Source organism: Loxodonta africana, chromosome X (genome assembly GCF_030014295.1).
Source record: "Loxodonta africana isolate mLoxAfr1 chromosome X, mLoxAfr1.hap2, whole genome shotgun sequence".
NCBI classification, from domain to species: Eukaryota; Metazoa; Chordata; class Mammalia; order Proboscidea; family Elephantidae; genus Loxodonta; species Loxodonta africana.
The window spans coordinates 24,920,228-24,992,316 of record NC_087369.1 but is presented as its reverse complement, the minus strand read 5'-3'; positions in this window follow the sequence as shown (position 1 = coordinate 24,992,316).

Genomic DNA, 72,089 nt, shown 5'->3' with positions numbered 1-72,089 from the left:
GCTAACCTTTTGGTTAGCAGCCGAACACCTAACCACTGCGCCACGAGGGCTCCTTTCAAGGAGTTTAGCACGTCATTAACCTTAAAGGAAGGTGGTGTTACTTTCTTGCAGATTAATTCTTGTGGTGCTATCATTTTTTGCCCCTTCTCAATTCTATCTGCCTTACTGCTCTTCTACCTTCTCTCAAAAAGTCAACCACCTGCTAAAAGAATCCCACATCAAATTATTCTGGACTATATTATAATGTAAAAAAAGAGGTAAAACAGATCTATTTAACTGGTTCCAGCTCAGTACTTCAACCCTCTTCCCCTTATTCAATAAGAGGAAATGTCTGATATCTGTTATTAATATTTTGACAGAAATGAATAATCCAAAGCAGTCAACTCTTAGGGTGTGCATTTTGAACTCTTAGTTGTCGCCATGCTATTTATATTTTAGGCTCTGTCTCCTGTTAAAGGAGCTCCAAGTGCTAGAGGGAGTAAAAAGGGTTATTGTAAGGGCAGAAAGACCTTCACTTTACTCATCTGATGCTCAAATTATATCGAGTACCTATTATGTGCCAGGGCCTGTGCTAGAATGATGGAAAATATAATGCTCCTGAAATTATTTTATCATTAAGACTAACTTTGAGGGTTAAACTGGGAGGGCAGGGAGATGGGTCAAGTGGTTTAGCATTTGGTTCTCTCCTTTGCCTGTTGTCTTTTGCTCCAAGTAGATACAAGCCTGGGGAGGTCTCCTCCTCAATTGTAGTGGCTGGTTGCCAATTCCCTGGGGACTGCAGGTCTGTAAGTCACAGGCTTTTCATAGTGGGAAGTTTTTTCTTGTTGGGACTGATGTTGGAAGGAGATTCTGTCATGGAGTAGGAGACTGGATTATAAGACCCAAAGGTCCTTCTGACTTTAAGATGCATTGATTTACTGAATGCCAGCCCTCCAGGGGGACGAGCAGCTAATCTGTTATATGCTGTAATAGGGTGGTAGAGCAGCACTTTGTCATTTATACGTAACTCCCACCAACATTGATTCTCATAGTAACCTTACATTTATCACCACCTTTTTACAATTAAGGAAAGTCAGAACTACTGGGTAGTCATTGTTTTTGTTAGTGGCCATCGCGTTGATTGCTGACTCATGGCGACCCCATGCATACAGAGTAAAACTTAGAACTGTTCCATAAGGTTTTCAAGGCTATGGTCTTTTGGAAGCAGATCACCATGCCTGTCTTCCAAGGCATCTCTGAGTGAGTTTGAACTGCTAGCTCTTCGGCTAGTAGTTAAGCGCTGAACTGTTTTTGCAACCCAGGAGCTCCATAGTAATGACCACTATTAATAAGCTTCTAAATCCCAGATGCTATTCCCACTTAACTCCACTGCCATGGCCCAGGTAAGATATTCAAAAGTGCTAAGTCTCATAATTCTAGATAAGTCAGAAAACAATAGTAATAGTACAAAAAGTTCGTATATTTTTTAGATATAAAATAAGCCTTCTTCCATGAGAGAATTCCTTGAGCCTCAAAGGTCTTAGATACAGTTGTGGAATCTCATGCCTCTGAAAGAGATTCTATTTTAGTGCTTTGATTCTGTCTCACAAAACACTTGAACAATATCCATGACCCAATAGAGAGCAAGTTCCTAGGTGGCATGGGATTAGTTTTGTAAATCTCATGTATTCTAGGAGATTCTGTGCTCAAGAAATGATTCTTGAAATTAACTGTGTATGTAGAAGTACCATTTTTATCACTGCTGTCGAACAGATAAGTGAACCAGACTTTACATAGCAAAATCTCTTCTCTCGAACTCTACCTCTAACTAGATTTGTTTTAAATCCATTAACATTTTCAAAATGGAAGAGTGGGCCAGAAACCAATCTTAAGGTATATTTTATTAAGCAAATATGTAAGAGTTGAGAGAAATGCCAACTGGCTCCTAAATTAATCATGGATGAAGTAGACAAATGCCAAAGGTTGAGTGATGGAATTAAAACAGAGATCTTATTTCAGTAAATATATTTTACCAAAGGAAATCCAGGTAGGTTAGATAAAAAAAAAAATTTTTTTTTTTTTTTATCCATCCACTAAGATAGCTGCAGCGGCATGGTTTACAAAGTAAATCACAATGACAGATTTAAGGGTTTGATAGAGTTGGTGTTTTGTATCTTTGAAACTGATGTTCATGTGGTTAACCTCTAGTGAGTAACAATAGTACTGTGTTCATAATGCTACAGAGAACTTCAGGGAAGTAAAGATTTATTCTTTTCATGTGTTAATTCCTTTAGCAGGTCTCTATTTGAATGTGCTGCAGTGGCTTTAATGTGGCAGGTAATATTTTTAGGGCATAATGATATTGGAATTGCCTTTTAATTTGATTCCAGTAGTGAGAATTATGATCATACTTTGGATCAGATTCTGAATTTTCTCTTTAGAGATTAATTTTTAGTAATCTACTGTTCTTAAGAAGATAAATCTATTGGATGAAGATTCCTTAAGAAAATACACTATGTTCCCAAGTCTGTACCCTTTTGTTAGCAATGTTAATTCCAAACTCTAGATGAATCACTATTTGCTTTTTTATTTTTTTCATCTGTAATTCGTTGAAAATGTGCCTGGTTTTTACTGCTCAGCTGAGAATACTCTGATGAAAAGCAAAACATTAAAGCCTATAATTAGCTATTTATATTTTCCCCTCCTTTGCAGTAATGTCCTTTACGTTTTCTCCTGGTTTGAAACTGGCAAAAGTACCCAGAATATTGGGTAGGACTTGAAATGTTGGAGTTAAGGACAGTGAAAACAATTAAGGCACGATCATTCAGGACCGTTTTGTATTCAGGTTTAGTACCTATTACATAACAAGAATTGTGAGGAACATGATGCCCTCTGTCCTCTCTTAGAGACATTGGAGACTATTTAAGAAAGCAAATAGTCACTTAACTGAGTGAGCAGACAGTGGGGTATAGTGGACACAGAGTGGGCTCTGAGTAGCCAGTTGGGTTTCACATTCTACTTACTGCCATTTACTAGTTGAATGACCTTGCAATGTCTTAGTTTGGGGTCCCCCCAAAGCAAACCCAAAGACAGGAATTTGAGTATATTTTCGTTATCTATTACTAAGTTACAAGTCAGTCCAAAATAGAGCAGCTTAAAACAATGACAGCATTTATTTTGCCCACAAATCTGCAATTTAGGCAGGGCTCAATGGGGTCAGGCTGCCTCTGATCTGCTTGGCTTCTAGCTGGGGGCTAGCATCTTTGAAAACTCACTCGCATGTCTGGCATTGATGCTCACTGCTGTCTCTTGCCTTAGCTGGGGTTATTGGCTGGAGCGCCTACATCTGGCCATTCTATGTGGCTGCTTAGCTTCCTCATGGCATGGCTGCTGAGTTCCAAGAGTGAGCCTTTCAAGAAGGCCAGGTCAAAGCTATATCACCTCTAATGACCTAGCCTCAAAGTCACACGGGGGCTCCTCTGCCATAATCACAGGCTCGCCCAGATGCAAAGGGAAGGAACATAAACTTCACCTCTTTAAGGAAGAGTGTCAATATCATGTTGTAAGAAAAACACATGGGATGGTATGTGCTGGTGCAGTTTTCTTTGGAAAACATGCTCTGCCATAGGGCATAAGTAGGTAATCCCAGAAAGTCCAGTGAAGGTGTGGGGAAGTGAGACAGGGAAGGGAGCAAAGCCATTAAAGGATATGTTAGTTCCTAGGCTCAGTCTCACTGGGAACCTGTTAGTCTATGTAGAAGACACACTGGAATTGTCCCACCAAAGGGTTAGAAGGTGGGGTATTTATCCACCAATTCCTGTCTGTCATTGGTTAAAGGTTGCTCTTTGGGTGTTAAATCCTTGGCCTTTCAGGACTGCCCTGCAGAGTATGGAACACACTCTTGTGATCTGAAAAATTCCTCGGACTGAGTTACACAGATGCTTGGTGTGGAAGGCTGTTGCCATGTACAGGAATTACCTACAAAGCTGTAGGTAACTTCTGAGGTGAGCCGAGGGGCAATGGATGAGATAGCAACAGCTTCTGCTACTGACACACATTCCCTAGGCCCCTTTAAAATGACATGCAATTTTATAACAGTTTTTTTTTTGTGATATCTTTCATAAAATTGATATACAATCGTTACCTTTCCTACTGATTTTTTCCCCCATATTTAGCTTCTTGGAAAAGCAACACCACAGTTAGAGGGCCTAGTTTTGGTCTGTGATGTGGCTTCTGCATAGTCATAAAATTATATAAACTTGCTAAAAACTGGTTTTCCCTTTTGTGTGAATGATATAACTGTTTTACAATTAAGAGGAACTGGGCTGGAGTTGGGGCATATTAAAAAAGACAGTGAATATAAGATGGATCCATGTTCTTGGTTGCTGCTTGATAATATCTGTGTAGTCCTGTATAAGTTGTTTACCCCCTGGGAGTTGGATAAAATGATGCTGAACTCCCAGGGCTATTGTGAGTAGTATATGAGATAGAATGATAGTGCCCAGCTTGGGCAGCATGAAAATACAAACTCGGTAAATGTGAGATGAATAAATGACTAGATAATTTATCCCGTATGTAGCATTTATAAAATGTTTGTGGCCTGTTGTGTTAATGTTCCATGTAATGACCAGTGTGCTTGATTTTCATATTTAAATGGGCTAGATTTATCTTTAATGTATATGACATCTTAATGCTGAAGGTTTTAAATGAAGACATTTGGCCACTAAAAAAGATATAAATTCTTAGTGACTTAACATTTTGATAGAGGGTCTGATAGCTCTAACAGTAGTGGTAGGCCAGAAAAAATGATCCTGCCTTCATTACTACCATGATTGTTGCTTTCTATGCCTCTGTGTATGTGTATGCAGGTACTATGAGTGTTGGAAAGAGAGGACGAGATAAGAAGGTCGGGCAGAGGAAGAAAAAATAACTTAGAGGCAGAGCAGGGATGAGATTTCTACTGTAAAAATCTGTGAGGTTGGGACTTATGTCAAATTCTTCATCCATAATTGAAAAAGGCCATGGAGGCTTAGGCGTGAGAGAGGCAGATAGGTTCATTAGCCTTGAGGTAGTACGCACAGCTCCTACCCAGAGAGATATGGATGTATTTTCATTTTGAGAAATTTAGCACAGTGTGGATGTGGTTAATATTAACATAGCTGCACCAACTTAAATGTGCTTTGGTATAATTTAAACCACCCACACAGTTTTCCTTTCAAAACACAAGCATGTGACCCTCTCAAAAATCTCACCCACACTCAGTGCTTGTGCTTTGGACTCTTGCAAACTCACCTATGAAGTAACCTTCCTGAACTCTTGGGTCTTTGAATGCCCTTAACTTTTAAGACAAGAGCATACCGTATATTAAATATAATTTATCACTTTCACTTTCGTTATTAAAAAAATAAGAATGTGGTAGGAAAAAGGCACCCTCCTTTCTTTCTTTTCTCATTTTTTTTTCCTGTGGCATAGCATTTTGTGTTATTCTAGGGATTACTTTCCTGTGACTCAGGTGCATTGTGGAGAATGGAAATCAGTGTCTGTTTTTCATGATTTTGGAGGTCAGGAATTCAGGCAGGGCTGAGTTGGGTGATTCTTCTCTTCCATGTGTTGTTGACTGGGATCACTCATTGGTATTCAGCTGGTGTCTGCTCTGGAGAGTTTGAGACTTTTTTACTCACAAGCTTAGCACCTTGGCAAGGATGGCTGGAAAGATGGGCTTAACTGTGTCCTTCTTTTTCTCAATTCTTAGTGCGTCTCCACATGGTCTCTGCATCAGGTAGTCATACTTCTTCCGTGGTGGATCAGAGCTACAGGAGAATAGGAGGGAGCTGCTAGGCCTCTGAAAGGCTAGACCAAGAACTGGCACGCTGTCACTTCCACCATTTTTGTTACTGCTCAAAACAGAAACAGGCCTGCTCAGATTCAGAGGTTGGGGAAATAAATCCCACCTCTCAGTGGGAAGAATGTAAAATAATTTGCATCCATCTTTAATCCACCACAGTTGAAGATATCAAAACTCACTTATAGAAGCTTCATCCTTCTTAATCCTGTGTATAGTAGCATAAGACTCAAAAGAAAGTTCACAGAAATATCTTTAATTACAGAAGTGACTCATGGTATGCTTAAGAATATAGATCTGAAGCCAAAATAAAACTAGGACTTAAATCGTGGTTCTGCCACTTTCTAGCTGTGGGAGCTTCAGCAAGTTGCTTAATCTTTTCACACCTGAATTTCTTCATTTGGAAAATAGAAGGATCGTACCTACTCATAGAGCTAAGAGGATTACATGAAGTAGAACATGTAAAGAATTTAGGAATAGTGCCTGGAACATGATAAATGTTTTGAGAAAGAAGTTCAGCGGCTGGCCTGCAGTTCATTTCTCTCTTGTTATGGGGGGTGGAGGAGGCACTCAAGGGAAAGCTAGAAGCCAGGTGACCTGGCCTAAACACCTTATAAGCTTGCTAATAAATGACCTGGTGAATAAACTAATAGTGTTTATAAGAAGTAGAGTCCATTTCTATCGACTGCTTTTTGGCAGGATGTCTCTGGTTTAGGATTGCTTATGGTAAACACATCTAGGGTCCATGGATTTATGGGACATGGCTCTCTGGAAAATGTCACGTAAACTATGTAATGTCTGCATATAAATGGAGATGTTTCATAACCTAAAATACTTCCTCTTGTGTGTGCTGATTGCACACCTGACTCGGAGGAGAACTCATCTTTGAACGCAGGCCAGAGAGTGCATCTCTAATGTGGGAAGGAAGAGGCTGGGAAGCCTGTACTCGATGTCCTGAACATTTCTCTGCTTCATCTATGCCTCATGAATACTTTTATCTTTAAAATTATTGGTAAAGCTTGTTACTGGGTAATAACTCTGATTCATATGAGTCTGATTTGGTAATCTGATCCCTTGTATTAACTCCTGCTCAATAATGCTAACTAAAACAGTTATTAGGATGACATACAATTTTAGTATTTGTTTTTTCCCCATGGAAGAATGAGGGATGAGGACTAGTCTTAAACATTTTTCTGCCTTTCCTAACTTTATTTTAATTGAATTATTGGAGGGCCCAGAGTACTTTATTTACTTGAGGGCAGAGTATGTTAATTTTTTCTAGGTATCCATAGAGTCTTGGACCATACTTTTGTTATACTGATGATGTGCTTTAGTTTGATCTTCAGCTGGTTGGCATATTTCAAATGATCCAGAAAGAACAATTTTGGCATTAGGGGATTCGTTTCTGTGGCTTTCTCAATCACATTATTGTCTATTACTTGAGCCAAAATTCTGAGGTAAAGCCTTTAATTTATAATTTATATGTAGGTACATCTCAGTTGGTATTCTGTCAATTCCTGAAGCTTGTTTTTCACCAGTGCCTTCAGTGCAGTTTGGACTTCTTCCTTCAGTACCCTCGGTTTGTGATCATGTGCTGCCTCCTCAGATGGCTGAATGTCAACCAATTCTTTTTGGTACAGTGACCCTGTGTATTCCTTCCATCTTCTTTTGATGCTTCCTGTGTCATTCAATATCTTGCCCATAGAATCCTTCAAAATTGCAACTCAAGGCTTGAATTTTTTCTTCAGTTCTTTCAGTTTGAGAAATGCCAAGCATGTTCTTTTAACAAATGAGAGCAATGCTGGAAGCTCTCACTTGTCTATGCCAAGAAATTTAGAAGACAGCTATCTGGCCAACCAACTGGAAGAGATCCATATTTGTGCCCATTCCAAAAAAAGATGAGCCAACAGAATGCAGAAATTATCAAACAATATCATTAATATCACACACAAGTAAAATTTTGCTGAACATAATTCAAAAACAGTTCCAGCACTACATCAACAGGGACCTGCGAGAAATTCACGACAGATTCAGAAGAAGGAATGGGAAGAGGGATATCATTGCTAATGTCAGATGGATCCTGGCTGAAAGCAGAGAATACCAGAAAGATGTTTACCTGTGTTTTTCTGACTATGCAAAAGCATTTGACTGTGTGTATCATAAGAAATTATGGATAACATTGTGAGGAATGAGAATTCCAGAACATTTAAATTGTGGTCATGTGGAACCTGTACATAGACTAAGAGGTAGTTGTTGGAACAGAACAAGGGGGTGCTGCGTGGTTTAAAATCAGGAAAGGTGTGCGTCAGGGTTGTATCCTTTCACCATATTTATTCAATCTGTATGCTGAGCAGGTAATCTGAGAAGCTGGACTATATGAAGAAGAATGCAGCATCAGGACTGGAGGAAGACTCACTAACAACCTGTGTTATGCAGATGACACAACCTTGCTTGCTGAAAGTGAAGAGGACTTGAAGCACTTACTGATGAAGATCAAAGACTACAGCCTTCAGTATGGATTACAGCTCAATATAAAGAAAACAGAAATCCTCACAACTGAACCAATAGGCAACATCATGATAAACGAAGAAAAGGTTGAAGTTGTCAAGGATTTCTTTTTACTTTTACCCACAATTAGCACCCGTGGAAGCAGAAGTCAAGAAAGCAAACAACATGTTGCATTGGTCAAATCTGCCACAAAAGACCTCTTTAAAGTGTTAAAAAGCAAACAAGTCACTTTGAGGACCAAGGTGCGCCCTTCCAAGCCATGATATTTTCAGTTCCCTTGTATGCATGTGAAAGCTGGACAGTGAATAAGGAAGACCCAAGAAGAATTGATACCTTTGAATTATGGTGTTGGTGAGGAATATTGAATATACCATGGCCTGCCAGAAGAACGAACAGATCTGTGTTGGAAGAAGTACAGCCACAATGTTCCTTAGAAGGGAGGATGGCAAGACTTTGTCTTACATACTTTGGACGTGCTATCAGGAGGAACTAGTCTCTGGAGGACATCATGCTTTGTAAGGTAGAGGGTCAGTGAAAAAGAGGAAGACCCTCAATGAGATAGATTAACACAGTGGCTGCAACAGTGGGCTCAAACATAGCAACAATTATGAGGATGGTGCAGGACTGGGCAGTGTTTCATTCTGTATACATAGAGTCACTATGAGTGGGAACGGACTCCATAATACCTAACAACAACAACAATATACATAGGTATATTTGGAGTCCCTGGGTGGTACAAATAGTTAATGCGCTCAGAAAGGTTGGCTATTTGAGTCTCACTAGAGGCACCTTGGAAGAAAGGGCTGTCAGTCTCTTGAAAAATCAGCCATTGAAAACCCTGTGGAGCACAGTTCTTCTCTGATGCACATGGGGTTGCGATGAGTCAGAGTTGACTCCGTGGCAACTGGTTAAGGTATGGTTTCCATGGTTTCTATGTTGTTGATAAGCCCAAATGGTTTGTAATCCCAGTGCAAGCGCTTTTTGATTTTGGAATTTGTGTTCATACTTGAATTTGGCTATGTGCAGAGTTCTGAAACCCTCCCTAAGACATACTGATTCAATCCAGCCCAGGAAGAAATCTCCAGCTTATTTATTTATACACACACACACACACACACACATACACGTATACCCTTTACATCTGTTTACAAAACAACTATAGGAGGGAGGCAGGGAAGGCACCCAGGTCTCCTGCCTCATTTCTCCCTGTCCTTGCCCATGATCTTGAATTATCAGGGCCTCTGCAGAAGATATATGAATGTTTCAACTTTCTTTGTGAGTTTACTTTATATGTGAAAGAAGGGGTAATTATGTACGGAGAAAGCCTAAACTCCTTCCTTCTGCTCGAAGGGCACTACTGGTCAAATGACTGCATTTAGTGTGGGTGGAATAGACACAGTGACAGTGCTGCAAGGCAGCACTTAGTTGGAGGGTATGATTTTACAAACAAAGCACAAGAAAGATTCACTGGGGATAAAAGGAAAAATTCATATTGTTACAAAGTTCTTGAAAACAAAAAGTATGTTGGATATGCTGCACTGCATAGACACACATAACAAAGAATAGTGATATCTTACAAAAGGTATTTTAGAGATTTGCCTCATTTGACTTACCCAACAACAGTAAGAGATCAGCTGGACAAAAAGTGTTATTGTGTTTTTATTAATGAGAAATCAAGGCTTAGAGGGGTTGATACACCCCAGTGCACATGGTAGTAGGTGGCAGAAATGAAGTTCTCTATACCCTTAAACCATGATTGTCTCTCAGATGAAAATCACCACACACATCTGCTGAAAAAGTGAATCCATTCAGTTGAACCAGCTTTCTAGAAAATATGTACAAGTCACAGTGCTAGGTGCTATGGGGAATAAAATGATGATTGAGGTGTTCTTTCTGGCTTTAAAAAGTGACGTTCACAAATAAAGCAGATTGATGAGGTATTATACAAGTAACTTGATTTATACAATTTTTAAATAATTTAAATTAGATACCCCATGGATTTGTAATGATATTCCTTTGAATATAGAATAAAAAATGGAATACTTTTTACTGTATTTGCACAGATGCCAGCTCATCACAATAAGAATGATTCACTTATGTCAGAAAACGAGTGGGACTATAGCTTAGTTTGCTGGTGCATTTAAAGTTAATTCTAGTCCAGTATAATGAGTAGCTTTCCATTGAAATCTGGCATAAATATTTAGAGAAGTTGGACTAGCTGCTACTAGATATTGTTATCACTCTATGAAGACTGGGTGCTTGAACTAAGTGTGGCTTTGAAATGCAAGTTTGTCCTTATTATGTAAATCAGGACTCAGAGTTCTCAGCTGTTTTCCCTGAGTACACACAAAGCTCAACTGCAAGGTCCAATGAGCTTTCATAGTCTTCTCCAGCTGTCTTGGCAACATTAATTCCTATAGAAGCCAGTAGAATGTGTTCTGGCTTTGCTCAGAATATTACAAAAAAAAAGAAAAGCAAAACTAAACTTATGGATGTTAATTAAGATAATGGAACAGGGAATTTGATGCAAAATAGTCTTAGATGTAATGATATTTTTTTGTTTAGTTTTATAAAATAGAATCTTACTGATGACTTTTAAACCTATGTCCTATAATGAACTATGTCTGGTTAGTATATTATTGCTACAAGAGTGAATATAGAAATAAAATATTTTGTAATGCATTGTTATATGTGATATGTGGATGGAGTATTAGTAAGAATAGGGATTGGTAGCATATAACAAAAAAAAATAGTGCCTTAAATAAGATAAAGGTTTATTTTTCCCTCATGTGAAGAAGCTTGGAGGTGGCAGTCCAGGACAGGTACACTGGTTTCACCAGTGCTTCCTATCGTTCTACTTTGCCACCTCACTGCTTGGCATCCATCTGAGAAAGATGGCTGCTGTAACTTGAGTCTTTACAGCCATGTTCCAGGCAGCTGGAAGAAGGAAGGGACAGGTAATGCAACTTGAATCAGTCCCCTCAAAAGAGTTCCTAGAAGCCCTGTCTAAAGACTTTGCTTCCATGTCATTGACTACCACCATCTTCCTCCCTCCCTCTCTCCTTCCTTATTTCCTTCCTATATTGTTACCATCTGTAATATAAGGTTTCTGTTATAGAGAAGAAGAAAAGAGTATATGTGCAGCAAGTTATAGCCTCTGCTGCAGATAGGCATTTATTTAATAAATTATAACTTCTTCTAAGCATTCCTGAATAATAAAGTTTTACAAATAATAAGAGAATTATTTCTTTAAAGACTTAGTATTGACTCCATCAGAACTAAAGATATGTACTCACCATACATCTTGGGATGGCAATGATTATTAACCTTCCTTTCCTTTTCCTTTTCTGTTGCTTTTTTCTTTTTCTTTCTAACAGTAGGGTTACGTTTTATTATAAGTATACTTCAAGGATTTTTTTTTCCAGTGCTGTGACCATTGTGTCTTATAAAATGAATTCTTTAAATTTGTGAAGTTCTTGTTACTCACAAATGTTTTCCTATTTACTGTGTAGAATTCTTCTATTCTGGAGCTAGTAGGATATAAATTATCCTGGTTTTACAGCTGAGCTGAGGAAACTGAGTCTCAGACTTCTGCCCAAGGTCATCCAGGTAGTAAGTAGCAGAGCTAGTATTTGAAACAAAAAATTCTATCTTTAAGACCACTCTTCTTTTTGTGAGACCAAGTTGTTTAGTGTTTGAAAGTTTCCAGATGACTTGACCCAGTTGCTTCACGTGAGCCTTCTTAGTCATGTTGCTGTTGTTGTTATGTCCTGTCGACTCATAGCCACCCCATGCGACAGAGTAGAACTGCTCCATAGGGTTTTCTTGGCTGTAATCTTTACAGAAGTAGTTCACCAGATCTGTCTCCTGTGGAGCTGCTGGATAGGTTTAAACTGCCAGCCTTTAGGTTTGCAGCTGAGCGCTTAACTGTGCCACCAGGGCTCCTTTCTTAGTCATGTTGTTAGGTGCTGTCAAGTCGGTTCTGACTCATAGCAACTCTGTAGTCGCTATTAGTAATTCATTGCTGAGCTCCTTCTGTTTCCTTAGAGTCCATGTGGTTGTCTCTTAGACTATTCCATATTCTTTTGAGATGCAACTGAAGACTATGGTCAGCTTTTTAGAGGGTTGGTGAATCCCTCAAGAACTTTGATCCCTAAGCTATTTATGTATTTTTAGAAGTAGGGACAGGACTACATAAGGACGTGACAGAGCTGAAAATTATACTTATGCACAATACCTGAAAGTAGGCTTGGCCAGGGAAATTGCTGAGTGGCCTGATGACCTGTGTTACTTCCCCTTGGCATGTTCCATGGAGATCACTACGTTTTAAAGGCTTTTACTAGGTTAGTGGATTCCAGAAGTAAAGAAAACCATTGGATTCAATTCTTACAAAAGGGTAGAAATCAAATCTATTTTTTCCAAGCCCTCTTGAAACTGTCCTCCAGATAGCACCCTGACTTCTATGTCCTTAAAATACTGGCTTTAAATATCACTTTAGGAATCAGGAAAAAGCCATCTTAGATGGGTTGAGCAGTGTTTTGCATCTGTGCCAATGTTCCATTCATTGACGATTAGAAGTTAACTGTCACAAGAGGCCAGGGACTAAGAGCTTATGAAACACTACTACTAGTTAGAGAAAAAAGGAATTAATAAAAACCATTTTACCCTCAATATGTATATGGCTTAGTTTGCATCAAGTTTCAGGTGCGTACGTGTATGTTTTCCTGGAATATGAAATGCTGTTTATGAAGGGCATCTTGCCCTTAATCATATTGCAAATTGGATTGTTATCCTCCTTTCAGACACAAAGCGCAACATGGTTGCAAATGCTTTTTGTCAGTTTTTAAAAATTAAATAGTAATAGATCCAGTGTCTCTAATAATACTAGGGATAAGCAAGGCATATCATTGAATCACAAAGCTTTTCCCGACCTTCCTTGCATGATGTGTTAGCTGGAGGGTGGGAGAATGAAGCGTTGAGAGCTTTGGAGTAGGGCTGGACATTTGGACGGCAGCAAGTTACGGTGGTAGTATTTGTTGGAATGAAAACGAGGCCGTTTGATGATGCCTCTCAGGCACGTGGTTGCGAATGATATGATAGGCCTTCTGGCTGGAGCACAGTTTCACGTCTGAGTCCATGTGGCCTCTGTGAAGCTAAGCAGCTTTGAGGAACACAGCACTGCCTGACTCCCAGGGCTGGCCGCTCACACAGAGCGCATGGCTGCTGCACCCTCGGTTTGGGGAGTGCATATGCAGCTGTGTGCAGTGACTCTGTCAGTTACAGAACTGCTCACATTCTGCAAGTCCTGTGAACTGCTCAATGACTTTGGGAATTGGAGAGCCATATGTTGCTGTAATTCCAGTAATTAGATAAGCTTTCTTGCAAGAAACATTGCAACAAAAAATACTGTTCAGAAATGTAATGACTTTAGTTCTTTTATTCCTCTTGAATTTCTACATACAAAATACTTAACTAGGAGACCCTGAGAAATGGTTCTGTAATGGTGTGAAGTGCCCTTATTTTCCCACTTCAATGTATTCACTTTTCCTAATGTTTTAATAGGCGAGAATGAAAAATGCAAACCATTTAAGTATTAGCTGGTTAGGCAGTGAGGTGCATTGAAAAGTAGGTAGCACTACATTTATATGAATATCTTTGGACTGAGTAATTGATATAGCAATGCACAGGGGCAAAAGGAATTTCTGCATAGGACCAGGCAGTGTTTCGTTCTGTTGTACATAGGGTTGCTATGAGTTGGGACCAACTCATGGCACCTAACAACAACAACATAGCAAAACACAGCCAGCATCCAAAATACTTCTTATGGTTTCTATTCAATGTATTAATGTAAGTTTTTTATCAGCAGTAGTTCAATGATCTCATTCAAGATACAAATATATTTATTTTTTATTGTAATACACACACACCTACATATAAAACAAAACATTTGCCATTTCAACACTTTTTACATGTACCAGTGACATTAATTATGGCCATCATATTGTGTAACCATCACCACAGTTCATTTATAGCTCCTCACAGTACCTAGCACAATGCCTTCCAAGAATAAACACTCAATAAATGATTTTTTTTTAATTTAAGCAATTAAGTAGAAATTTATGCATAAATCTATATGCCAGAATTCTCTAGGCCATGCCACATTGCCAAAAATTCAGACAATACTGAGTGGTATATTATCCCTACCTCACATATTAAATTTTTCTGAACCTTAATATGTCACTGCTATTAATTGAAGGTTTTAGAATGGCTTGATTGTATAATTTATTGAATATATATATGTGTGTGTGTGTGTGGTATACATCATTCCACTTGGAAATTTTATTTGCAATAACATTCTTTCAGTTGCCAATTCGTCTCTTTATTTCACTGAATAAATTATATAAAACTTGAATTGAGAAGGATTTTCATCCATAATACTGATTATACTAGTAATTGCTCTGGAAATGAGGGCCCTCCTTATCATTGTTATCTCTTAATGGCTCCATTGAGTTGTTTCTCTTATGGCACAAAAGACCCCTGTATTCATTAGATTACATGCCCTAGAATCAGAAATTCCCTTTATTTATATATTCTACAAATACAGCCAAGAATAAAATTTGCATTGAACAAGAAGCCAGCTCTGCAGGTTTGGTATCCAAAGCAGGATGGTGAGGTTGGGTGGAACAAACATGCTGGTCATGGTTTTGATGGGTTGCAGAAACCTGCAAGTTATCCAGGGGTTTTCCTTTCTTCTTCTCCCAAACTCTTTCACACTGTTTTGCTTGGAGTGAGATAACTGCTCATTGCTGTTTGCTGTACACTCTAAAGATCCCTGCTGTCATTGCTACAGGTGGAGCAGGATGGCCTCCACCAAATCAAATCAGAGAAACTCCCATGAGGGAGCCCAGGGTGTCATTTCCTGGGACCAAAAGGTCAGTGCTCCCGTTATGTACTCTTCCCCAGCAGGCTGCTCTGCAGGTCACCTGGCAAGTGTACTTTTCTTCCTTAGATCCAGTCTGAATGTACGCACAAGTGACACTCTAAAAATGGCATGCCACACATAATTGCCTGTGTCAGTTGCCAATCGGTTTTGTGGGTGACCAGCCACCTTCTTTGATTAGGGTGCAGAGTAAGTGTGACCAGGGTTACTGGTTGATTTCTACTTTGCGATTATGTATTGGATTACCATCAGCCTGGGTTGGTAGACCCAGGGACAGATACTAGTACAAGACAAAGTATAGCAGGCAAACAGAGGATCTAAGATATTCGACAAATGGGTAGAGCATTACAATAGAGAATCCGGAAGAAGAGGTAAAGTCAAGCAGGGTGCAGGTCTTCAGCCATTTTGCTGGGATTTTACATCAGTAATAGCCAAAGCCATTTAAGCACTAGCTAGCAGGACAATCTCCTGGATGTCCTGAGATACTAATATGATTATCAAAACAAAGGTAAAGGCAAATGTCCAGTTATCAGAACTGGGATATTAATATGGGGACTGAGACAAGGTGAATCAAAGGGCTCCAGATGTGGTTCCAGTATCAAGGCTGAACCTGTGTTGCTATTATAATTTCTGCTCCTAAGATGTGTGAGAGGGCTTGGTCTTCATATGGGGGTCAGTGGCCCTTAGCTGAAGAAGGAAGAGGGATGTAACTGTTGGAAATCAGGCTGGACCAGACAGGCCCTAGCCAGTGGAGCTGCAAATATGTGTCCTTAGTCATAGGGAGATGAATGAGCATGCAGGTAGTTCAGAGGTTCTCAAATGTGAGTGTGCAACAGAATCATCTGGAAGTCTTGTTAAAACATGGAGTGGTGGGCCCCACCCTCAGAGTTCCTAATTCAGTAGGTCTGGTGCTGGAGAAAGGAACCCTGGTGGCACAATGGTTAAGCGCTTGTCTGCTAAGTGAATGGTCACTGGTTTAAATCCAGCAGCCACTCTTCAGGAGAAAAGACCTGATGGCGCTCCCATAAAGGTTTCAGCCTAGGAAACCATACAGAGCAGTTCTCCTCTGTCCTATAGGGTTGCTATGAGTCAGAATCCACTTGACAGCACACAAGAACAACAGCGGGGCTGGAGATTGCATTTTCAACACATTTCCAGCCCATGTTCCAGGGACCACGCTTTGAGAATCACTGGTGTAGGTCAATGCCAATGTATCATTATTGGAAGAGAAATAGAAGAGCCTTCTGGTTCAAAATGGCAGACGAGGCCCATATGTTTTTCTCCCTTCCTTCCTGATAAAAAAAAAAAAAAATTCCTGATAGGGCATTGAAAATATTATAAAGGAATAAGCCCCCCAGACAGATGCGAACCTCAGATTTCTAGAAGACAAAAGGGATTGATAGACAAAGTGAGAAATAGCATCCTAGAAAATACAGGAAGTGTCTACAGCTAAAGGAGAGTTGATTTTCTCCAATGATCCTTGGAGAGTTCCAGGCTTAGAGTTAGCAGGAACAATGGAGGGTAGAACTATGAAGAGGAATTTTTAAAGGGGGATAGGTGGGGGAGGTGATTACAGAAATATCACTTACAATGACTGTGTCAGTTGGCTTCTCATAATACAACACCCTGCTCAGGCAGTGTGATCATTATGGTTGTGTGTCAAGTTGGCTGGGTCGTGATTCTCAGTGGTTTGGCAGTTATGATATAGTTAGGCAATTGTATAATGATGTAATCTCCTCCATGATGAGATATGATATAATATGATCACCTTCATGGTGAGATCTTCTGTGAGTAGCCAGTCAGTTGAAAGGGAGTTTCCTTGGGGTGTGGCCTGCATCCAATATAGGTTGACTTTCTGGCAAGGCTCATGGGCTTTAGCTCATTCTGGATCCTGCAGCTGGCTCCTGTTCATCTGACCTCTGGTTTTTGGGACTTGAACTAGCAGCTGAACTGCTGATCTTGGGTTCACTAGCCCCTGAAGCTACGTGAGTCAGGAGTAGCCTCCAGACTTGGGACTTTCCAGCCTCTACAACTGCCTGAGTCATTTCCTTGATATTAATCTCTTTATCTCTCTCCTTCTCTCTCTATGTATAGACACTTCACTGGTTTTGCTTCTCTAGAGAACCCAGCCTAAGACAGGCAGGCAGAGGGCAGATCACCCAGCATTTTACTCTCACACAAAAACAAAACAACACAATCCAAAACATGTGAACAAACCACACATACTTGACTTTTATTTAACTGAAATGAACAAATTGGGTATAAATGAACTATTGTGGTGGATATTGGTGTCTTCATTCTTGACTTTGAGGGCCTTTTAAAATGATGTCTGACAATTAACATATTTCATCTATGTACAGAGTCTTTTTATCCAAGGTGGAGTCTAGCAGGATCAGATCTACATAAAAATATAGATTGGCAATTGACTTTAATTGTTAAAGGACAATGAAGGAGTACCAGATGTGACAAAAATAGCAACAGATACAGAGGTAAGAGACCAACTGACCATAGAAGAAGGAGAGAGAGTTCTGGAAACAGAATAACACAAAGAAATCTCTAACTGGTATCCTCAGAGTGCTGAGAAGATATGGAGACTCTAACACAAGAGCAGAAAAATAGAGAAAGGAAAAGAACAATTACAGAACAAGAAAGAGCTCTTGGGAGTTAAGCATATTATTGTGAAAGTGTAAAAAAATAGAAGTTTTAGAAGATGAAGTCAAGGAAATTTCTCAGAATAGAGAGATGATGTTTAGAAAATGTGAGAGAAAAAATAAGAACTCGCTAGTAGGAGTTCTAGAAAGTGAATGAAAAATAAAGGGGAAGAAATAATCAAAGATTTATTGGAAATACATTTCCTAAAGCTGAAAAAATGAAATGTTCATCATGTCCATAGGGCCCTATGAATATGGAAAAAATTACTGGAAAAAGGCACAAAGCTAGACACAAATTTCAGGTCACAGTAGACAAAAGAAGATCCTCAAAGCTTTGAGGTCGGGTGACTGGGCGGGGTGGGTGGTGGGCAATTTACCTGTAAAATAATACAGAATCAGGTTTCTCTTTAGCAGGCCGGATGATAAGAGACAACGGAGAGGTGAATAAAAGGGGAAATCATTTTGAATTTAGACTGCTACATCTTGCCAAATGATTTATCGCATGTGAAGGCAGAATGAAGAAGACATTTTATGACATGCAGTGTATGTACATGGTGTGCTGCTTGGATCTTCCTTCAGAAAAGAATTTGCTGTTCAGTTGCAAGGGGTGCAGTGAGCTGACAGCTTCCAGCATCACTTTCAGGAACCATCACAGGGTTTGAGCTGAGGCCTGCTCTTCCTGGGCAACCCCTAGATAGGTAAAACTAGGGCCTGGCCATTTCTGCCAACCCATCATGTTGGCTGAAAGTTTGTTGGAACTGCACTGTGTTCTGAGGCTCTCACTGCCCGAACCTGCCTCTTCCCTCTTTTACCTTTCACAGTAATTCATTCTCAGTAAACCTCTTGCTTGCCTAACTCTGATTCAGTGTTTCTTTTTTAGAGCACCCAAACTGACACACAGAGTTTGGAACATTTACCACACTCTTCCGCTCTTTGGAAGAAAAATAGTTAAGTTTGCATTCTAGCCAAATTAGGATAGAAACAGAAAAAAAATGGAAAAGAAATTTATGAAATACATGGAATGTTGTCATCCAGGGAAAATAAATTTCAAGGTAGCAATTGTAAAGCAGGGCCAGAAAGCAGTCAGTTCAAAATAGAAAAGGAAGTTGGTATACTACAAGAAAAATGCCTTCAAGAAGAATGGAATGGTTTCCAAGCAATCAATAGAATGATGGTGGTGATGGATCATATAGTGACATGGTGAGGCAAACGTAGGTTTCTTCTTTGAATAACTGCTAAAAGGGAAGTCAACTATAAACTCGAGGATGAACAACCACTGAAAAAATCATGCTAGAAATTTGAAACAAACAATATATTACATGAATTGATGAAATTCAAAGAGGAGATAATCCATCTGAACTGGATGCTAGATGCTAGGGGTGTTATCATTAGAGTGGCTGTGCAATGGGTCCTTGAATCAGCAGAGAAGGAAATGTAAGCCCAGCTACTAATGGCCTTGAACTTAACAATATTTACGTAGTTATAGGAATAAACACTTTTGTATTTTTAAAACATGTTAGTGAACAGGAAGATTTATATATTGTTATGAAAAAATGTAAATATCAACATTGACAGCACAAATGCCAAAGTAGGAAATAGAAGGAAAAGAGAAGAATAAGGTGTGTTAATATAATATGCTCACATAACAAGTTAAAATGATTATCAATGGGAATACTAAAATTAATGCTACCCAGAATTGGAAGAAGATAAGCAGAGAGAGGGTTGAGTGAGAGAAATATTCGTTGTTTGTTTAGGAAGTCATTGTAGAATGTCTTCCTGGAAAAAGAAAAAACAAGAAAATGCTACATAGCCATTTTATGGAAAGTTTGGAAGATAATCACCAGAAAAAGTAAAAATTAAATCTGCTACAAATAGTTTGTTTCTGGGGAGTGGGACTTAGTGAGTATGCATGCATGTAGCAGAGGGTAGGAGGGACTGTTCTTCGTTACAAATCCTTCAGATTATTTTATTTACCAAGTGCATGTATTACTTGTTCAAAATTAAAAAGGACTAATCAAATTCCAAAACTCCTTTGCCACTGAAAGGGGACTGCAGCTTTAAGATAACATGCATAAGGAACACACAATTTTTATTAAAAACTTTTCCATTAAAGAAACATTAGCTGGGCTAGCTACCTAGTCTAGAAAAAATATCTTAAGAATTACAGTACAGAACTAGCTGTTTATATCTGCAACAACAGTCCTTTCCCCAGTTCCCTTAAGCCCATCTACTTACCAGTACAGGAAACCAGTAGTCAAATAGAGGCACTTTCTTTTCATCCTGTAATAAGTAGGTTTAAGGTTTAGTATAATTCTGAGAACTCATAAAAGATGCAAATACAGATGCAAAACTATTCCAATATAGAGTGCCAGTAACTAAATAGGAACCACAAATCAGTAAATTAGTTTTCTGCAAATGGAAAATAAGGGAATGTCTCACCATAAGATCAAATTGGACATATCCTGAAATATGGAGCATACTGGTCAGGAACTAGTGTGGGTTCAGAAAAAAGCAAGGACTCTCAAATCTAATTTCCTTCTATGACATAAAAATGAACTTAGTACACAAAAGGGAAGTGAAAACAGTAAACTCAAATGACTGAAATAAAAGCTCACAGACATTGAGAGGAAAGCTGTGTAGGCTAGATGACTATAAGCAGATACCTATTTTCCTGAAGAATATAACTCAGGAGTTATACCCTAGAGGAATTCATCAGTGGAATCTTTTTTTTTTTTTTCATTGTGCTTTAAGTGAAAGTTTACAAATCAAGTCAGTCTCGCACACAAAAACCCATATACACCTTGCTACACACTCCCAATTACTCTCCCCCTAATGAGTCAGCCTGCTCTCTCCCACCACTCTCTCTTTTCGTGTCTGTTTCGCCAGCTTCTAACCCCCTCCACCCTCTCATCTCCCCTCCAGGCAGGAGATGCCAGCATAGTCTCAAGTGTCCGCCTGATCCAAGAAGCTCACTCCTCACCAGCATCCCTCTCCAACCCATTGTCCAGTCCAATCCATGTCTGAAGAGTTCACTTCGGGAATGGTTCCTGTCCTGGGGCAACAGAAGGTCTAGGGGCCATGACCACCGGGATCCTTCCAGTCTCAGTCAGACCATTAAGTCTGATCTTACGAGAATTTGGGGTCTGCATCGCACAGCTCTCCTGCTCCCTCAGGGGTTCTCTGTTGTGTTCCCTGTCAGGGCAGTCATCGGTTGTAGCCGGGCACCATCTGGTTCTTCTGGTCTCAGGATGATGTAGTCTCTGGTTCATGTGGCCCTTTTTGTCTCCTGGGCTCGTAATCGCCTTGTATCCTTGGTGTTCTTCATTCTCCTTTGCTCCAGGTGGGTTGAGACCAATTGATGCATCTTAGATGGCTGCTTGCCAGCGTTTAAGACCCCAGATGCCACTCTTCAAAGTGGGATGCAGAATGTTTTCTTAATAGATTTTACTATGCCAATTGACTTAGATGTCCCCTGAAACCATGGTCCCCAGACCCCTGCCCCTGCTATGCTGGCCTTCGAAGCATTCAGTTTATTCGGGAAACTTCTTTGCTTTTGGTTTAGTCCAGTTGTGCTGACCTCCCCTGTATTGTGTGCTGTCTTTCCCTTCACCTAAAATAGTTCTTATCTACTATCTAATTAGTGAATGCCCCTCTCCTACCCTCCCTCCCTCCCCGCCCTTGTAACCACAAAAGAATGTTTTCTTCTCAGTTTAAACTATTTCTCAAGCTCTTATAATAATGGTCTTATACAATATTTGCCCTTTTGCAACTGACTAATTTCACTCAGCATAATGCCTTCCAGGTTCCTCCATGTTATGAAATGTTTCACAGAATCCTCACTGTTCTTTATCGATGCGTAGTATTCCATTGTGTGAATATACCATAATTTATTTATCCATTTATCCATTGATGGGCACCTTGGTTGCTTCCATCTTTTTGCTATTGTAAACAGTGCTGCGATAAACATGGGTATGCATATATCTGTTTGTGTAAAGGCTCTTATTTCTCTAGGATATATTCCAAGGAGTGGGATTGCTGGATCGTATGGTAGTTCTATTTCTAGCTTTTCAAGGAAGCGCCAAATAGATTTCCAGAGTGCTTGTACCATTTGACATTCCCACCAGCAGTGTAGAAGTGTTCCGATCTCTCCACAGCCTCTCCAACATTTATTCTTTTGTGTTTTTTGGATTAATGCCAACCTTGTTGGAGTGAGATGAAATCTCACTGTAGTTTTGATCTGCATTTCTCTAATGGCTAATGATCGTGAACATTTCCTCATGTATCTCTTAGCCACCTGAATGTCTCCTTTAGTGAAGTGTCTATTCATATCTTTTGCCCATTTTTTAATTGGGTTATTTGTCTTTTTGTAGTTGAGTTTTTCCAGTATTGCGTAGATTTTAAAGATCAGGCGCTGATCAGAAATGTCATAGCTAAAAACTTTTTCCCAGTCTGTAGGTAGTCTTTTTACTCTTTTGGTGAAGTCTTTGGATGAGCATAGGTGTTTGATTTTTAGGAGCTCCCAGTTATCTAGTTTTTCTTCTACATTCTTTATAATGTTTTGTATACTGTTCTTGCCATATATCAGAGCTCCTAACGTTGTCCCTATTTTTTCTTCCATGATCTTTATCATTTTAGATTTTATATTTCGGTCTTTGATCCATTTTCAGTTAGTTTTTTGCATGGAGTGAGGTATGGGTCTTGTTTCATTTTTTTGCAGATGGATATCCAGTTATGCCAGCACCATTTGTTAAAAAGACTGACTTTTGAAAGGGCCACATGAACCAGAGACCTACATCATCCTGAGACCAGAAGAACTAGTTGGTGCCCGGCCACAATCGATGACTGCCCTGACAGGGAGCACAACAGAGAACCCCTGAGGGAGCAGGAGATCAGCGGGATGCAGACCCCAAATTCTCATAAAAAGACCATACTTAATGGTCTGACTGAGACTAGAGGAATCCCGGCGACCATGCTCCCCAGACCTTCTGTCAGCACAGGACAGGAACCATCCCCGAAGACAACTCATCAGACATGAAAGGGACTGGACAGTGGGTAGGAGAGAGATGCTGATGAAGAGTGAGCTAATTATATCAGGTGGACACTTGAGACTGTGTTGGCATCTCCTGTCTGGAGGGGGGATGGGAGGATAGAGAGAGTTGGAAGCTGGCAAAATTGTCACGAAAGGAGAGACTGGAAGGGCTGACTCATTAGGGGGAGAGCAAGTGGGAGTAAGGAGTAAGATGTATATAAACTTATATGTGACAGTCTGACATGATTTGTAAACGTTCACTTGAAGCTCAATAAAAGTTAATAAAAAAAAAAGACTGACTTTTCCCCATTTAACTGTATTGGGGCCTTTGTCAACTATCAGCTGCTCATATGTGGATGGATTTATGTCTGGATTCTCAATTCTGTTCCATTGGTCCATGTACCTGTTGTTGACTACTGTGGCGGTATAATAGGTTCTAAAATCAGGTAAAGTAAGGCCTCCCACTTTGTTCTTCTTTTTCAGTAATGCCTTATTTATCCGGGACCTCTTTCCCTTCCATATGAAGTTGGTGATTTGTTTCTCCATCTCATTAAAGAATGTCGTTGGGATTTAGATCAGAATTGCATTAAATGTGTAGATCACTTTTGGTAGAATAGACATTTTTATAACGTTAAGTCTTCCTATCCATGAGCAAGATATGTTCTTCCACTTAATGTAAGTCTCTCTTGGTTTCTTGCAGAAGTGTACTGTAGTATTCTTTGTATAAGTCTTTTACATCTCTGGTAAGGTTTATTCCCAAGTATTTTATCTTCTTGGGGGCTACTGTAAATGGCATTGATTTGGTGATTTCCTTGTCGATGTTCTTTTGTTGGTGTAGAGGAATCCAACTGATTTTTGTATGTTTATCTTGTATGCCGATACGCTGCAGAACTCTTCTATTAGTTTCAGTAGTTTTCTTGAGGATTCCTTAGGGTTTTCTGTGTATAAGATCATGTCATCTGCAAACAGAGATACTTTTACTTCTTCCTTGCCGATCTGGATGCCCTTTATTTCTTTATCTAGCCCAATTGCTCTGGCTAGGACTTCCAGCACAATGTTGAATAAGAGCGGTGATAAAGGGCATCCTTGTCTGGTTCCTGATCTCAGTGGGAATGTTTACAGGCTCTCTCCATTTAGGGTGATGTTGGCTGTTGACTTTGCATAAATGCCCTTTATTATATTGAGGAATTTTCCTTCTATTCCTATTTTGCTGAGGGTTTTTATCATGAATGAGCATTGACCTTTGTCAAATGCCTTTTCTGCATCAATTGATAAAATCATGTGATTCTTGTCTTTTGTTTTATTTATGTGGTGGATTACATTAATTGTTTTTCTAGTGTTGAACCATCCCTGCAGAAAAAAAATTTTTTTTGTGTGTGTGAATTCCACTTGGTCACGGTGAATTATTTTTTGATATATTGTTGAATTCTATTGGCTAGAATTTTGTTGAGGATTTTTGCATCGACGTTCAGGAGGGATATAGGTCTATATTTTTCTTTTCTCGTGGTGTCTTTACCTGATTTTGGTATCAGGGATGTGATGGCTTCATAGAATGGTAGTATTCCATCCTTTTCTATGTTAACTCTTCTCTGAAAGTGGGGTAGAACTCTGCAAGTGAAGCCATCTGGACCAGGGCTTTTTTTTTTTGTTGGGAGTTTTTTGATTACCTTTTCAGTCTCTTCTTTTGTTATGGGTCTATTTAGTTGTTCTACCTCTGTTTGTGTTAGTTTAGGTAGGTAGTGTGTTTCTAGGACTTCATCCATTCTTGTAGCTTTTCAAATTTGTTTGAGTACAGTTTTTCATGGTAATGTGATATGAGTCTTTTTATTTCAGTTGGGTCTGTTGTAATATCGCCGCTCTCCTTTCTTATTTGGGTTATTTGCCTCCTCTCCTGTTTTTTCTTTTGTCAGTTTGGCCAGTGGTTTATCAATTTTGTTGATTTTTTCAAAAAACCAGCTTTTGGTCTTGGTAATTCTTTCGATTGTTTTTCTGTTTTCTCTTTCATGTAATTCAGCTCTAATTTTATTATTTGTTTTCTTCTGGTGCCTGTGGGTTTCTTTTGTTGCACTCTTTCTATTTGCTCAAGTTGTAGGGATAAATCTTTGATTTTGGCCCTTTCTTCTTTTTGGATGTGTGCATTTATTGATATAAATTGGCCTCTGAGCACCGCTTTTGCTGTGTCCCAAAGGTTCTGATAGGAAGTGTTTTCATTCTCATTGGATTCTCTGAATTTCTTTATTCCATCCTTAATGTCTTCTATAATCCAGTCTTTTCTGAGCAGGGTATTGTTCAGTTTCCAAGTGTTTGATTTCTTTTCCCTGCTTTTCCTGTTATTGATTTCCACTTTTATGGCCTTATGGTCAGAGAAGTTGCTTTGTAGTATTTCAGTTTTTTGGATTCTGCTAAGGCTTGCTTTATGACCTAATATGTGGTCTATTCTAGAAAGTGTTCCATGTGCACTAGAAAAGAAAGTATATTTGGTTGCTGTTAGGTGGAGTGTTCTGTATATGTCCACGAGGTCAAGCTGGTTAATTGTGGCATTTAGATCTTCCATGTCTTTATTGAGCTTCTTTCTGGATGTCCTGTCCTTCACCGAAAGTGGTGTGTTGAAGTCTCCTACTAGTATTGTGGAGCTGTCTATCTCACTTTTCAGTGCTGATAATTTTTTTTTCACGTATCTTGCAGCCCTGTCATTGGGTGCATAAATATTTAATATGGTTATATCTTCTTGGTATATTGTCCCTTTAATCATTATATACTGTCCTTCCTTATCCTTTCTGATGGATTTAACTTTCAAGTCTATTTTGTCAGAAATTAATATTGCCATTCGTGCTCTTTTTTCATTGTTGTTTGCTTGATATATTTTTTTCCATCCTTTGAGTTTTAGTTTGTTTGTGTCTCTAAGTCTAAGTTGTGTCTCTTGTAGGCAGCATATAGACGGATCTTGTTTTTTTTATGCAGTCTGCCACTCTCTGTCTCTTTATTGGTACATTGAGTCCATTTACATTCAGAGTAATTGTGGATAGGTATGCATTTTTTTAATGCATTTAGTGCTTTCATTTAGATGTCTTTTTTTGTGTGTTGTTGACAGTTTCTTTTTCCCACTTAATTTTGTGCTGAGTATATTTTCTTCATATGTTGTCCTTTCCTCATATGGGTTGCTGTTGATTTTGTTTCTGCTGAGTCTGTATTTTTCCCGTGTATTTTATTTTGATGAGTAGGATAGTTTGTCTCCTTTGTGGTTACCTTATTATCTATCCCTGTTTTTCTATATTTAAAACTAATTTTTTTTTCTTTGTATCGCCGTACCTTCCTCTGCGTATGGAAGGTGTATGATTACATTTTTTAGTCCCTCTTTATTGTTTGAATGTTGTTTTCTTTTATATAGTAACATCATTGATACCCTGTTCTGGGCTTTTTTTTTTTTTTTTATAATCTTGCTTTGTTTTTTTGGGTTTTCCTGTCTGTGACGACTTCTGGTTGCTCTGCCCAGTATTCTACTCTTGGGTTGATACCTGATATTATTGATTTTCTAACCAAAGAACTCGCTTTAGTGTTTCTTGTAGTTTTGGTTTGGTTTTTACGAATTCCCTAAACTTGTGTTTATCTGGAAATGTCTTAATTTCACCTTCATATTTAAGAGACTGTTTTGCTGGATATATGATTCTTGGTCGGCAATTTTTTTCCTTCAATTTTTTAAAATATGTCATCCCATTGCCTTCTTGCCTGCGTAGTTTCTGCCGAGTAGTCTGAGCTAGACCGAGCTTATCCTTATTGGCTCTCCTTTGGAGGTGACTTTTTGTCTATCCCTCACTGCTCTTATAATTCTCTCTTTATCTTTGGTTTTGGCAAGTTCGATTATAATATGTCTTGGTGACTTTCTTTTCAGATCTACCTTATATGGAGCTCGATGAGCATCTTGGGTAGATATCTTCTCATCTTTCACAATATCAGGGAAGTTTTCTGCCAAGAAATCTTAAACAATTCTCTCTGTATTTTTTGTTATCCCTCCCTGTTCTGGTGCTCCAACCACTGGTAGGTTATTTCTCTTGATAGAGTCCTACATGATTCTTAAGGTTTCTTCATTTTTTTAAATTCTTTTATCTGATTTTTCTTCAAATATATTAGTGCCAAGTGATTTATCTTCGAGTTCAGAAAGTCTAGCTTGTACTTGCTCAATTCTGCTCCTCTGACTTTCTATTGAGTTATCTAATTCTGAAATTTTATTGTTAATCTTCTGAATTTCTGATTGCTGTCTATGGATTTTTCCAGCTTATTAAATTTTTCATTATGTTCCTGAATAATCCTTCTAATTTCTTCAGTTGCTTTATCTGTGTGTTCCTTGGCTTGTTCTGCATATTGCCTCATTTCCTTCCTGATGTCTTGAAGGGTTCTGTATATTAAACTTTTGTATTCTGCATCTGGTAATTCTAAGAATGCACTTTCATCTAGAAGATCCCTGGATTCTTTGTTTTGCGAGCCTGTTGATGTGATCATGGCCTGTTTCTTTATGTGACTTGATATCGACTGTTGTCTTTGAGCCATCTATAAGTTATTGTATTAGTTTATGCTTGCTTACTGTGTCGTAGCTGCTTTGTTTGTTTTGTTTTGGTATACCCCTATGGGTTGCTTGAGTGAGCTAGCTTGATTATTTTCGCCTTTGGAGCTCTGATGTCCCATCCCCAGCTGGCTAGAGCTGTTATCAGGTATATCAGCGTAGGAGTCCATTCAGTTTTCTTGTATGAATTCATCTCTGGTTTCCAGGTAATTGATCATCAAGTGTGTGGTACAGGCTCTGTCCTACAGTCTTAGAGGGACAAGGGTGATTGGCATGCATACCGGTATCTGATTGCAGCAGGGGGTCACGCTCTGAACGAGGCCGGGGGCTAAGAACCGACCCCCGAGTGTCTCTGAGGAAAGCGTGTCCTTGTTCCCTAGAGCGTGCAGGTGGGTGGGTTCTGCAGAGGGACCTTGGGCACCCAAAGTTTTTGGTTGTAAGGACTGGGAGGTACTAGTTATCTTTGGACCCCTGTCGCGGGTGGCTGGGTGACCTGAGTGGAGCCACCAGTCCTTAGGTCCCTGATGTGGGTAGGTGAGGACCTTGGTTAATAGGCAAAGCAATGTCAAATGTCAAACACCCGCTTCTCCACTGCACAGCTGAAATGGTTGGAGTTTGCCAACAAGGGCCTGTTCTCCTGAAATAGGCCCACACAGGTCTGTGCAGATAGGGAAAGGTTCTCAAGGTCCTGGACGGTTTATGCCTGGAGAAGAGCCACTTCTGTCTTGAGCTCCCCCAGTTAATGGAGCTAGCAAATTATCTTTTCCCCCCAATTGCAAATTTTTTCCTTTCCCAAGGCCAGGAGGATGGCTGTATGTGCTCAACGGGGCCTATCTCAGGCCCAGGGATTCAGCTGCTGAAGCTGGCCTGGGGGCTGGGGTGGGGCGTGGTAAAATATATGCAAGTACTTTTGCCGAGAGCGCCGTTCTTCTCAGGTTCCAGAGGTGTGAGTATGCTGTGCGGCTGGCTGTTTCTCCCTGAGGAAACCGTGGCCAATTGCTAGTACCAGCCTGCCGCTGCCCCGACTCCGGGAATGGTGCCTGAGGGCTCCCAGTGATTCAGGTCTAGTAACTCTTCTCCACTTCTGAACAGTCTCTTACTCCCCCTGCCCCTCAGTTCGTTGTCTAAGCTTGCCTTTGATGCTCAGGGCTCCCAGCTTGTCACAAATATACTCGTTTCACTTGTTTTTTTGGGTCTTTGTTGTAAAGAGGGCTCGCCTGAAGCATTTGTCTATTCCACCATCTTGGCTCCACCTCCCAAGTGGAATCTTTTAATGGTGTGTTTGGAGACGAGTTGTGTGATAGTTTCATATGTGACTTGGATGATAGAATACTGGATGTTTCTTAAAAGAGGTAATAATAAGCTGGGTGGGAGGGTGAGAGTGAACAGAAATCTTTGACAAGGTTGATAGCTTACTCTCTCCATTGGTCAGTTTGACTAATTGAATTATTTTTATATTAAATAGATGACTGTAATAGTGTTTGAGTTAGCACCTGTAGTACAAATGTCAGACTTTACAGTGAAACTGATACACTGGAGAAGTAGTTGGATGAAAGGATAACTTGCAATTAAAATATCCCAGAGAGACAGAGCAGGGAGTATTTGTCTAGATATAAGAAAATCAGGAGATGATATCTGGGTTCTAGTGAGTAACAACTGAGCACAATATTGGGAAATATTCTTAGACCTATTATATGCTTAGTTGAGTGCTGTGTAATTCAAGAGTTATAAAACAAAGGATGGATAGACCTTGAATAGGGTTCCTATGCAAACAGAGAAATAAATTTAAGACCTACGAAAAGAGGATGAAGAAAGTGAAATTCTTAAGACTGAAAGAAACAATTGAGGAAGATTTAATAATGGCCTTCAGGAATATGACAGAATCTTCCATGGAGCATGGAACCTCTTTTTGACCATGGTCAAAATAGTAGGAAACACTTTTTTTTTTTTCTTAGTTATGATTTAGGAAGAAGCTCCTGGTATTCCAACTATTCTTGCTATTGCCAACACATAATGGGTGGCAGTCAGGTCTATCCTGATGTTTAAACAATATGACAGATGTCGTTCCCAACAATAACCCAATTCAGAAATGCTTGGGAATAAATTGGAAATTTTCAGTTTATGATATTCCCTGGCTACTCAGAAGCAGGCTTAAGATAGGACAAATACTGGGGAATAGTAATCAATATTTCTATTAGGAAATATTGAAAAGAATTGAATTAAAATACAATAATGCTCCATAAAAATATTTTATGAAATGTAAAGCTTTAGACAAATGTTAGTGGTGTATAATGATGTTAGCAAACTAGATCAAATTATCTTCTGGCTCAGCATAAGAGGAAATAAGGATTTTGAAGTCATCTACAGAAATGGATTAATACAAAAAGCAAGTCAATAACAACATTAAAATGAACATAGAGTGATAGAGGATGATGTAAAAATCAATCATAACATTAAATGTGAATAAGAAAGGTCAACAGCTATATTAAAATACCAAATCAAAACAAGGCATTTAAGACTAATGTGCATTTACAGACAAAAAGATAATTGGATCATCTAAGGTCTGCTCTGTTAATCCAAAGTATGAGACTAGGAGTTTTCCTTTTGATATCAGAGACAGCGAGTTTTATAAGCAAATTGATTATCACAGTAAAAGACAATTTAAGAAACCAAAACCAAAATATTGGATTCATGTATACCAACTATAGTACCACAGACATCTAAAAAACATGATAAAAAACCTGGTTCCTATATGGATAGAATCCTGAGGGTCATCAGAGAGTTCTAGCCTGTTGACGTTGCACTTTCCTCTTCTGGTCTTCATATTTTTCATCTTGTTGTCCTGTCTCTTGACATTATATCCACAAATCCACTTCTACATGGTATTAATAAATACTCCTGTCTAATTCTGGAATCCAGGAATCCTTGTCCACAATTGGTCTCTAAGTTTACTACCAGAATGGGTCCAACTATTAAAATAAAGACTTGCACTAGATATTACATTGTTCAACAATGCAAAAAGAAGAAGATATTATCTTAGATAATAGAATAATATATTCTACTTAAAAGTCTATATAACTTATACAAAGTAATCACATATGTGGACACAAAGACACTAAGATAACCTACCGCATTTTTAGAGAAGTAAAATTTTTAAGAGTTGTAAAGTGGGGCACTGACATAGAAAAAAAAACCAATGCCGTTGAGTCGATTCTGACTCATAGCGACCCTGTAGGACAGAGTAGAACTGCCCCATAGAGTTTCCAAGGAGTGCCTGGTGGATTAGAGCTGCCGACCTTTTGGTTAGCAGCCATAGCTCTTAACCATTACACCACCAGGGTTTCCACATAGAATAAAGTATGTTCTAAATAATAATATCATCAGTCAGAACAAGGCCAGGGATGGATTGTGGAACACACCATCAATTGCTTATATGCAAGTTCAAGTTGAAGCCAAAGAAAACTGAAGTCTTTGAGAGCCAAAGTACGACCTTGAGTATATCCCACCTGAATTTAGAGACCATCTGAAGAACAGATTTGACGCGTTCAACACTAATGACTGAAGACAAGACAAGTTGTGGGATGACAGTAAGGACATCATACATGAACAAAGCAAAAGGTCATTAAAAAGACAGAAAAGAAAGGCAAGACCAAAATAGATGTCAGAAGAGGCTAGGAAATTTGGTCTTGAATGTAACTAAAGTAAATGGAAGAAATGATGAAATAAAGTTGAACAAAAGCCCCCCGGACACCCTTTTAATTCAGTGCTGAAGTTACTCCTGAGGTTCACCCTTCCGTCAAAGATTAGACAGGCCCATAAAACAATAATACATGTAGCTCAACCATGTATATGAGACTAAATGGGTACACCGGGGAACACAAAAGCTGGACAAATGGAAATGGGGAACCCAAGGTCGAGAAGGGGAAAGTGTTGACACATCGTGGGGTTGGCAACCAATGTCACAAAACAATATGTGTATTCATAGTTTAATGAGAAACTAATTTGCTCTGTAAACGTCACTAAATCACAATTAAAAAGAAAACGAGCAGAACATTTCAAAGGGAGGCTAGAGAAGACAAAGTAAAGCATTATAATGAAATGTGCAAAGATCTAGAGTTAGAAAACCAAAAGGGAAGAATATGCTCGGCATTTTTCAAACTGAAAGAACTGAAGAAAAAATTCAAGCCTTGAGTATTGAACAACACAGGAAGCCTCAAAAGAAGATGAAAGGGATACACAGAGTCACACTGTACCAAAAAAAAATTGGTTGACAGTCAACCATTTCAGGAGGTAGCATATGATCAAGAACAGGTGGTACTGAAGGAAGAAGCTCAAGATGCACTGAAGGCATTGGCAAAAAACAAGGCTCCAGGAATTGATGGAATACCAATTGAGATATTTCAACAAACGGATGCAGCGCTGGAAGTGCTCACTGGTCTATGCCAAGAATTTTGGAAGATAGCTACTTGGCCAAATATGGAAGAGATCCATATTTGTACCCATTCCAAAGGAAGGTGAGCCAACAGAATGCGGAAATTATTCAACAATATCATTAGTATCACACACAAGTAAAATTTTGCTGAAGATCACTAAAAAACGGTTGCAGCAGTACATCGACAGGGAACTGCCAGAAGTTCCAGCTGGATTCTGAAGCAGACTTGGAAGGAGGGATATCATTGCTGATGTCAGATGGGTCTTGACTTAAAGCAGAGAATACCAGAAAGATGTTTACCTATGTTTTATTGACTATGCAAAGCATTCAACTGTGTGAATCATAACAAATCATGGTTAACATTATGAAGAGTACGAATTTCAGAACACTGAATTGTGCTCATGCAGAACCTGTACATAGACCAAGAGACAGTTGTTGGAGCAGAACAGGGGGATACTTCGTGGTTTAAAATCAGGAAAGGTGTGCATCAGGGTTGGATCCTTTTACCATATATATTCAGTCTGTATGCTGAGCAAATAATCCGAGAAGGTGGGCTATATTAAGAACGGGACATCAGAAATGGAGGAAGATTCATTAACATCCTGTGATATGCGGATGACACACCTTGCTTGTTGAAAGTGAAGAGGACTTGAAGCACTTACTGATGATGAGCAAAGACTACAGCCTTCAGTATGGATCATACCTCAACATAAAGAAATCAACTCTTTGCAACTGGACCAATAAGCAACATCATGTTAAATGGAGAAAATATTGAAGTTGTCAAGGATTTCATTTTACTTGGATCCATGACCAATGCCCATGGAAGCAACAGTCAAGAAATCAACCTATTGCATTGGGAAAATCTGCTGCAAAAGACCTCTTTAAAATGTTGAAAAGCAAAGATGTCACTTTGAGGACTAATGTGCACCTGACCCAAGTCGTGATATTTTCAGTTGCCTCATATGCATGTGAAAGCTGGATAGTGAATAAGAAGAATTGACACCTTTGAATTGTGGTGTTGGTGAAGAATATTGAATATACCATGGACTGCCAGAAGAACAAACAAGTCTGTCTTTGAAGAAGTACAGCCAGAGTGCTCCTTGGAAGCGAGGATGGCGAGACTTCGTCTCATATACTTTGGACATGTTATCAGGAGGGACCAATCTCTCATGAAGGACATCATGCTTTGTAAGGTAGAGGGTCAGAGGAAAAGAGGAAGATCCAGATCCTCAACGAGATGGATTGACACAGTGGCTACAACTGTGGACTCAAACATAGCAATGATTGTGAGGAGGGCACAGGAGCGGACAGTGTTTAATTCTGTTGTACATAGGGTCACAATGGGTCAGAACCTACTGGACAGCACCTAACAACAACGACAAAATTTCTGCATCTGGAAGAAAATCTAGTAAACAACGACAGCAATTAAAAACTGGAAGTGTAATAACAAAATTGAATTTCAGCAAAGTAGCAGTAAATTTTAAATAGAATTAAATTCCTTTTTCTTTGAATATGCATATTAATGTGAAAGTAAAAAAAAATTTTAAAAAGACATGAATTCACACTAAGTCCCAGAAAAATAAAAATGTGTAAAAAATGAGAAAAGGAAAAAATTATACTCAAATAAGTAGCAATAAAACTATGAAAGGTTGAAAACCAGTAGGTAGTACATGACCAAAATTGACAAAATTTATACATCATTGGTTCAATTAAAAATATAAATTAATAAAGTCGCAAATCAGAAGAGATCAAACTAATGTAATACTGGCGTAATGCATTACAACCAATGTGCAGAGGAAAAAATGAAGACTTTGTCAAAGACCTACCCCTAAAACAGCCACCAAACTCATAGTTTTCATAAAAGCTCTACCAAATCATCAAGGAATAGACCATTTCCACATTATGTAAACTGTGTCAGCATACATCAGTGAGACAGAAACAATGATAATATCATTCACTGAGATATGAAGTAAAACAACAAAAAAAGAGGGGAACAACTGGGGAGGGGCAATGGTGAATTGAATTGTTAATATACTGAGTTTGAGAAGTCTGTTGGACATTCCAGTTGGAGATGGCTAGTGGAATATTGGCTATTCATGCATTCATTTATTCATGAACTATTTTTTGAAAGCCTCTTTGTGTCATGCACTGAATATAAATTGGTTCACATCCTCAGGAATTTATTATGTAATGAAGGAGACAAACAATTGACAGATATAAACAATGCAATGCTAAAAATGTTATGCTATTTTTTTTTTATACAGGTTGGCAGCTTCTTGTGGTGAGTAATGAGGGAATCTTGCAGAGTGGTATTGGGGCTACAGAAATTCATCTGGCTTTAGGAATGGTGCTGACATCTGTTAAGCATTAGTCTAATGTGTAGCGCTCAAAGAAGCTGTGACAAAAGAGTTTGATATAAATACCCAAATTAGCCAATCTGATGAGGAGAGCAGGGGGACATCATAGCTGGTCTGTTTGTCCGGATATCAGCAGATCGCCAGCAAGTGGCTAAAGGACATTGGATGGGGCCTAGCTCTGGGGGACAGGTGACTGTCACAGCAAAGAAAATTGCAAAAAATCTTAGTTTGTTTTGTCTCAAATCAGACCCTGAGACAAGGCAACATGTTCAAGTAGTTTATTTGGGAGGTGATCCCAAGGAGTATGGTGAGAAACTGGGGAAATCAAAGAGGGAAAGGAGAGAAGTCAATAAAGGGAAAGCCTGTGGGCATTTGAACTCAGTCCTTGACCTGAGGTAGGGGGGCCTTTGAGGGACTGGGGGAACATGCCTCAGAGTTGATTGTCCCACTGAGGGGTGAGGAAGTTGGAGTATTTATCCACCTACTCTCATCCCTCATTGGTTGAGGTGAGTCTGGTGATGTTAACTCTGTCACACTTCTGGGCTGTCCATGATCAGGCCCAGCAGGCTCTTGCAGCCAGAGAATGCCTGCAGAGAGACACAAGAAGTAGTTTGTACAGGAGCTCCCTGGAAGATCTCCAGATAAACCCTGGGGATATATGTTGGGCACTGACAGTTTCTGCAACACCTGTAAAATAGATGGAGTCCTCCGTAAGGCTCCTGTTCCATTAAGGAAGAGGTTCGATAAATAGAAATCATTACAGAAATTCTGTTGTATAAATGAATGGCGAAGACATTGATGGTGGTGGGACAGGATTTCGAGGAAAGCTGCAGTTTGGCGAGTGTGCAGGCTGCAAGCATCTGTCTTAGGCACAACTTGTACCAGACTCATGTCAGCAAGACAAATTTCATTCTCTAGCTTTTAATGGGCTGAATCTCCTGACTCATTGGACTATAATTGAATGAAGTCCAGATACATAATTGATTTGCCTTTGTATTTTCAGTTCCAAGTCAGCGCCTGACACATGCCAGATACTTAATTTGTGTTTGTTGAACTAAATTGGTTAATGTCGTCTTGGAAAGGACTGGTTTAGGAACCACATGGGGCCATGTCTGCTGAGAGAGTTTGGTTAAAAAATTAAAAAAAAATACTTTGAACTGTCACACCACAGGGCTGAATTGTCAATCAGATTCATACAAGGTAGAAATCTTACCCACCACCCAGATTTCCAGTGATTAACAAAGGATACCTGAAAGGAGCTTCAGCAAACACGTTAATACCTGGGTGGCCCCAAATCTATGAGCTGCAGCTTCATAATCCCGTTTCCATATCAGGGTACAATTTGGGTTGGGAATGATGAGGACTAGCTGTGAGTGGTCAAAGTTAGCCCAGGAAACTACTTAGTTTGGGGATCTTTTTTTTTTTTTTAAATCTTGTTAGCCACGTAGCCAGAAGGATTAGGTAACTAGCTTCCATTCTCCTGTTAGCTCATCAATCCATCAATTGCAGGGTTATTTACAATAAACAATCCAAACAGATCAAGCATATCCTGCTAAAAGGAACTCTTAAGTTCTGGAAGACTTTATCATCCAGCTAGAAAATTTCATCAGTGTGTTTATAAGGAGTTCTGGTTGACTCACATATCCCAAGGAGAAAGGGACTAATATATAGACCAACTGTTAACCCTTTTCGTCTCTACCATGGATTCAGAATTCTTAAATACAATTTAAGCATACAGAATATGGTATTACATTAGCCTACTCTTGTATTTTGACTAAATTGTTATCATCCCAGTGGGAATTGAGCCTGCTGAGGGCTTTGTTCACCAGTGCATCTCCAGTAATGACTACAAATCTCAGCGAATGTTTATTGAATGAATAAACAAATGAACCCAGGCATCCTTTATGGTTTCTCTTTATAATTTATCACACAGTAAAATGTAAAACAATCACAATAATCTCAGTAGATGCCAAAAAGTCAAAAAAAAGTATTATTAGTTGAAACAAAAAGTCAAATATCCAGAGTCTCTTTAATATTACAGAGATTGTATTTAAAGCTAAGAAATACCGGGGAAAACAATGAAGTTTTTGCTTTAAAAAGAGAAAAGGTTGGGATTGCCTTTTGCAACAACCCTCAATAGACACAGTGTTAGAAATGCTGACAGCCCCTTGCAAAGATAAGAAAAATTAAAGGTACATCTGTAAAAGAGAAAATAAGTCACTTTTTAAATGAAGTCAGTTGCCTACTTAGACTGTCCAAAGGTATTGACTAAAGAAATTATGAGTAGGTAATAAACTAGTGCAAGAAAGTTGCAGGCTATAAAGTGAATTCACAAATACTCATTTCACACTGATATATTAATGAAGGACAGTCTGGAGAGGCAATGAATAAAGAATCTATTCACAATAACTCTAAAATGATTTTGGTATTAGTGTAACTCAGGACACATGGAATTTATCATAGAATATATTAAAACACTATGAAGAACGAATAAAGACATGTACAAATAAAGTGATATATCCTAACTGCTGTAGAGATGGCAATTTTTCTTAGCTTTTTTAATAGACTTAATACAATCTAATTAATATCTTTGTAGGAGAAAAACATTTTGAAAGAAAAAACAGTGATTTTCATCTGGAAAACACATGACTAATAATACTAATACACATTGTTTAAAATAAAAATATGATGGTGGGTAGTCTCCACCAGATTTAACAAATGTATTCCAAATTCAAAAGATATTCTAAATCATTACCATAACTGCCTGATATTGAGTTAGATACAAAACTATTGAATAACATTGTAGAATAGAGCTTCCTGAAAAAGATCCAAATCACTGTGTTTATCAGCGTGGGGAAATGGAAAGATTCTGAATCGGAAAAAGAATCATGGTTCTTGTTATTGCTTTGTCATGCATTGATGGTATATCTCTGGGCATTTTATTTAATCTTTCTGAATCATTTAACTTTATTTGCAAATTAGGATATTTTTGTCTTGTCTATTACAAAGCTGTTTGATAAGATCATATGACATTTTATGGCATGCTTAATCAATGATATTATTTATATACATACAGAACTTAATAGAATTATGTATGTGAAAAAGCTAGAAAACAACTGAATTATCGGGGAAAGAACACAAATTTAACGTATCTAGTTGAGAAAACTGGAGGGCACGATGAAGACTCATTAATGTACATTCAAGTCAAACCTCAAACACTAAAATAAATTTCTGTTGGAATGGAGAGTTAATATAAAAGAGCATAAAATGGTGGAAAATGCCATATCACATTTATACACTCTTCAGAGAGATACATTTCTGACTATTGAAGAAATGGAGATTGTGATCACACATCAACTTGAATGTATAGAATTAAAACTTTTGCCATTCAAAATACACTACCCCAAACACAAAAAGGGGAGAAGAACAGGGTAGGGGAAGTTCAACATGACAAACATACCTGCTGAGTTCTCTTACTGATGTATATCACATTCATAAAAGTGACCTCTCGCGAATAAGTAGGTATAAATAGCCAACTTACATATGAGGAAATCATCCCGTGGAAAAAATGGTTAGCCTTAATAATAGTTAATAATAGTTAGAATGCAAATTTAAACATTTTGGGAATATCATTTACACATTATACTTAAACTATCAAAAGAAAAAAAAGTTGATGCCACCAGTGTTAGTGAGGCATTTAAAAACTGCTACATTTAAATGATACTAAGATGCACATTCTTAACATTTTAATTTCCCTGGAACCAGAATGCCTCTTACGATAAATGGCATCTTAACATTGAGTCACTCTTGAATTGGCAGCTTTTTTTTTTTTAACTTTCCAAGTGGCGTATAAAACAATGGTGTACCTTATAATTGATGGTGTCTTAGATTTGAAAAATACAGTAGGCATTGCTACCTGCACTTTACATTGATTTTAGTTTGTGGGGAGCGGCCTGGCAATCTATTACGAGAGTCATGACACTTTAGCCTGATATAGATACTTTTGGGAACATATTCAAATGAAAAACCTCAAATTTAAAAAGAACCAATAAATTACATACAAGTTGGAAAAAATACCCACTGATTTGGGAATGGGGCCCATGAATACAAGGAATGATGTACAGACATTAAAATTACAGCCATATAGACAATGGCAATCCATGTAAATCTGTTTATTAACCACTTGAACTAAGGAGAATACCACAAATTACATAAACATTCATGAAAAACTAGTAAAAGTAGTGTATATGTGTAAGATGAGAAGTAACTTTGAAATTGTAGAATAAGATATAATGTTTGTAAGATGTTTTTTTAAGTCAATTGAGTTCATAAAAATGCGTTTTTACCAGATAGCTCTAGGGAAGCAAGGCTATGTCTTTTAACATATCCATGGAGCTATTTAAATTTTTAGTTTTAAATCTGGGGAAAAAAAGCAGTATTTAAATCTTTCTGTATTCCTATGGAGGCCAACTAGTCAATTTAGAAACTCTAATATTGTAACAAATCTCAAAACTTAAAACACATCTCAAGATGTTGTGTTCCAATGACAAAACTTAAATCTCCATTTTCATATGCTTCAGATTTGGAAGAAATCTGAAATATTGTTTTGATTAAATAGTTAAAATTAAGCTTTTGCTTTCCTTCCCAATGTAGCTAAGGCTAAAAACCCTGTTTAAAATGTCTCCAAGTTCTATTTTTCGATCTGAGGCAAATGGCAGAATTTGCTTTATTTATTTATGGGCAGTTTCAGTACCGTGATAACTACTTTAGAGCCCTAATGGATTCTCTGGAATCATCGCTGGTGGTCGTGACCATGTCTGAAGTATCACGTATGTTCAAGGTAGTTTGGCTGGAGCAACCCTGACAAATTCCGATAACAAACACTGTGATTACTAAAATAGTATACTTTCTTTAGAAGTCTAGTATTGAACTGGAACGTATTATCTACAGATAGTTCAGAATAAGATGAATTCTTTGCCTGCCTTATGTGCATAGTTCTCAGAAGTTAGATTTTAAGAATAATAGCGTGATTAGAGCCAGAGAGCTCTAATGGATGAAAGTATGATGCTTTAGTCAACAATGCTGTTTTGCTTCCAAGGCATATGCAATTATGGACACCTGAGAGACAGGACCTGGGAATACTTAATACAGGTTAAATGGCATGTGACTTTGGCTATTTAATGGAATCACTTCTCTTTGAATTGAAGAATGTGCTAGCATTATAGTCTAGGTTAGACTACCCTGAAGGGTATTTTTGTGTTTATTTGGTGCCTTGCACTGCTCTGATTGGGTGGAAGGGGATGCCTATGGCTAGCTGCAAATCTTTATCCTCCATCCTTCCATCCATTCATCCATCCATCCATCTACACTTAATGGGACTCTGCTTATTGTAGGCACTGAGCGAAATGCTGGAGATAAATATAAAAATGAACAAGATGTGGTCCCTGCCATTGAGGAGCCCACAGTGAAGTGGGAGAGGCAAACAAATGATGTCAGTGTGCAACAAGAAGTGTTAGTGAAGGCAAGAACCAAGAGTGGGAGGTTATGCAGAGGAAGGAATAAATATTTTTTTTAACAGGATCCCCTAACATGTGGACAGCACAGTTTTCTGTAGAGATCAACTCTGTTAATTCTTCCATGGATATAGTCTCATGGAATTTCACTGTTATCTTGAAACATTCTCCTCACTTTGTTCTGCCTATATAGACCCATTCTTCAAAATCAAGGTTGGGTGACATCTCCTCCTGAAACTTCATGTTGGGCAATTTGCCTGAAGCTTGTGCAATTTCATTGCCCTTGTCAGACAGTAAACTCTTGAGGGCAGGAACTCACTCAAATTTGTGTTTGTGTTCCCAATAGCATTTAGTGACAAATACTAGTATTTATTGATTGTTCAAGCAATGTTGGGCCAGGTATCCATTTCCATTGAAAGCAAGGAACTTTCTTTCAATATGGTAAACCCAGTGTTGTCGAGTTGATTCCGACTCATAGCGACCCTATAGGACAGAGTAGAAATGCCCCATAGAGTTTCTGAGGAGCGCCTGGTGGATTTGAACTGCCGACCTCTTGGTTAGCAGCTGTAGCACTTAACCTCTACGCCACCAGGGTTTCTTTCAATATGGTAGGTATTAGATAATATATGTGGATTGTAAATACAGTCACTAAATTTTCTCATTCAAAAACATAGAAATATTATTTGGCATAGTGTGTCAATGGATCAGAATATAAAAAATTTGGCCTGCCTTGTAAAATTTAGTTTTTGACTAGCTTCACTACCAAGAATGTTGTAGCTCTCATCTTAGCAAATTGATTCAACAGCTGGAAGCAAGCTGGCATGCCACTTTTTAAAAAAATTCGATTGTCGTGAAATATATATGACAAAAAATTAGCTATTTTAACCATTTTTAAGTATACAATTCAGTGATATTAATTGCATTAACCATGTTGTGGAATCATCACCACTATCTATTCCTGGTTTTTCCTCACTCCAAACAGAAATTCAGCACCCCTTAAATAATAACTACCTATTTCCTCCTCTCCCCAGCCATTGGTAGCCACTTAGGTCTTATACGCTTGCCTGTTCTAGGTATTTCACGTAAGTGGGATTATACAGTGTTTGTCCTTTTGTTTCTGACTTACTCCACTCGCGTAATGTTTCCAAGGTTCATCCGTGTCATAGTATGTATCAGACCTTCATTTCTCTTTATGACTGAATAATATTCCATTGTATGAATGTGCCACATTTTGTTTATCCATTCATCTGCTGATGGGCTTTTGGATTTCTACATTTTGGTTATTGTGCATAATGTTGCCAATCCGGATACCCTTTATTTCTTTGTCTAGCCTAATTGCCCTGGCTAGGACTTCCAGCAGGATGTTGAATAAGAGCGGTGATAAAGGGCATCCTTGTCTGGTTCCCGTTCTCAAGGGAAATGCTTTCAGGTTCTCTCCATTTAGAGTGATGTTGGCTGTTGGCTTTGCATAGATGCCCTTTATTATGTTGAGGAATTTTCCTTCAATTCCTATTTTGGTAAGACTTTTTTATCATAAATGGGTGTTGAACTTTGTCAAATGCCTTTTCTGCATCTATTGATAAGATCATGTGGTTTTTATCTTTTGTTTTATTTATGTGATGGATTACATTAATGGTTTTTCTGATATTAAACCAGCCTTGCATACCTGGTGTAAATCCCACTTGATCAGGGTGAATTATTTTTTTGATGTGTTGTTGGATTCTATTGGCTAGAATTTTGTTGAGGATTTTTGCATCTATGTTCATGAGGGATATAGGTCTGTAATTTTCTTTTTTTGTAATGTCTTTACCTGGTTTTGGTATCAGGGAGATGGTGGCTTCATAGAATGAGTTGGGTAGTATTCCGTCTTTTTCTATGCTTTGAAATACCTTCAGTAGTAGTGGTGTTAAGTCTTCTCTGAAGGTTTGGTAGAACTCTGCAGTGAAGCCGTCCGGGCCAGGACTTTTTTTTGTTGGAAGTTTTTTGATTACCGTTTCAATCTCTTTTTTTGTTACGGGTCTATTTAGTTGTTCTACTTCTGAATGTGTTAGTTTAGGTAGGTAGTATTTTTCCAAGAATTCATCCATTTCTTCTAGGTTTTCCAATTTGTTAGAGTACAATTTTACGTAGTAATCTGAAATGATTCTTTTAATTTCATTTGGCTCTGTTGTGATGTGGTCCTTTCTCGTTTCTTATTCGGGTTATTTGTTTCCTTTCCTGTTTTTCTTTAGTCAGTCTAGCCAATGGTTTATCAATTTTGTTAATTTTTTCAAAGAACCAGCTTTTGGCTTTGTTAATTTTTTCAATTGTTTTTCTGTTCTCTAATTCATTTAGTTCAGCTCTAATTTTTATTATTTGTTTTCTCCTGGTGCCTGATGGGTTCTTTTGTTGCTCACTTTCTATTTGTTCAAGTTGTAGGGACAGTTCTCTGATTTTGGCTCTTTCTTCTTTTTGTATGTGTGCATTTATCGATATAAATTGGCCTCTGAGCACTGCTTTTGCTGTGTCCCAGAGGTTTTGATAGGAAGTATTTTCATTCTCGTTGCTTTCTATGAATTTCCTTATTCCCTCCTTGATGTCTTCTATAACCCAGTCTTTTTTCAGTAGGGTATTGTTCATTTTCCACGTATTTGATTTCTTTTCCCTAGTTTTTCTGTTATTGATTTCTAGCTTCATTGCCTTGTGGTCTGAGAAGATGCTTTGTAATATTTCGATGTTTTGGATTCTACCAAGATTTGTTTCGTGGCCTAATATGTGGTCTATTCTAGAGAATATTCCATGTGCACTAGAAAAAAAAGTATATTTTGCAGCAGTCGGGTGGAGAGTTCTGTATAAGTCTATGAGGTCAAGTTGGTTGATTGTTGTAAGTAGGTCTTCCGTGTCTCTATTGAGCTTCTTACTGGATGTCCTGTCCTTCTCCGAAAGTGGTGTGTTGAAGTCTCCTACTATAAATGTGGAGGTGTCTATCTCACTTTTCAATTCTGTTAAAATTTGATTTATGTGTCTTGCAGCCCTGTCATTGGGTGCATAAATATTTAATATGGTTATGTCTTCCTGATCAGTTGTCCCTTTTATCATTATATAGTGTCCTTCTTTATCCTTTGTGGTGGATTTAAGTCTAAAGTCTATTCTGTCAGAAATTAATATTGCTACTCCTCTTCTTTTTTGCTTATTATTTGCTTGATATATTTTTTTCCATCCTTTGAGTTTTAGTTTGTTTGTGTCTCTAAGTCTAAGGTGTGTCTCTTGTAGGCAGCATATAGATGGATCGTGTTTCTTTATCCAGTCCGTGACTCTCTGTCTCTTTATTGGTGCATTTAGTCCATTTACATTCAGCGTAATTATAGATAAATAAGTGTTTAGTGCTGTCATTTTGATGCCTTTTCATGTGTGTTGTTGGCCATTTCATTTTTCCACATACTTTTTTGTGCTGAGACGTTTTTCTTAGTAGATTATGAGATCCTCATTTTCATAATGTTTAACTTTATGTTTGTTGAGTCGTTACGTTTTTCTTGAGTTATGGAGTTGTTATACCTTTTTGGGGTTACCTTATTATTATTATTATTATTTTATTATTTACCCCTATTTTTCTTAGTAAAAACCTAACTTGTATTTTTCTAAGTAAAAACCTAACTTGTATCGTTCTATATCGCCTTGTATCACTCTCCATCTGGCAGTTCAATGCCTCCTATATTTAGTCCCTCTTTTTGATTATTGTGATCATTTATCTATTGATTTCCATGATTTCCTGTTATGTGTTTTATTTTGTTTATTTATTTATTTTTTAGAATTAATCTTACTTTGTTTGTTTTTGTACTTTCCCTATTTGAGTTGCGTTGATATCAGGATGTTCTGTTTTGTGACCTTGTATTGTGCTGGTACCTGATATTATTGGTCATCAGGCCAAACAATCTCCTTAAGCATTTCTTGCAGTCTTGGTTTAGTTTTTGCAAATTCTCTAAACTTATGTTTATCTGTAAATATCTTAATTTCTCCTTCATATTTCAGAGAGAGTTTTGCTGGATATATGATCCTTGGTTGGCAGTTTTTCTCCTTCAGTGCTCTGTATACGTCGTCCCATTCCCTTCTTGCTTGTGTGGTTTCTGCTGAGTAGTCTGAGCTTATTCTTATTGATTCTCCCTTGAAGGAAACCTTTCTTTTCTCCCTGGCTGCTTTTAAAATTTTCTGTTCGTCTTCGGTTTTGGCAAGTTTGATGATAATATGTCTTGGTGTTTTTCTTTTTGGATCAATCTTAAATGGGGTTCGATGAGCATCTTGGATAGATATCCTTTCGTCTTTCATGATGTCAGGGAAGTTTTGTGTCAGGAGTTCTTCAACTATTTTCTCTGTGTTTTCTGTCCCCCCTCCCTGTTCTGGGACTCCAATCACTCGCAAGTTATCCTTCTTGATAGAGTCCCACATGATTCTTAGGGTTTCTTCATTTTTTTAAATTCTTTTATCTGATTTTTTTTCAGCTATGTTGGAGTTGATTCCCTGGTCCTCCAGAAGTCCCAGTCTACATTCTAATTGCTCGAGTCTGCTCCTCTGACTTTCTATTGCGTTGTCTAATTCTGTAATTTTATTGTTAATCTTTTGGATTTCTACATGCTGTCTCTCTATGGATTCTTGCAACTTATTAATTTTTCTGCTATGTTCTTGAATAACCTTTTTGAGTTCTTCAACAGTTTTATCAGTGTGTTCCTTGGCTTTTTCTGCAGTTATCCTAATTTCATTTGTGATATCTTTAAGCATTCTGTAAATTAGTTTTTTAGATTCTGTATCTGATAATTCCAGGATTGTATCTTCATTTGGGAAAGATTTTGATTCTTTTGTTTGGGGGGTTGGAGAAGCTGTCATAGTCTGTTTCTTTATGTGGTTTGATATGGACTGCTGTCTCCGAGCCATCACTGGGAAACTAGATTTTCCAGGTAATCAGCTAAAAAAAAAATGCAGTCAGATTCCTATCTGAATTCTCCTTCCGGCTCAGGGTATTCGGATGTTAATGGAGCCGCCTGGGGAGGGTGGGGGAGGGATCAGAGAGCTAGGTGTGTAGCACCACAGAATATAGAGCTGATCCCCGCGTTCACGCTCCGCCCCCGTCCGCCAGAATCCCGGCAGGACGGCTCCCTGGCTGGGATGCTGCTCTCCCCGCTCCAAGACCAGTCACTTCCTCCCGGGGATTTCTCCCTCCGGTGCGCCGCACCGCTCACGTGAACTGGGTGGGCGTGGCCCTCACGAACAGCTGGGCTCGCCCCCGGGGTCTATTCAGGGGAATGCGCTCACACCCCGCCCGCTCTCGCCAAGATCCCAGCGGGACGGCTCCCCGGCTGGGACGCTGCTCTTCCCACTCCAAGACCAGTCACTTCCTCCCGGGGATTTCTCCCTCCGGTGTACCGCTCCGCTCGTGCGAACTGGGTGGGCGTGGCCCTCACAAACAGCTGGGCGCCCCCTCCGGGGTCGCTTTAGGGAAATATAGCTGATCCCCACGCTCGCGTCTCGCCCGCTTCCCGCCAAACTCCCGGCGGGACGGCTCCCCGGCTGGGATGCTGCTCTCCCCGCTCCAAGATCAATCACTGCCTCCCGGGCGCTTCTCCCGCTGGCTGCGCCACTACGCCGCCCGCGCCAACCAGCTAGACTCCCTCCCGGGATGGGTTCGGGGGGGGTAGGGCTGGGCCCCTTTTCTGTGCCGTCTGCCCCCCTGGGCTCTGCCCCAGCCCGGGCTCCGAGGGTCACCTGCCTGTTACGCTGGCTCTTAGTTCTGAAAACGATCGCTGTCTGCCCGTATTTGTTCGTTCTCCGTCTCTAAGTCTGTGTTTGTTGTTCAGAGTTCGTAGATTGTTATGTATGTGATCGATTCACTTGTTTTTCGAGTCTTTGTTGCAAGAGGGATCCGTGGTAGAGTCCACCTAGTCCACCATCTTGGCCCCGCCTCCCCTTTTTATAATTCTTATCTCTTTATTGATATTTTTGTTTTGTTTCTGTTTCATTCTCCTGATTTTCTTTAGTTCGTTGTCCATGTTTTCCTTTAGCTCTTTGAGCATATTTAATTTTCTTGTTTTAAAGTCTTTGTCTAATAAGTCAGTTAGCTGGGCCTCCACGGGAGCAGTTTCTGTCACTTTATCTTGTTCTTTCTAATGGGCCATCCTTTTCTATTTCTTTGTATGCATCATGATTATTGGTGAAACAGGGACATTTGAATATTATAATGTGTTAACTCTGGAAAAAAAGATTCTTTCCCTTCTCCAGAGTTTGCTGATTTTAAAAAAAAAAATGTTGAAGCCTGTAGTTGGCTCTTTGTTTAATGACTTCCCCTAACAGTTTTTGAAAGATCACCATCCTGAAATCTGAGATCTCTGTTTCTTAGCTTGTGTTCAGCTATTGTCTTGACACAAATTTTCTTGAATGGCAGTGGAGGTGGGGGGCTTTCTCAGTGTTTGTAAATTGCAAATTGGCTCTGTGCTGAGCCCTCTTTCAACACTTAGCCCAACTTGCACTGAGCCTAGATTAGCTTATGGCGAAAGCATAGGGTCTCCTCAGGTAATATCTTAGCAAGTATCTTGCCTTGGGCATGTGTATGGCTTTCTCAATTCCCCCATATACGTGGTTCTTTGAAAGCCTTAATTTCTGAAAGAAACTCTTCTTGGACCTGTACTTACTGTCTTTAGATACTTTATGCCTTAATGGCACTACCCTTAGCCCTAGGCAGATAAAGATTGTTATAAGCCATAAGTCATTTCCCACTTACCCTCAGCCCCCTGTGAGCTGTGAGACAAGAACAAACCAAGACAGGCACCTTGCTTTTGTTCTTCTGGTAGCCCCCAGACAGGTTAGAACAGGCACGCAATAATTTGAAAATAAAGTCTGCTCTGCTCTATCTAGAGCCAGAGACTAGACCCCCTCCCTGGGACTGTGGGCCGCCACCATTTTAAGATGGCCATACCAAGTTGGGGCATGGTCGAGTAGAAAACCAAAGTTTTTCTACCATTCATTTGTTGGCTTTTTCTTAGTTCAGTGTTCACTTACTTGCTATAACCCTTTGCCTGGTTTCCAGAGTTCTGACAAAGTTGGTTTTGCAAGTTTCCAATTGGGTTTTTTTTTGGTTTTGTTTTTTCTTTTTGTGAGGAGACAGGAACACGGAGTTACTCACACTGCCATCTTGTTTCAGATTGCTGCATGTCAATTCTCATGCAGTATTTCTAGTTCCAAATAAGTGCCTAATAAGTGAATATTTTGTGGAATGACTGAATGAGAGTTTATTACCATGTGAAAGGAAGAGATGAAATGATCGTAAGTAATAGCTGTATTTATTTTCCCATAAATATGTTGTCTTAGTTGTAAACATTCATTTCGGGAAGTTACTACAACACTCCTGAGAATGTAGGCCTGCTGGGATGTCTGATGGGAAAGAGGACAAATGACCCATACTGGAGTCTCCTTCTTTGGTCATCAATGCAGAATTCCATTTATTCCTTGGATGTAACACAAGAAAAGCTTTCTCTTGCTCTGGCATTGCTTAACAATGTGAGTCTCAGGCAATTTCAATCATGGGAAGATTGTGACTGTGACTACTTTGTAATAGGAGATGCTTGTGCCTTTGGCCCCCTGCAAATAATGATGACAACTGAGGTGTGTTGGTTAAGGTGATACTAGCTGCTGTAAGAGAAACCTCCAACCTTCTGTTCCTCAGCACAATAAAAATGTATTTCCCACTGTTCCCCATTAGCAGGGAGATTTATACTTTGTGATGATTAGTATATCTAGACTTCTTCCGTCATGTGGCCCTATCAACTTTAATGCATAGCTTCCAAGGCCACACAGGGAAGGAGATAGGGCACAGAGGATCATGTGTGGGATGGCTTTTATGGGCCAACCATCAAAGTGGTGTGTATTTCTTCTGCTCACATTTTATTGGCTAAAAATTAGTCCATGGCCACACCTGCCTGTAAGGGCAGTTGAGAAATATAGTCTAACTGGGTATCTAGGAAAAAGAAGAAGTGGATGTGGGGGTTAGCTAGCAGTTTCTTTTGAACATAGCACCACATTTTTCCAATTCAAGCCCAGGGTGAATCATAAGCTCTTCAGCCTTTACAAAGAGAACCAAAATTTAGACCTGGAATTCTGGCTCAGCCGGATTGCTGCCTCATACTCAAAATCATGTAATGGCATGGCAAGGGTTAAAGTTTGTCACCTGCTGGAGAGTAGCACCAGAAACAGAATTATTTTTTTTTAATAATTTTTCTTGTGCTTCAAGTGAAAGTTTACAATCAAGTCAGTCTCTCACACAAAAACCCATGTACACCTTGCTACACACTCCCAACTACACTCCCCCTAATGAAACAGCCCGCTCTCTCCCTCCACTCTCTCTTTTCGTGTCCATTTCACCGGCTTCTAGCCCCCTCCACCCCCTCATCCCCCCTCCAGGCAGGAGATGCCAACACAGTCTCAAATGTCCACCTGATCCAAGAAGCTCACTCCTCACCAGCATCCCTCTCCAACCCATTGTCCAGTCCAATCCATGTCTGAAGTCTTGGCTTCGGGAATGGTTCCTGTCCTGGGCCAACAGGAGGTCTGGGGGTCATGACCACCGGGGTCCTTCTAGTCTCAGTCAGACCATTAAGTCTGGTCTTATGAGAATTTGGGGTCTGCATCGCACAGCTCTCCTGCTCCCTCAGGGGTTCTCTGTTGTGTTCCCTGTCAGGGCAGTCATCAGTTATAGCCGGGCACCATCTAGTTCTTCTGGTCTCAGGCTGATGTAGTCTCTGGTTCATGTGGCCCTTTTTGTCTCTTGGGCTTGTAATCACCTTGTGTCCCTGGTGTTCTTCATTCTCCTTTGCTCCAGGTGGGTTGAGACCAATTGATGCATCTTAGATGGCTGCTTGCTAGTGTTTAAGACCCCAGACACCACTCTTCAAAGTGGGATGCAGAATGTTTTCTTAATAGATTTTATTATGCCAATTGACTTAGATGTCCCCTGAAACCATGGTCCCCAGACCCCTGGCCCTGCAATGCTGGCCTTTGAAGCATTCAGTTTATTCAGGAAAGTTCTTTGCTTTTGGTTTAATCCAATTGTGCTAATCTCCCCTGTATGAAACAGAATTATTTTCAAAGTCAGGCTTCCAGGAAATAGAGCTTGGTTGAAAGATGCTGTAGGATCTCCCTAGTTCGTAAGAGAGTCCTTGAGAAGCAATTTCCCCAGCTTGTATCAAAAGGGTAGTCCTTTGTTAATCAGTATTCAGTCAGGGGTTCTTTTACATAGTGGTTGCTTTTAGCTTATTGTCTCACTATCCTTGAATTATCTCATTGCCTTGTGAGACCCTTTTAAATTTTAACATATTGTGGTTAAGTTTTTTTTTGTTTTTGAATTGACTATTATCAATTTTTTCTCTTAATTGTCTTGTAAACATGGTTGCTTAGCTCCCTGCGTTATGTATATGGAAAAAATCAACACAGCATACCTCAGGGATAAAAGGAAACCACCACTAGGTTTTTTAAAGGCCCTGAAGTAAATACAGGTGCACTTTAAAGTTGGATGATGTTAAATGAGAGGGAAATTGCTTTATACGCCATTGGCCAGGGCTTTCCAATTTGATTAATACTTCACATTATTATTGTGGAACAATCATTACATATAGGCCTGATATAATGGGATTTCACTTTCTAGAAGAATGAGCATGTAATTCCCGTGTTTAACACAAATTTTATGAAACCTGGATTAATGCGTAATGCATGATGTCAAAGCCTTTTTGTGCATTTTTATTTTTGATGTTTGTAAATTGTTCTTTCTTCGCACACACATCAAAATGATTCTTCTATAACATAAAATAAAGACAAAGTAGAAGCTACACAGGAGTTACAGTATTTTTTTTTTAAACAAAAAGCAGAGATAAATAGATTAACTGGTTACAAGGGCCCCACTTAGATTTCTGAGCTCTGAGGAAACTGTGAACAACAAGAAATGGTAGAGTAGATGGGAGATGGGAAAAGGAGGAGGAGTAGGGAACCTAGGACTAGTTGTGACCACATTTCATCTTCTAAAGACCTGATATGTCAGTCTTTCTTCAGAAATGGGGGCCAAAAAAGAACAGGGGATACTGTTCCCTTACTAACAATACTTACTTAGAATAAGCAAGAAATTTCAGAAGATCTCCTGTTCTGAAATATCCCAAGAAGTTCCTTGATTGGAAGACCTGGGAGGAATAAGCAGACCAGTATATCATACCTTCTGAATTTAGACTTCCAGTCATGGCGCAGTGGCTTAAGATCTTAGCTACCAACCAAAAGGTCAGCAGTTCGAATCCACCAGCTGCTCCTTGGAAACCCTATGGGGCAGTTCTACCCTGTCCTATAGGGTCACTACGAGTTGGAATTGACTTGATGAAAAATGGGTTTGATTTTTTTTTATCATGTCATTTGTAAGAATTTTGATGATGTGTTGATTCATTTCTTTTAAATTAGGAAGCTGCACATCTATATGGCAGCCCCAGTCAGAAAGGAGGAAAACAGAGTAAAGAACGAGGATGAAGGGATAAATGCAAGGCACAGAATATCTGAAAAATATTTTCTACCTGTCCTGGCAATTTCCTTTCCCAGTAGGTGGGCAAAGCTGTGAGGGGAACAGCTATGTTGGACTTAATTTTAAGGAGCCACCAAGAAATGTTTGTTGATATGGAGGCAATAAGAAATTTGAGGAAATGGGACTGACCATCACATCTGAAAATTCATCAGCATACGTAGACAAGGAGAGATGATTTCTAAAAAGTAAAGAAGAAACACATATAACTCATACAGAAGCTCGAAAGGGGGATATGGATAGAGGGAGATGGGGGACTCTGGAAATGAATTTCCAGTTTCACAACTGTGAGTAATTCCTTCAGGGAGGAGAAGTAGGGAGGGGACATTTTAAGAAGCCAGCATGAATACCCTTAAGTTTTGTCAGATGAGCACCAATTTTAAAAATTTGTACATTTTTATTTCGAAACAATCTCAAACTTCCAGAAAAGCTGCAGGTTTCATGCAGAGAACTCTTTTGTTGAACCATTTGAGAGTAAATTACCAACATGATGCCCCAATACTTCTGAACACTTTAGTGTGTATTTCCCCAAAACAAGGACATTCTTCTGCACATTTACCATAAAATTATCAAAATAATTAAAGTATCATTGATACGTTACTACCATCTAATACTCAGACCCACAGTTGAGTTTCACCAATTGTTCCAATAGTGTCCTTATAGCAAAAGGATCTGGTTCAGAATCATGTAATATATTTGTCATATTTCTTTAGTCTGATGAGCTCAGATTTAAAAGCAAGTTTTCTAAAAGGTGAAGTAAAGAATATAAGACCAAGGACAAATTCATAAGCATGACCTAATCCCAAAAGGATAGTGGCAGTGAAGATAAAGTCCAGAAATGCAAGCAGTAGAATGTTTTTAGTTACCTTCTATGCAGCATGAACAGGGGAGGACTTAAGAGAAAAGAGAACTACATAACTTTGCAAATCAGAAAGGGTAAAATAAGCTCTATTGGAGGCAAACTGAAACCTCAGATAGAAGATAATTGAGAGCGTTCCCTAATTTCAAATGAATTCAACATTGTATGAATTGACTGTCAGAACCTCCTTATACATATATACCACATTGTTTATAAGGAGCCCTGATGGCACAGTGGTTAAAGCATCAGACTACTAATCCAAAGGTTGTCAGTTCAAATCCACCAGCTGCTTTTCTGGAGAAAGATGTGGCTTCTGTAAAGATTCACAGCCTTGGAAGCCTTATGACGCAATTCTACTGTATCCTATAGGGCTGTTATGAGTTGGAATTGACTCGACAGCAATGGGTTTTTTTTTGGTTTATCCTTGTTTATATGTTTTGAAGAATTATGGATAACAGTATAAAAGCCAAATGAAAAGTTCAATTCCTGAATCAATATCAATCTGGAAGAAATTTCTAGAGGAATGCTTCAGCATTCTGTTCACAACACTGAACTACTCAACATTCTTGTCAGTTATTTGTTGGAGAACATACTTATCAAATTATTGCTGACTCTGGGATAGAAAATATACTTTCTAACAAAATGAAAGCACAAAACTGTTTTGACAGGATGGAATTATGGTTCAAAAATAATAAGATAAAATATAATAGGACATATAGCCAACTCATTTTTTACACAGGTGCAGAGGCAATTCAATGGAGAAAAGACTGTCATTTCAAAAAATGGTGCTGGAACAATTGGACATCCATATGGTCCTAGACAATACCTCTTTGAAGAAATGGCTGATTCTAGGGAGTCCTGGTGGTGCAGTGGTTAAGAGATCGGTTGCTAACCAAAAGGTCAGCAGTTTGAATCCACCAAACACTCCTTTACTCTAACCTATAGAGTTTTTTTTTTATATAGGGTTGCTATGAGTCAGAATTGACTAGTTGTCAACAGGTTTGTTTGTATGTGTGTGTTTTTTTAGGGCTATGGAAGGGAATACACAAGATGAGCCTGGAGCATCTTTTAGTGCCAGAAAGTAAGGAAGTGCTAAAACAAAACAAAACAAAAAGCACCAATCCCTCCCACCCCGTGCGCCTGACAAACAACAACAATGGGTATTTGTCAAAAGGATACAGGGGCCAACTGAAAGAGCCCCCAATGGTCAAAGCTGAAACAATTTCAGCAACAAAATAGATAACATACTATTTGATTATAACCCAAAGTATATAATACGTATCCATGAGTCCAAATTGATAAAAATGATTAAATAAAATAAATAAATAAATGAAGGAGGAGAGATTCGTCTCTTGTGCAGAAAAAGTCTGAATAATTTATGAAGGTATCCTCTCAAGGAGGTGAAGCTTAACTCCCTACCCCTTAAGTGTGAGTTATACATAGTGACTTCTTTCCAAAGAGTGCTATATAAAAAGGTGGAGGTGGTGGCTGGAAATAACCTTACAGTGGAGAAAATTGAAAAAGACTAGCCCATACAGGTGATCAAATTAACATCAACAGTGGTAAGTCATATTGTGATGAGAATAGTACTTTACCTCTGTGATCTTCCTCCCCAAAACCCATCTCTCCGGTCTTAATTGTTAATAAAACATCAGAAAATCCCAACTGAGGGACATTCTACAAAATACCTGACTAGTACTCTTCCGAACTGCCAAGGCGATCAAAAACAAGGAATATCTAAGAAAACTGTCACAGTCTAGAGGACCCTAAGGAGACATGGCAGCATTAGGTAAAAACTAAAGAAATTTACCTAGGAATTAACCTAGCCAGGGACATAAAGGAAACCCTGGTGGCGCAGTGGTTAAGAGCTACGGCTGCTAACCAAAAGGTTGCCAGTTTGAATCCACCAGGCACTCCTTGGAAACTCTATGGGGCAGCTCTGCTCTGTTCTGTAGGGTGGATAATCGACTCGACGGCAGTGGGGTTTTTTTTTAGGGACATAAAAGACTTATGCAATGAAAATTATAAAACGCTACTACAAGAGGCTAAAAGAGACCTACATAAATGGAAGGACATTCTGTGCTCATGGATTGGGAAACTTAATATAATGAAAATATCAGTACTACCTAAAGCAATCTACACGTATAATTCTATCCCCATACAAATCCCAACAGTATTCTTTACAGAAATGGAAAAACTAATGACCGACTTTATATGGGAAGGAAAGAGGCCCCAAATAGCCAAAGCAATACTGAAGAAGAACAAAGTAGGGGGTCCCACACTCCTCAATATCAAAACATACTATACAGCCACTGTAATCAAAACAGCCTGGCATTGGTTCAATGATAGACACATAGAACAGTGGAATAGAGTTAAGAACACAGATATAAATCCATCCATTTATGGACAACTGATTTTCAACAAGGGGTCAAAGTTCATTCAATGGAGAAGAAACAGTCTCTTTAATAAATGGTGCTGGCAAAACTGGATATCCACTTGCAGAAAAATGAAACAGGACCCATACCTCACACCATACACAAAAACGAACTCAAAATGGATTAAAGACCTAAATGTTAACTATAAAGTTCCTGAAAGAAAACATAGGGAAAAAGCTATGAGACCTATTTTTTTTTTTTAAGTAGGCTAACAGACATAACTCCAAATGCATGAATAGCAGAAGACAATTTAGGTAATTGGAACCTCATAAAAATTAAACGCATATACTCATCAAATCTTTGGCCTTAGTGGTTGATGTGTAAATTTGAATAATAGTCGTATTAACTGGTCTTTCTTGCACGTCTATGAATATCATCCTATCATTGACAGCATTGTACTTCAGGATAGATCTTGAAATGTTCTTTTTGACAATGAATGGAACGTCATTCGTCTTCAGTTTATCGTTCCTGGTATAGTAGACCACATGTTTGTCCAATTCAAAACGGCCAATACCAGTCCATTTCAGCTCACTAATGCCTAGGATATCGATGTTAATGCGTTCCATTTCATTTTTGACAATTTCCAATTTTCCTGGATTCATACTTAGTATCTTCCATGTGCCTATTATTAATGGATGTTTGCAGCTGTTTCTTCTCATTTTGAGTCATGCCGCATCAGCAAATGAAAGTCCAAAAAGCTCGACTCCATCCATGTCTTTAAGGTCGACTGTACTTTGAGGAGACAGCTCTTCCCCAGTCATACTTTGAGTGTCTTCCAACCTGAGGAACTCATGTTCCGGCATTATATCAGACAGTGTTCTGCTACTATTAATAAGGTTTTCACTGGCTAATTTTTTTCAAAAGTAGACCACCAGGTCCTTCTCTCTAGTCTGTCTTAGTCTGGAAACTCTGTTGAAACCTGTCCATCATGAGTGATCCTGCTGGTATTTGAATACCAATGGCATAGCTTCCAGCATCACAGCAACGTGCAAGCCCCCGCAGTACGACAGACTGACAGACATATGGGTCAAAGATGAATTGAAAATTTTGGCCAACTTTTGCAGTCTGAAATTGATCAAACTTGTAATCAAGATGCACTGATAATTGTTGGTGATTGGAATGTGTCTTAGTCATCTAGTGCTGCTATAACAGAGATACCACAAGTGGATGGCTTTAACAAAGAGAAGTTTATTCTCTAACAGTCCAGTAGACCAGAAGTCTGAATTCAGGGTGCTGGCTCCAGGGGAAGGCTTTCTGTCTCTGTCAGCTCTGGAGGAAGGTCCTTGTGATGCATCTGTCTTCCCTTGGTCTGGGAGCATCTCAGCGCAGGAACCTCAGGTCCAAAGGATGCGCTCTGCTCCCAGCGCTGCTTTCTTGGTGATATGAGCTCCCCAACTCTCTGCTCGCTTCCCTTACATTTTGAAAGATAAAAGGTGGTGCAGGCCACACCCCAGAGGAAAAAATCCCTTTATATTGGATCGGGGATGTGGCCTGAGCAAGGGTGTTACATCCTACCCTAATCCTTTTTAACCACAGGCAGAAATTATAATTTATAACATATAGGAAAATCACAAAATGGAGGATACCCACACAGGGCCTAACCAAGTTGACACATATTTTGGGGGGTACAATTCAATCCATTACAGAATGCAAAAGTTGGAAACAAAGAAGAAGGATCTGTAGTTGGAAAATATGGCTTTGGTGATAGAAACGATGCTGGAGATCACATGATAGAATTTTGCAAGACCAATGACTTATTCATCGCAAATTCCTTTTTTCAACAACATAAAGGACAGCTATACACACGGACCTCGCTGGATAGGATATATAGGAATCAAATTGACTATATCTGGGAAAGAGACAATGAAAAAGCTCAGTATCATTGGTCAGAACAAGGCCACGGGCCAACAGTGGAACAGACCATCAATTGCTCATATGCAAGTTCAAGTTGAAGAAAACTAGAAAAAGTCCATGAGAGTCACAGTATGACCTTGAGTATATCGCACCTGAATTTAGAGGCCATCTCAAGAATAGATTTGATGATTGAACACTAATGACCGAAGACCAGGTGAGTTGTGGAATGACATCAGGAACATCATACATGAAGAAAATAAGAGGTCATCAAAAAGACAGGAAAGAAAGAAAAGAACAAAATGGATGTCAGAAGAGACTCTGAAACTTGCTCTTGAACATTAAGTAGCTAAAATGAATGGAAGAAATGGTGAAGTAAGAGTTGAACAGAAGATTTCAAAGGGTGTCTAGAAAAGACAAAGTATTACAATGACATTTGCAAAAAGCTGGAGATGGAAAACCAAAAGGGAAGAACACGCTCGGCGTTTCTCAAGCTGAAAGAACTGAAGAAAAAATTCAAGCCTCGAGTTGCAATATTGAAGGATTCTATGGGCAAAATACTGAGCAATGCAGGAAGCATCCAAAAAAGATGGAAGAAATACACAGAGCCACTGTACCAAAAAGCATTGGTCGATGCTCAGTCATTTCAGGAGGTAGCATAGGATAAAGAACTGATGGTACTGAAGGAAAAAGTCCATGCTGCACTGAAGACATTAGCGGAAAAACAAGCCTCCAGGAATTCACGAGACACCAGTTGAGATGTATCAACAAACAGGTACAGCACTGGAAGTGCACACTCATCTATGCCAAGAAATTTGGAAGACAGCTACCTGATCAACTGACTGGACGAGATCCATATTTATGCCTATTCCAAAGAAAGGTGATCCAACAGAGTGCAGAAATTATCCAACAATGTCATTAATACCACACGCAAGTAAAATTTTGCTGAAGATCATTGTGATGGTTAAGATTGTGTGTCACCTTGGCTGGGCAATGATTCTCAGTTTTTATATGTCATCACCCCCATGATGGGATCATCTGTGATTAGCCAGTCAGTTGAAGGGGAGTTTCCTTGGGTGCGTGGCCTTCATCTGAATATAAGCAGACATTCTGGCTTTTGCCTGCACTGGATTCTGCAGCTGGCTCCTATTCGTCTGACCTCCAGTTTTTGGAACTTGAGCTAGCAGCTTACCTGCTGATCTTGGGTCCGTCAGCCTCTGTGGCTACATGAATCAGGAGGAGCCTCTATCCTGATCCACAGACTTGGGATGTTCTAGCCTCCACAATGGCGTGAGCCACGTCCTTGATATAAATCTATATCTATATATATTTATACGCTTTACTGGTTTTGCTTCTCTAGAGAACCCAGCCTAAGGCAATCATTCAAAAACAGTTGCAGCAGTACATCGACAGGGAACTGCCAAAATTCAAGCCAGATTCAGAAGAGGACGTGGAACCAGGGATATCATTGCTGATGTCAGATGAATCCTGGCTGAAAGCAGAGAATACCAGAAAGATGTTATCTGTGTTTTATTGACTATGCAAGGCATTTGACTGTGTGAATCATAACATTATGGATAACATTGCAAAGAATGGGAATTCCAGAACACTTAGTTGTGCTCATGAAGAACCTGTACATAGACCAAGAGGCTGTCATTCGAACAGAATAAGGGGATATTATGTGGTTTAAAGTCAGGAAATGTGTGCGTCAGGATTGTATCCTTTCATCATACTTATTCATTGTGTATGCTGAGCAAATAATCCGAAAACCTGGACTGTATGAAGAAGAACGGGCCATCAGGGTTGGAGGAAGACTCATTAGCAGCCTACGTTATACAAATGACACAGCCTTGCTTGCTGAAAGTGAAGAGGACTTGAAGTACTTACTGATGAAAATCAAAGACTACAGCCTTCATTATGGATTACACCTCAACATAAAGAAAACAAAAATCCTTACAACTGGACCAATGAGCAACAGCATGATAAATGGAGAAAATATTAAAGCTGTCAAGGAATTCATTTTACTTGGATCCACAGTCAGTGCCCATGGAAGTAGCAGTTAGTCAAGAAATCAAACAACCTATTGCATTGGGCAAATCTGCTGTGAAAAAAACTCTTTAAAGTGTTAAAAAACAAAGATGTCACTTTAAGGACTAATGTTTGCCTGACCCAAGCCATGCTAATTTCAGTCACCTCATATGCATGTGAAAACTGGACACTGAAGAAGGAAGAATGAAGAACTGACGCCTTTGAAGGTGAAGAATATTGAATATACTGTGGGTTGTCAAAAGATTGAATGAATCTGTCTTGGAATAAGTACAGCCAGAATGCTCCTTAGAAGCAAGGACAGCAAAACCTTGTCTCACATACTTTGAACATGTTATCAAGAGGGACCAGTCCCTGAAGAAGGATGTAATGCTTGGTAATGTAGAGGGTTAGGGAAGAAGAGGAAGACCCTCAATGAGATGGATTGACATAGTGGATGCAACAATGGGCTGAAGCATAACAGCGATTATTAGGATGGTGTAGGAGTGGACAGTGTTTCTGTTGTACATAGGGTCACTATGAGTCAAAACTGACTTGATGGAACCTAACAGCATCAACAACACTCATCAAAAGACTTCATCAAAGGAGTGAAAAGACAGCCTACAGACTGGGAGAAGAATCTTCAGAAGTGACATATCTGATAAGGGTATAATCTCTAAAATACGTAGAAAACATCAGCAATTCAACAATAAAAAGACAACCCAACTGAAAAAGGACAATGGACATGAACTGACTCTTCACCAAAGTGGACATTCGAGCAGCCGTCAAACACATGAAAAGATGCTCAAGATCATTAGCCATTAGAGAGGTGTAAATCAAAATTACTCACCCTGGCTAAAATGGCATTGATTAAAACAAATAAGCAAACAAACAAAAAGACAGTTAACGACAAATGATGGTGTGGATGTAGGGAGATTGGAACCCTTATCCATTGCTGGTGGGACTGAAAGATGGTGCGACTGCTATGGAAGATGGTATGGTGCTTCCTTACAAAATTAGAAATAGAACTACCTCATAATCCAGCGGTACCACTCCTAGATATATCCTAGAGCTCTAATAAAAGACACAGACATATGCACACCTCTATTCATTGCAGCATTATTCACAATAGCAGAAAAAATGGAAACAGCCTAAGTGCCCTTCTGTAGATGAATGGATAAGCAAAACGTGGCACATACATACAATGTAATACTACACTACTATGAAGAACAGTGTATGAGTCTGCGAAACAACATGGATGGATCTGGAGGACATAATGCTAGATGAAATAAGTCAATCACATAAGGACAAATATTGTATGATCCCACTTTTGTAAGAAGAGAAGAATAGTTTATATGCAGAGATTGAATGTTTATTGGTGGTTACCAGAAATGGGTAGGGGAGGAGGGGGAGTCACTCTCTAGATCATAGATACTTGTTATTTTTAGTGATGGGAAAAGTGGCACCTAATGTGGGTGTAATGAGCACAGCTTGACCGAAGTAAATGCTGCTACTAAGTAGTTCACAGAGAAAAAGGATGTTTGTACTAAAAAATGTGACACATATAATTTGATGACAACGTCACCAGTAATAACCAAAATGCGAGTGTATGGTCACATATGTAGGTATATAGGCATATATGTATACCAGTAGGTACAGGTGTGTACATATGAGTACACAGATAGAAGTGTATGTATGTTTAAGTACAGATAGGAGCCCTGGTGGCACAGTGGTTAAGAGCTATGGTGAGCTAGGTCTGCTAACCAAAATGTTGGCAGTTCGAATCCACCAGCCACTCCTTGAAAACCCTATGGAGCAGTTCTACTCTGCCCTGTAGGGTCTCTATAAGTTGGAATCGACTCAGTGGCAACAGGTTGAAGTACAGGTATGTGCATGGGCACATATGTATTCATAGAAGACACAGTTATAGATACTTGTCAGATATAATCAAACCCCTTGCAAGATTGGTTTTCTGAGCCTGAACTTAGTCTCATGGGCAACTCAGTCAACTGGCATAATAGTAATAATAATAATCCTAGTGAGGTGAGTGGAAACCCTGGTGGCATAGTGATTAAGAGCTATGGCTGCTAAGCAAAAGATCGGCAGTTCGAATCTACCCAGTGCTTCTTGGAAAACCTATGGGGCAGTTATACTCTGACCTATAGGGTTGCTATAGGTAAGAATTGACTCAACAGCAACAGGTTTGGTGTTTGTTTTTTCTGGGGGGGGGTGCTTAGTGAGGTGAGTAGTGTCTGGAGACTCAAAAGCTTGCGAACAGGCATTTAAGATACAACTATTGGTCTCTACTAGTCAGGAGCAAAAGAGAAAGAAGGAAGCCGAATTCTCAGATAAGAAACTAGTCTATGGGCTAACAGCCTACACGAGCCACAGCCTCCTCACTTACCCTGAGACCAGAAGATAGTGCCTGGCTACCACTACCATCTGTTCTGATCAGGGCTTCAATAGTTGGACCCTGATAGAAATGGAGAAAAACCCCAAACAACTCAAATTTTGAAAAATTCCAGGTTTACTGTACCAATTGAGACTAGAGGACTCCCTGAGACTGTCACCCTGAGATATTCTTTAAACCTTGAACCAAAACTTCCCTCTGAGGTCACTTTTTTTTTTTTTTAGTGCCTTAAAACAGCGCCCATTTATTTGTTCACAGTTCTGTAGGTCAGCTGTCCAGGCATGGTGCAGATGGATTCTTCAGACCAGGGCTTCACAAACTTATGCTGTCATCTGGAGCTGGGATCTTCTTCCAAGCTCATACAGAGGTGTTGGCAGAAATCCATTTCTTGCAGTTGTAGTACTGAGGTTCTCATTTCCTTAGTGGATATCAGCGAGGAGGTCCTCCCAATCCTAGTGGCCACCAGCATTCCTTGCAATGTGGTGAGGTCACCTTTTAATGAAATAACAGATTGGCACACAAAATAAAGGATATTACTCACGAGTGCAGTGCTCCATTAAAAAAAACCACTTATGTGATACCAAAAGGTAAACAGTTCCTCTAAAGCAAAGATGAAAAGACAAGGGGGGCAGGGAAACCAGAGTAGTGGAAATGGAACAAGCAGAATGCATTTGAAGAAAATGTTGACACATTGTGAAAAGTGTAACTAATGTCACTGAACAATTTGTGTAGAAATTTTCCAGTGGAAACCTAATTTGCTGTATAAACTTCCACCAAAAACGTATTAAAATATTATTTTTTAAAAAAAGAAAACTGAATTTAGAGTACTGAAGTATGTATGTTAATTAATATTTATGTGTCAGTATTGTTTCATTAATCCTGACAAATGTACCATGCTAATGTAGAATATTAACAATGGGGAAAACTTGGTGTGGAGTGTGTGGGAATTTTTTATAACTTTTCCTTAAATCTAAAACTACTCTGAAATTTAAAAATTTTAATTAAACATGTAATAGGCATTTATATAAAAATCCTGCACTCGGATTAACACTCTGATCCAAGCACTTATCCTCTCTCACTGGATCTATTGCGGAAGTCTGTTCAGTCTTCCTGCCCCCACTCTTTTCTCCATATAGTAGCCAGAGAATTGTTTTTAAATGTAAATCAGATTGCATCATTCTCCTGCTCAGAATCCTGCAATGGCTTTCCATAATACCTGGAATAAAATCCAAATCCCTGACCATGGTATACAAAGCCCTAAATGATCTGGTCACTCATTTCCTACCAATCTTGCCATTATTCTCTCTTTGCTGACCACAGTAGCCTCCTCATTCCTCAAATATTCCACTTGGATGGTGTAACATATTGTAATTATTCTGCCTAGAAAGCTCTTCTCTCAGCTTTTTGCATGTCTTTTTCTTTCAGTTATGTGAGGTGTCTGCTCAGACATCATCTCCTCGTAGAGATCATGCCTGATCCCCTTGTCATCACTTTTTAACTTCTTACTCTGCTTTATTTTTTATAACACCTATTTTTTTATAATTGATCATTATAATATTTATGTGTTTGCGCATTTATTCATCATCTGTCACTTTGCCTGTATTAATTCACCTTTATTTTAATACCTTTTTATTTTAAAACAATCTCAAACTTTCAGAAAAGTTGCAAGTTCTGGGGACAGGTCTTTTGGGGTATCTTGTTCATTCTATATTCCCATTATCTAGAACAGTCTGGGCAATAAGTTAGTGAATGAACAGTTTGAAAATCCGGCTGTTTTAATTAAGTGCTCTTTCTGTGGGAGTTAACAGTGGGGTTATCAGATGTGCTGACACACACTCAGATTCCATTAAGAGAAATACAATACCTTTACATAAAGGAAAGAAAGAATAGACATATTGTGCCATTGTCTTGTCTGTTCATTTCTAGAGCTCTTTGTTCAGTCCTGGTTATCATATTTTCAGATTGTCATGTACAAATTGAGTTCATCTAAAGGAGTGCAATTAATTATAATATGTTTAGAAACTATCCTTTGAAGATGATTAAGGGGATTGGTCATGATTGTCCTAAAGAAGACCTGGAGAGGTCTTGCCAAACTATGGATGTCTTTAAATATTTTAATCATTCATTCATTCATATTTATTCTCCAATACCTTTGATAGCCTGCTCTGTGCCAGGCACTGTGTTAAATCCTAGAAATGAGATGAATAAACACGTGAAGAAGAGAAAGATTGCTCGGACATAGACTCTTTGCCTCCTGAGACTGTTACTGGCTCCAGCTGGCGAATGTTTTAGTCGTGTAGATTTTGATTCAGCATAAAGGAACGCATTTTTGATAATAAAGACATTGGTAATAGAATATTTAAAAGCACACAGTAGATTACCTGACACACTAGAAATGCTTAAGCAATGACTGCTTGCTTATCTTTCATGGATCTTACAGGAAAGATTCTTCATTAGGGAAAATAAATAATGGGCCAGGTGCCTTTATATTTCTAAGTCTAAAATTCTAAGATCCTAGGGGAGTGCAGGTTTCCTGCAGATGATTCCATCAGCTATTAAATGGAACAATCCTAAAATCCTATGTAGAAAATGTCACATTTTTCCTACTGCTGGGAGTTCTTAACCAATATTTGCTCTGTGTGGCATTCTGACAGCCTCAGGTGCATACAGTCTTTCAGCAGAGAAGAGATTAGATTAACTATTGTTAAAATTCTTTACAAGGAAGTGGAGAAGGTCCAAGACTTGATTTACAATCTGGTCTCCTTGGCATAAAAATAATGAAAGACAGAGAAAAAAAGAAAGGCCTTGAAAATACTCTATTCATGCTCCAATTAGAGCTACAATCTCCCCTTCAAATGGGAAAGATCACTGGAAAAGATAATGGTTACTAGACTCCTGAATAAGTGTCTAGTCCCTTCAACCTCCACTCTCAGACAAGATCCTCCCAGGTATAGTAGGAAACACTAAGCATTAACATGGTTATTTAAAAAAAAAAATTGAGTGGTAGAGGAGGGAAATAGAACATATGGCTGAAAACCTCTATGGTTAAAGAAATTTAAGAACAGGTAGTGTGTTTTGATGTTTTTACGTTTATATCGATCAGGATTTCAGCAGGAAACAGGAGACACCCCCCCCACACACACACCCAAGGAGTAACTGAAGAGATTTACTGAGGGGTAGGTGGAGTTACCACCACCACTATCTGTCAGTTTGTCACACTGTGGTGATTCACATGTTGCTATGATACTGGAAGCTATGCCACCAGAATTTCAAATGCCAGCAGGATCACCCATGATGGACTGGTTTCAGTGGAGCTTCCAGACTAAGACAGACTAGGAAGAAAGACCTGGTGATCTTCCAAAAATTAACCAATGAAAACCCTATGGACTATTACAGAATATTGTTAGATACAGTGCTGGAATATGATCCCTGCAGCTGGAACGCACTCCAAATACACAGTGGTTGCAACAATGGACTCCAGCATACCAACAATTATGAAGATGGTGCAGGACCAAGCAGTGTTTTGTACTGTTGTCTATGGAATCACCATGAATTGGAGTTGACTTGATGGCAACTAGCAAGAACAACAGGCAGAGGTAAGGGAACCAACAAGAGTTGGTAAAACACTCGATGTTGATAACAGCAGGGAGCCACTGCCACCCCTAGGCCCAAAAGTGAAGGAAGAGGAAGCTGTTACTAGAACCACGTGAGAACTGTAACTATGCCTGAGCGCCTCTCTTTCAGAATCCATGGCCATAGGTAGATTAATTCCACTACTACTAATCTGCTGCCAAGCAGAAATGAAGCAGGGGAAGAAACACGCCAAACTCTTCTCCTTTCCTCTGATCTCATGCTGGAGCATTCCACTGGCCAAACCTACCTGGAAACCAAAGGACAAGAAAGTCCAGTTGATATAATCCATAAAGATCAGAATCCTGGCACACAGAGCAGTATGAAGAACAAAGAATGGATAAAGAGGGGCAAAGGGAAAAGAGGCAGCACACTGTTTATCTCCCTAAAGAATGACCTCCAAGGAATCCAAAAGCAAATCATAGCACCTTTGTAGAGAGGCTACAGCCTTCACAGGATGCACTTAGCACAGTGCACGGCATGTAGCACTCGGATATTTGTTGACTAAACAACTAGATCGGATCTTGTTAGAATTATCAAGGGGGTTGAATTTGTTTTTTCTTATCCCTTTTTTTCTGATTAGACTTTCCTTCTCCATTTTGCTGCACCTCTTCATTATGGCCAACACTCTTGGCTTTTTACTCCAGTGTCCTGTTTGGACACTCTTCTTGAAGGGTTGATTTCTTTTTCCTTTAAGATTTGTTAGGTTCACATGACACTTAAAGACAGTTAAAACACACTTAACGTCATAAGACTGGATGAAATCACCAAGAGAGTGAGCACAGATAAAGAAAAGAAGAGCTTCACCTAGATGGAAAGGAGGCTGGAACCTGTAATCTTTATTTAGGTGCCATGGTTCCAGCTAAAATTTGGGGGATTCCATTACTAAAAGGAAGAAGAGGAGAATGAATACTGGGAAATAATTGAATTTCTCTGCCGTAACAGTAGCATATCCTCAAAATCTGGGAGAAAATGGCTGTTAACCTATAATTGTATTTCCAGCAAAATTACTTTTTAATAATGGTGGGAAAATAAAAAATACATTCATACAAATAAAACACAGGTGTGTTTACTATCCATACGCTCACTAAATGAACATCTAAAAACCTACTTAAGGCAGAAGAAAAATGATCCCTAAAGGAAAATGTGAGGCTCAAAGACGTGTTTGTAGATAGCCTCATCTCTTACCTGGATTACTGTAATAGCCTCCTAACAGGACTCTACTGCTACCCTTGACCCCTCTAGTCTATCCTCAATAGAGCAGCCAATGTAATCTTCAAAGTATGTCAGATCATGTCATTCCCCTATTCAAAACTGTACCGTAGCTTCCTATTGTACTCACAGTAAAAGACAAAGGTGTCGGTAAAAGATGGACACGTATAGCCAAATTTCAATAAATTGATATAGACTACAATGCAGTTATGTTGGAAAACAATTAATTTTTTTAATATTTAAAAGCACACACCTAAATTAGTACCAAGGAATAAATCATAATGGACATATGAAAATAAAACCGAATGATAATTATAATGCCATATATCAAAATTTGTGTCCTGTAGCTCAAGCAGTAGTTAAGGTGGAGATTTATAGCCTTAAGTATGTATAGTAGAAAAGAAAAAAAAAGAGCTGAAATAAATGAGTTAATCCTCTAATTTAACATATTAGTAGAACAGAGTAAGTCCCCAAAATGGAGGAAGAAAATAAACATAAAAGCAAAATTAATTAAACAGGAAAAAAGACATAGTAGCCAAAAGCCATATATTGTGTTTTTGAAAAGAACAACAAAATTTACAAACCTCTGGAAAGATTGATGAAGAAAAAAAAAAGAAGAAAGAAAGGGTGCAAATAGGCAATAAATAAGAGCCATGACTACAGATGTCAGCAAGGTTGAAAACTTAAGTGAAACGGATAAATCCTTGAAAAATGTTACCAAAACTGAGTCAAGAAACACATCAATGTTTTGATAACCATTTAACCTATAACATTAAGAAAGTTGGATCCTTAAATATAAAAATCATCCTGAAAATTAAACACAAGTCCTAGATGATCTCACAGGTAAAGTCTACAAAACACTCCAGGAACTGATAAATTTAGTCTTTCACAAATTCCTCAAAAACCCCCTAACTCATTTTATGTGGCAGGTATAACCCGACTACCCATAGTAAATAAGAATGATATAAAGAAAGTTATAGGCAACCACATTCACAAGTATAGATGCAAAAACTCTAAACAAGTTGTTAGCAAATGAAACCAACAATGCATAGTATTTATGTCATGACTAAGTTGGTTTGTTTTAGGATTGCAAGGTGGTTTCTACATTGGAATCATCTAATAATGTAAATTCATCACATTAACATATAAAAAGCAAAACCATTACCTCAATAGATGCAGAAAATAGATTTAATGAAATTCAGCAATTCATGATAAAAACTCTTTGTGAAATATGTATCAAAGGGAATTTCCTAACTCAGTAAATGTACTACAAAATAGAAAGGGCTAACTTGGTGATGAACTGTTATATAGAAAAGACTGCTCACTTGCATGACTTCTATTCAATATTACAACAGAGGTCCTAGCCAAACCATTTGAAACAGAACAAGCAAAAGAAACTATAGGGATTGTAACTGAAGAAGCAAAGCTATCATTCTCGGATGATGATAGAACACAAAATAACCCATGACACATTATTGAAATAAACAAGGTTGTTTAGCAAGGTGAATATATATATACCAGCAACAAATAGTAAAAAAACACAATAATGTAGAAGAAAACAGTTCCTAAGTTTTCAAACTTAATGAACAAGCGCAGGTGGCTAGTTTACTTCCCCAATATCAGCCCTGTAGAAACAATGGAAAGGGAAGCAAGTATGGATTGGACTAAGTAACATAAAAATCTGTGGATAATCCTTGGAGAGACCAAAGGCTGTTGGTTGGGTGATGGTAAACTGAAACCAGGGTCAGGAGATGCAGTGGTGGGGCAGTATTTTGGGGGGAAAGCTTTTTAAATTCATCTCTTGCTTCTTTCACACACTGCCTTGAGAGGATTGTTGCTTGCTCCATCTCCACCGAAACAAAAATCAGCAGTGGCTGGTCAGGTGTGATGTTCACAGGGGAGTTTTAAGGCAGCACCCCAGCACTGCTAGAGTGAGGAGCTGATGAAAATAATTGCAACTCTACCAGCATCCCTTGGGGGACTCACCCCTCGCTGCTCCCCTGCCAAACTACAGGACTACAGCACTGCATCTTCCAAAGTTGATAGGAGAATCCTTGAACTTGGAGGAGAGGCAGCAATAGTTGTAGACAGAGGAAGCATGTGTATGGGGGAGGGCAGTAATTTAACTCACCTCTCCCACGTTCATTCCTTATGGAATTGCTATTGGATACATGTTGGACTTTACATTCTCCCTGTGTTCCCTCTCACATTGTCCACCTCTTTGTATCTCTTTATTGCTTTGTTTCTTATTCTGGATTTATCTTCCTGTTCACCGTTTCCTCTCTTTAACCTGTGTCTTAGTTGTCTACTGCTGCTATAACAAATACCACAAGTGGATGGCTTTAGCAAACAGAAATTTATTTTCTCACAGTTTAGGAGGCTAGAAGTCTGAATTCATGGCGCCAGCTTTAGGAGAAGGCTTTCTCTCTCTGTTAGTTCTGGAGGAAGGTCCTTGTCTCTTTAGCTTCTATTCCTTGGCTCCTTGGTGATCTTCACTTGGCATGGCATCTATCTCCCTCCATCTCTGGTTGCTGGCTTGATTGTTTAATCTCTTTTACATCTCAAAAGAGTTTGACTCAAGATACACCCTACACTAATCCTGCCTCATTAACATAACAAAAATAACCCATTCCAAATGGGATTATAACCACAGGCATAGAGTTTAGGATTTACAACACACACACACACACACACACACATATTTTATTGTGCTTTAGGTGAAGGTTTTTTTTTTTTTTTTTAGGTGAAGGTTTAGAGAGCAAATTAGTTTCCCATTCAAAAATTTATACACAAATTATTCCGTGACATTGGTTGCAATCCCTGCAGTGTGTCAGCTACAATACATATTTTTGGGGGACATAATTCAATCCATAACAACCTATTTCTAAAATGCTGTTTACTCCTCCGTTGGCTAATGTCACCAATTTCCAGAAGTTCTAATTGGTCCTTTGATGAATACACCCTTTTATCATAAATTTTATTATTATGTTTATTTTTAATTTTTTTATTGTTGTGAAAATATGTATAACACAACATTAGCCAATTCAAGATTCTTCACGTACAATCATGCTGTGCACCCCTCACTAATACCCAATGCCAATGTTTTTTTCTCTTGACTTCCTCATTTTAAGTATGCTTAATTGAAATTGTCTTTGTGGGACCGTATTTCTAAGCAAGATCACATTCGAAGGTACCTGGGGTTAGGATTTCAACATATCTTTTTGGGGGACACAATTCAATGTGTAACACCATCCTAGGACCAATTTTTACTGTTAATTTCTCAGTTCTAGGGTTTCCAGCCTGTACAGGGTGTGAAAATGTAAACAAAGACCTCCGTGAGATGCAGGCCCACAGAGCTCGGGCAGAGAGAGCTTCTTTGTTAACCTCCTGAGCTGGTGAGCAGACTTCTTGGAGATCGTTTCACTGAGGGTGCGGTCTTTCAAATTTCTGGATTTCTGTAAAGGTCTGAGTTTCATCTTTCTCTTCACGGAGATAAGGTTTTACCTCCTTTTATCAACATGAACATTCAAACTCACCCCCTAAATTACTGGGATAACAATCATCACTACCTCCATTCACCTCCATTTTAGATACAAAATAACTATTTATCAGATAATGAACATATGATGGTCCATATAGGGCAGCATAGAAGACAAGCAAAGAAGATATTTTGGGAAAGATGTGTCTCTTGGGTCTCTCAAGCATGTGAAATGTCAGTTTCCTGCTCATTAAACATATGATCAACCCTCGTAAACATAGGATCATTCATGCAGTGCCATTTCATGTGGGGGGGGGGGGTGGGGAGGAAGATGTCTTGGGACAATACCGTTAATTGTATACTCAAAGTTTGAGTAAGACACTGGCATACTAAATATAATACTTGTTATGAGTTCACTAAACAGGAAATTGGTTTATTTTCTTGATAAATTCAGCTGTTCCAAAACTCTTACCTAAGGATTAAAATTACTTGAGTGATGAGAAAATTACCCAGCTGAATTATTCCAAGGTAATTCAAATTCATTCCCCAAAAAAGTGAGTTGCATATGTCTGTGTGTGTGTGTGTGTGTGTGTGTGTGTGTGTGAAGATCTAGGTAATGTAGCCTGAATTCAACATACTACTGTATATAAATAGCTTAGAATTTTTTATCCCCAGCTTATGCAGTTATAAAATTTCAATAAGATAGATAAAATTTCTATTTGAGGTCATTTTCTTTTTCAAATATAGTCTATATATTTAACAGTACTATAAAAAAAAGTACTATAGCGACTACTAAAACGAATCATACAGCATTTTATTATTATTAAGTGTTTTATATATATGTTATTTTTAAAACATATTTCACAAGTCCAACATTACATATTATTTTAGAACTAAGTCTTTTATGTTACTTCTCAGTGGTCAAAAATATGCAACTATTCTTCGTCTAAACAGTTCTCCTCTTTCCCAGGTGTGTTGTGAGTCTGTATTCCTTATCTTTACGGTAGTATTCTGTTTATAAACTTCTAATTCAAGTCACCTAATACTAGGACATGGAGCATCGAACATTATATTGCAGTTATACGAAGTTTAGGAATACATATACACACAGAAAGTTAATATCCAATTAAAATAGCATTTCTTTATAAAATGTATTTTATATACTTTATCAAACCAATTTTTTTCCATTTTTAAATTCTATTGCATTGCAAATAACACTGTGATAAAATACACCTGCATAGCACAGCCTTCATTATTTCTAAGCTATTTATGTCTCTAGGAGAGCAACCATGCTAAAATAACGTAGTTTGAGCCAGCGGTGAGTCATGGATTCAATGCTGCCTGGATTGCTGCAAATATATAGATTTTTATCAAAATTTATACCCTCCTTTCTGTTTCTCTCTCAGATGATTGTATATTAGGTCAGTAAGCAGGCTTTGGATGCTACAGTTGTGATTCTGAATAATATCAATAAAGCTGTCCTGAATTGGTTGAGATTAACCACCCAATCATGTAGTGAAAATATTACTATGTAACCAGCAGCATGGATATAGATACCTACCTGTATTTCATTAGTATGTATGGAAGTGAAACGGCTCTGGAAACCAGAAGAAGTATGTAAAATGGCCTCTTACTTTGGATTCCTCATTAAGTGGGAATCAGACTGATTTAGTGGGTCATTGATATGATGATTCCAAGGCTTTGTGTGGTTGCAATGTCTGGCTCAGAATGGGCTGTTGATGTAGTTAATTTAGCACTTGCTATTTTTTATTTTTTTATGGGCTTCATGGACTTTGTTTATGGATTTCTGAGATAAGTAAAAGAAGATCTCTAAATTATGCCACCAGTCTTAATGCCAGCCATTTCTTTTGATCCTAAGTGGGTAATTATTTTGGGGGGAGTAGCTCCACTAAAGGAGCCCTTGTGGCACAGTGGTTAAAGTACTTGCCTGCTAATCAAAAGGTTGGTGGTTCAAAACCACCAGCCGCTCCGCAGGAGAAAGATGTGGAAGTCTGTTTCCATAAAGATTACAGCTTTGGAAACCTATGGGGCAGTTCTACTCTGTCCTATAGGGTCATTATGAGTTGGAATCTACTTGACAGCAATGGGTTTTGTTTTTTGGTTTGGTTTCACTGAAAATTTTTAGTAAATCAGTATAGTTTTACTCTGATTTCCAAATTAGGCCAACACATCTTATTCTACCTTTTAAAAAAATCATAAAAAATGGCTGCCGTAATATTGGGGTTTGTTACTCTGTGAACCACAGGTGTTCGTTGGTTGTTTGTTGGTTGCTCAGTGATAAAAGAGCAACGTGAACATTCTCTACTCTTTCCTGATATTATGAATGTAAAAGTGAGCACAAGTAAGCAGTCCCTTATGGTATGCATGTCTACACCCTAGTAAAGAACAATTACAAACCAAGAACTAATGATCAATTAGCAATTCTTTCTCAGAATCCTGGGTCCATTTATTCTTTTATTAAATGAAGCCATTAATGCTCATGAGTAAAGAATAATGCCTTTGAACTACCTAAGTCTTGCATTTCAGGGAAGGGGTCCAGAATTATCTAGCATTTTCAAGTGCTGATGCCTATAAACAAGACTTATTTAATCCAGTTCAGGTCATTGACCCTATGATAGCTTGACTACTTCAGAAGTGTATTTGTAGCATATCTCATATTATTGTCTGTCATCCTTCAAAGAAATTTGAAATTCTTAATAAGAATTAACTAGACAAATTAGAAAATACATGGAGATAAAATCAGGAAATGTTTAGGTAATGTATAGAATAAGAACTAGAGGTTACTGTAATCTTTGTCTGCAATTTGCTGTCTTCAGGATAATGTAGTTTTTGGAAAATATTGCACAAAGTGGACTCCGCATTAAAACACATTATGCTTGAAAGGAAACTTGAAACTCAAATTCAGTGTTTTTTTTTTTAATCTTGTTGCTGACTCATTTTCTTTTAAAACTTCAAACCTTTTAACTTAGAAAACAGTCAGCTTAAAGGAAATTTCGTTTCAGCTGTAGCTGTTTCAGAACAGCGTCAGGTTGGTAGGAAACATAAATTTGAACTGCAATAAAAAATAAGGCTTTTAGCAGGCAGTTGGCTTTCCAGCTTTAACTACAGCAGGCTCTCTCATGCATGGCATTATATTTTATTAACATAATTTAAAATAGGGGCGTTCTGGGTTATAATTAACACAGATGAAAGTTCTCATCTAATGTACATGTAGCTAACTGCACGTTTACCTATATAATAGCTTTTGGTCACAGATTTTATGCCAGTCTTTCAGCCAGAAAATAGAGCTGCAGCTCTTACGGGAATACATATATATTACTTCGGAAATTTGGGGGCTGGCGTCAAGACTCCCCCACACTCAGCAGTGTGGGGCTCCTCAGGCCCAGCTGTCAGTAAGCCTTGCTGGTTGGGTGATAACCCAAGAACCAGTCCACCCTTCCCCAGAGCAGCTGTTTCAGATCCCCTGGAATTGATAGGTTGTTTTCAGAGAGGAAATTTGGAAAGCCTTTAAAGTGAAAACTTTGCAATGGAAACTGTTCCTCCCATTGACCAAACACAGCGTTTTAAGAGGGCTCATAATCATTCAAATTAAGGACTACATCCTGTAACCTTTTTAAGCTGGACTAAATTAAATATGTAATATCCCCAGAAGCAATTTTGGAGAACAGCACTAGGCTTTACCTTGACTACTGAATCATTAAAGCACATGTGGAAACTCCATATTCCTTTGATCTGACCCTTTGGCAGTAAATGACCACCTCCTTGCAATTTATTTTGAAGTTTGTTCTA